The sequence below is a fragment of the Callospermophilus lateralis genome (genome assembly GCF_048772815.1).
Source record: "Callospermophilus lateralis isolate mCalLat2 chromosome 8 unlocalized genomic scaffold, mCalLat2.hap1 SUPER_8_unloc_1, whole genome shotgun sequence".
In the NCBI taxonomy this organism is placed as follows: Eukaryota; Metazoa; Chordata; class Mammalia; order Rodentia; family Sciuridae; genus Callospermophilus; species Callospermophilus lateralis.
Genome location: NW_027510150.1, coordinates 1,550,307 through 1,622,395, shown reverse-complemented (window position 1 = coordinate 1,622,395; position 72,089 = coordinate 1,550,307). Strand labels below are relative to the sequence as shown.

At 39.5% G+C, this 72,089-nt stretch overlaps 1 pseudogene; it reads left to right on the top strand.

Moving 5' to 3' along the window:
• The first annotated feature begins 41,909 nt into the window (after window positions 1-41,909).
• LOC143385797 (cTAGE family member 2-like) lies at window positions 41,910-46,411 on the top strand (annotated as a pseudogene).
• Window positions 46,412-72,089: the final 25,678 nt, after the last annotated feature.

Here is a 72,089-nt window from a genome sequence, read left to right as displayed (position 1 = left end):
GGGCTGGCAGCTGCCTGCCTACTGATCCCATTTATGATGTTTACTTGGACACCCCTTCTTGGGTCACCAAATGTGTTCTTAATCAACTTTGTCTTGCCCTGTGTCCACTGTAATGGCTTTCAAAGTCAGGACAATTAAACTAATGGGGTTTGTGGAATTCTGTGTTTACAGGAGATTGTGTGAAAGAATGTCCCATATTGTGTGTGCTGAGAGATGTTAAGCAGGCAGGCTGCCATGACCATGCTGTGCTGGTACATTCTGGACACTGGCCCATGGTCACCACAAGCTGAGGTGGCACCACCAGGCCCCTCCATGATGGTGTCCACCCCAGTCAGAAGATATCAGATGTGTCCCTCACACCCCAGCCATGTACAAACCTCCCAGCCTTCTCTCTCCAGAGCAGACATGCTGGGGGTACTGGAATCCCTGTTAAGCATGAGCAAGGCCCACCAAGAACAGAGGTAGAGGATGCTTTTTCTTTCCCCTGTGCCAAGCTTCTTCACAGGGACTCAGAAGTGAGTTCCACTGACTCATGATGGTGACTCGACTACACTTTTGTGTTGACTGCAGAGGCCTTAGACTTTATCTTTGTGTCCCCTTTGACCCTCTCTGGAAAATCCATGAAAAGCCAGTTGGTTCACCCTCCACAGGGGGAAACCCAAGCCTGCAGACTTGTGTTGCCGGGGAACTTGTCCCCAGGCCCTCCTCTACCTCGGAGGGCTCTGCCATGCCCTGCCTTGTTCTAACCACCTGGAACTGCTTACTTGGCTTTTACAGGGGAGTCTCCTGTAACCAAAATTTTGTGAATCTTATTAGTGTCTGCAGTGTCATCAGCCCTGAAACTCTGCCTATTAGTTGGGAGGAGTCCATCATAAAGGCCAAATAAAATCAGATCCAGCCCCCCATGTGGCTTTGGAAAAATAGCTAAAGTTCCCCCAGCTCAGTGCCCTCATCTATGTGTTAGGGATACTGGCAGATGCAGCTGGTCACTGTCAAAGTAGCTGCTCTTCCCATCTTCCCCAATAAAAACACCTGAGTTTTGCTCAAGATGGAGTGGCACAAATGCCTCCTAGCCTTCCTTGCAGTTAAGGATAGACATGTTCTAATGTCCCTGAGAATGAGAAGTAGACAGAGGCCACTGGGCATTGTGTCTAAGCAGGGTAATAGAAACAGAATCATTTGGCATCTTTTTTTCACCTTTGCCCTCTGCCTCATTCCTTCTCTTCTCTAAAATAAAGGAAGGCAATAAGAGTCACAGGCCAATCATGACACAATAGAAGGACAAAGGTATTGTCCAGCTGCATCATACTGAAATTCTTATTTCTGAATTTTATGTTATCCAAGAAAATAAATTCGTAACTATCTAAATCACACAAAAGCATACAAACCTGAGTTTATTCTTCTGGCCTTCAAATGAGCATGGGTTAACATATGATGCTAGGAGCTCTAGCAACCATCATGTGATCTTGAGGGGCCCAGACTAAGAACCAACCAATATGCTAAGGAGGAAGCTGCACTAAGTAAGGGCCAGCTGTGGATGCAAGTAATAGTTTTCTAGGTCAGAAAAATCTGTCCTTCTGCAGACCCAAGATGATGTCGGGCACGTGGGGACATGTGCACAGGGTTCCCCTTCCCCTGCCCTGAGGCCGGCACCTCCTGAGGCCACCATTGCCTACTCGGAAGAACTCCTGAGACAGCCCTAAAACTGGAATATCTGATATTAACACCTCTTATTTCAAGTCTTAATTGAATATTCTGTTACTTGGCACTAATACAAGGTAGCATTTGGGGTTTTACCCACATTGACACCTTAATGTGACATTGCAAGACCTGTGGTAACTATGAAAAATATTCAAGATCATCAGACATGTCCGTCTCCAAATCCCTAAGCTTAGAAATCACAGAGCAATATTCTGAAGCATGAGTTCCCTGTGCCACAGCCCTGCCTTCCCAGCACAACTTCCACATGGTGTTTCCTGCCCGGAGCATCCCTGGGAGCACTGTGCACAACCCAAGACCCAGACTCACAGAAAGAGATCCAGGCTTCAGAGGCCATCCTCACAGTTTTGAGCTCTGGATTGGATATGTGGGGTGGGCAACTTCAATTAAGCAAGCCTGATGAATATGACCAATGAGGTGGGCACTTGCAATTTTATTAAAGAGTGCAGGAATGAGCTGACCCGTTCTATCCCCATGGCAGCTGCCACAGCTCTTAGCCACCAACTTCACAAGCTCATGGAGAAAACTTGCTGATCCTGGTGGACTGACCAGCTGACCAGTGGACCAGAAGCCCCAGGCCCCACAGCCAGCTGTGAATGCAAGTAACAGTTTTCTAGGTCAGAAAAAATATGTCCTTCTGCAGATCCAAAATGATGCTGGGCGTGTGGGGACATGTGCACAGGGCTCCCCTACCCCTGTCCTGAGCCCAGCACCTCCTGACACCACCATCTTGATTTCCCTGCCTGGTGAGGGTGAAGTGACATTAAAGCACCCTGCTATGACAGACTTAGGGCAAGTCCTTGGGGAGGTTAAACAGACCAGGCTTCAGCCACTCTGTGTTCTAGCAGTGAGTCATTATGGAAGAGAAGAGCTGAAGGTGACCCAGTCATTCTTTATCCAAATTGTTGAAAGCCACCCCAGTGTTCCAGTTACAGTGTCCCCTCCAATAACAGGAGATAAAAATAACATTCTTGCTGCTTCCTCCCCTCATGGGCCCCATTACCACCAGGCATCCTGCAGGAAGAGCCATGTCCTTATGACAGAGCAGCTTGAGGATACATAGCAAGTGCTTGTTATTCAAGTGGAGTAATAATTAGTTAAGAACTTGTCCCCAAACTTTCCAAGATGGTTCATGATAATGTGCTCTGGGCCTCTTCTTCTTCCAGCTTGTGGCATCCTGCTAAGGTGACTGTCTAATGGCACTGCTGGGGGAGATCATTGCATGTTGGACCTAGCCCTGGCCTCTGAGTCTGTTAGAACCCCCATTCCTGCTCAAGCCCCAGAGTTTCTCCTCTTCCCCCATTGCTGGGCATAAAGCTGAGGGTGCTGGTGGCTTTTACAAGAGCTTTTATACCAAGAGGCCCTAGTGTCACACAGAGGAGCCTCTGGCATTCTTAAATTTACAGACTTACAAACTCCCAGCCCTCAGACCAGCTAAAGCACTTCATAAATGATGCAGAAGGAGCAGATGAATACCCCCCATTCTTACCCCACAGCATCCTGCACCAAAGGGAAAAGGGGGAGGGGCTATGTCCTCCTGAGCCCAAGAAGGACCAACAGTGCCCCTGGATGCTGGTCCACCAGGCTAATTTTACCGAACAGTAGTCACCTGCTGGGCTTGCCACCTGGAAAACAAAAGCAAGGGCAGCTACCCACCTGCTGCCAAGGGTCCTACAAAGAGCAACAGCAGGGAGGGAGTTAGTGCTCTCAGAGACACCTGCACCTGAAGCACCTATCCCCCTGGCCATCACAGTGGTTGGCAGAGCCACAGAGAAGACAGCCCCACTCAGCACTGCTGCAGCATCATCGGTTTTGGGCACTGGAGCAGGTGCAGCCCAGGACAATACCCTGGCCTCAGCACTGTGACTGGGCCTCAGCAATGGCTGAGAACCTCATCTTCTCTGTTTACACAGGCATGTTACATGCAGAACACAGATGGCCTTGTCTCTTGTCCTTCTGGCCTTTAATAACTGGGCATCTCCCTTATATGTGCACCCTCCTCACCTCCTCATCAGTGACAATCCACTGCTGGGTGTCCTGGTCACCCAAGATCAAAGTCCCCACACCTGTCACCCTTCTTTCTCCTGTTTTAGGGCTGTTCCAAGGGCAGAAATGGGAGCTTCCTTAATGGGCAATCCTTGTGGCCTGTCCATTCTTCTTTGCTCTGGCATTTGGTTTGTAGTGGTGGCAGAGGTCAAAGAATTTAAAAAGACAACATAAATGGTCAATGAGAATTGGATAGGTGGTGATTCAGGTATTTGAACAAAACTCAATATAATATTTACAACTTAGGAAAAGGTAAAATATCCTCTATTCAACTCAACATCTACATGCAATAATGCAAAAATTCTGACAAAACCAACTACATACAATTTGAGGATAATTAAAATTACCTCAGAAACTAAGAGAATAAGTAATGCAAACTAAGAAAGACACAACTCTCATCAGAGAAGAGGGTTTATCTCAGCAAAAAGAATTTCTAAAAGAAGAAAAGAAAGACACCAGAGCCCATGTGGGAAAATGGGCAAGAGTTATTTTATGCACAAGAACCTTACCAAAAAGTAAATGGCTGCTGGGTGTTTCCTCACAGCAGCACTTCAGCTGAAACTCCACTCAAGGTGCTTCCCTTGCTGATCAGGTTTGTCAGATCCAAAGCCTAACAGAGTGCTTCAGGGGCCAGGCTGTGGGGAAACGGAGGTTCCCTGGTGTGCCCAATGGGAGTAAGTGGCCCAAGGAGGAGCTGAGAAAGGGGGCGTTGTATACTTAAAGGTTTCTATAGCAAAAGGAAAAGAACACCTTGCCACAGTCATGACCCTTCTACTTGGCATGGTTGTTTTACAGAATGGAGTCACAAAACAAAATGGAGTCACAAAACAAAATGGAGTCACATTTGCTTTTACTATCACAATTGATATACAAAAGAATTTCACATGGTCAGTTAAAATGATTTGGTGAGCTCAAACATATGCACGTAAGAGTAACAAGTGAAACAGCATCACAATTGGGGTAAAGAATATCCATCACCCCTTGAAAGTTTCTTTGTGCCCTTTTGTGCTGATCATTCTACCTGTACCACCCCCTGGTGCAAAGAAAACTTACTATGACATTAACTATTTAACAAACCTTTGGTGATGCTTTGTACTCTTAAAAACAATTCATTTGTCTCTTCCTCAACTGCTGACAGCTTCCATTCTACCCTTCATTTCTTATGAATTTAACTATTGTAAAAATATAGTGTAAGGGGAATCAATTTGTAGTTATCACTTTGCATCTGGCTTCTTTCATTTAGCAAAATATCTTCCAAGTTCATTTGTATTATTGTAAATGACAGGAGACGTCAGCAGTCTTGTGCAGCCAAGCAATTAAATCACCACTACCAGATCCCTGGATTGCCACTGGCAGGTTTCCAATTTTGGCCAGAGTTATTTAGTGCTGAACACCGCATTGGCCAAAACTCCAATCCTCCCATGAGTTGAATCCAGGAACGCTGCGAGAACTCTTTTGGTTCCAAACAGCAAAAGTTGTGCATCAACCCCAACCCCAAGCGCTACCGCAGGGGAGGGGGGGACTACACAACATTCCAATGCTGCCTCCCACACTCTGGCCCAGACAAGAAACCGCCATTCTGCGCCTCCTCCTGCAACACAAGCCATCTTCCCCATTCTCCAGGGAACCCTGCTTCCTGCTCACTCTCCCTTCCCAGCACATGGCCTCACCCCAATATTGTTGGGCACAGCCCCACTTCAACTCAGTGCACGCATGACGCGTACACGCGCACGCACACATGCACAGATGCACAGCAAACTACTTCTGTGCAGTGGGTTTCCTGCGGCTTAGAAGTTTCAGGCAGATGGTGGAGAAGCACATGTCTTCAAGTAGGTGAGCACCTACCCTCAGAAGGCTGTCTGGCCTGCTCTGCTTCTGGCCAAGAAGCTCTGTTGCCTTCTGGGATGATGTCCCTTCTGTCTTTTCCACTTTGTGGTTCCTGGTGAGGATGTGGGGCCTCCCACAAAGGCAGCCTGACGCTCACCACTGTGCTCCTGTTGGACATTGGGCCTCCCACAAAGGCAGCCTGACGCTCACCACTGTGCTCCTGTTGGACAGTGGAGAGGCTAAGGTAGGAAGGGCACCAGTGTGTCCAGCAGTTTGTGGGGTGCATCACTGGCTGGAGTAGCATCCTGGGACCAGAGCTGGGTAAATAATGCATGGGGAGGAGGCACAGTGTGTCTCTCCCTCTAAGGCGGTTCATGGATGGGTGGACCCAGCTGAGTCCTTTTCGGGATGGGACCCTTGCTGGAGAGTTCTGAGGGAACCAGGAGTAGGGTAGGGTAGGAGGTGGGTGGGGTAGGAGGTGAGTGAGGTAGGAGCTCTGTGGGATAGGAGCTGGGTGAGATAGTGCAGGGGAGGTGATGCTCTGTTTTTGTCCCTGGGAGGCATTGACTGAAGGGGTGAGTATGCTGAGCCTTGTGGTGGAAGGGTCCTGGCTGGAGATCTTAGGAGACCTGAGCTGGGTGGGGTAGTTCCTGGAAAGGAGGCACACTGTGCCTGTTGCTGCTAGGCATTACAAAGTAACATTCCTGGGCAAAGGCCCACCCTCAACACACAGGCGCATGCATGAGGCACACAAGCTTGGGCGGGCATACTGCAAACTGCTTCTATGCCCTGAGTTTCCAGGCATCCAGAAGTGGCCAGTTGACAGTGGAGAAGCATGTTGCTCAAGTACCTGAGATCCTTCCTGCTGAACCCAGGAGCAGAGCCTAGGTAGGAAGACCTCCAGTGTCCTCAGCAATGTGTGGCATATGGCCCTGGATGGATAGTTGTTGGGGGACCAGATTGGATGGGGTAGGTGCTAGATGTGGTATGTGTGAGGAGGGGGCACACTGTGCCAGTTTCTGTAAAGTGGTGCCTGGAGAGGATGTTCATGCTGAGGCCTTTGGGGGCACCACCCTGGCTGAAGAGGGTTCAGGGGAATGGAGCTGGGTGGGGTAGTTGGTGGAGAGGGGGCACACTGTGTTTGTACCTGTAAGAGATGCCTGAAGGGCACTCTTGCTGAGGCCTGTGGGTGCAAGGCCCTCACTGGAGAGGTGTCACGGCACTAGGGGTGGGATGGGGTAGTACATGGGGAGGGTACTCGCTGTGCCTGTCACTGCAAGAAAATGCCTAAAGTGGGTGCTTGTGCTGAGGCCTGTGGGTTGCAGTCCTGGCTGGAGAGGCATTGGGAGACCAGAGCTGAATGGGGTGGAGCTTGGTGGGGTAGGAGCATGTGGGGAGAGGTGCACTGTGCCTGTTCTTGCTAGGGGGTGCCTGGAGGGGGCGGTCGTCCTTAGGCTTGTAGGGCACAACCCTGGCTGGAGAGGTCTTAGGGGACAAGAGCTGGGTAGTACCTTGGGAGAGGTGCACTGTTTCTATATCTGTGATGTAGGGCCTGGGAACATCCCTGCACACAACCTCGCCCTCGACACACATGTGCATGAAGTTTGCACACATTCACTGATACATGCAGGGACTTATCCCAAACTGTGTCTGTAAGTGGATTTCTGGGCAGCCTAAAAGTGTCCTGCAGATTGTTCCACAATCTAGGGCCTTCAAATCACAGAGATCCTTTCTACTGATGGCTGCTTGAGCTTCTCCGGTCTTGCCTCCAGATTATGTCACCCTCTGGGAAGGTGTCCTTGCCGTCCTTTCTCCTTCATGATTCCTGGTGAGGATGTTGGTCCTCCCACAGGGGGAGCAAGGCCCTCACTATCACCTCCTATTGGTCATTGTGGACTTGTGAGGACAGTCTCAGGTAGGGAGGACCCCAGTGTCCCCAGGCATGTGTGGCATATGGCCCAGGGTGGAGAGGTTTTAGGGGACAAGAGCTGGGTGGTGACGGAGTTCGATGGGGTAATGTGTGGTGATGGGCACACTGTGCCTGTCTCTGAGAGGCAGTTACTTGAGGGGGGTTCTCATGCTGAGGCCTGTGTGGGGTGTGCAGCTCTGGCTGGAGAGGCATTGGGGACTAGAGATGGATGGGTTAGGAGCTGGGTGGGGTAGTGTTTATGGAGGGGGCATGCTGTGCCTGCCCCTCTTAGGTGGTTCCTTGAGAGGGGCCACTTTCTGAGGCCTGTGGGGGTTGGACCCTTATGGGAGAAGTGTCCTGGGACAAGAGGCTATGTGGGATAGTGTGTGGGGAGGGGACAGTCAATGCCTGTGGCTGCAAGGTGATAACTGGAGCAGAAACACGTAGTGAGGCCTCTGGGGGTGCAACCCTGGCTGGAGAGGTGTAGAAGGACTGGCAGGTAGGTGGGGTAGTGGGTGCCTGCTGTGAGAGAGTGCCTGGAGGGGACACTAGTGCTAATGCCTGTTGGGGTGGGGAATTGGGCATTGGAGTTAGTGTGCTGTTTCAGGGTGCTCTTGGCAGGAGCTGAGTGGGTGTGGCAGGGATTCTAGGGCAGCGGGGCAGAGGCATTTTGGTACTGTTCCTGGGTGCTCCTGGAGGCAGCTGAGTTTGTTTGGTGGAGGTAGTAGGGCCATACCTGGCTTCAGTAGTGGGACCTTGTCAGGGGAGTAAGTGTGAAGAGAAGCTTTGGTTGGGGGCTGGCCTGAATGGGGTAATGTTGTAGGGAGAGAGCAGAACACCTGGTTTAAAGGGGAGTACACATGTGTCATTTTAAAGGCTGTGTTCTGAACTTTATCTGCCAGTGTTTTCTTTTGTTTTTTTCCCCAAAAAGAGTAAATTGCAAGTTTTCAGTGTAAGTCTATTCTCTACATTCTGTACACCTAAATTATGTGTTTTTCTTGTACCTTACATTTTATTGCAATTAGCTGATTTGTAATGATTCATTGTTTATATATCAATGGCTTTCATATTTTAAACCAATCATTTTTATGGAAACCATTTTTGTAAGTCCTCATTTACTTTGCTTTTTAGTTCACTATTTCCCAGTAAGGACAATTACTCATCCATTGGCATTTCCCGTTTTGCTGTGCAAAGGGCATATTCTTTCTGAAGTACTTTGAGGTATATTTTGTCCAGTGTGTCTTACTCATGCCTCATAGAAATTTAATTATCAGTTGTTTTTGTCTTAAAATTGGGGATAAACTGTAGTTGAAATGGTCAGGTTTTTAAGACATTTGTCTTCTGGTGACATTTTGCTCTGTTGAGACATCCATTTTGTAAGTACATGTTCTTATAGTAACACACATATTTCATGACAATTTTTTTGTTCATACAATCAGTTTTAGTAAGAAAAACATTTTCTATTTTTACACTCCATCAGTCCATATGTTTGAGCCTCTGTTCATGTTCTATAGGTGGAAATTTATTGTGATCACCATTCTGATAAAAGAAGCTGGTAGCAAAGTTAGGGTTAATTTTTATTTTTACCAGAAGGTCATATGTCATAACTAGGTTTTATTTAGGGGTTTTACAAGTTAACATCAAAGTAGGCCATTAAGAATATTAACATTAACCAGCACTATTATAATTAATTTTTTTATTGTTGGGATTTCATGGTGGGATTGAGAACTATATGAGGAGTATCATTTCTAATTTTTAAGTGTAGCAGCTTAATAAATATGCCTAGATGTAACCAAGCTTACATATTTTAATTGAAATATTAAACCCTGAATTCCTGGGCTGGGGTTGTGGCTCAGTGGGAGAGCGCTTGCCTGGCATGTGTGGGACACTGGGTTCAAACCTCAGCACCACATAAAGATAAAGTAAGGGTATTCGGTCCACCTATACCTAAATATATACGTGGGTGTGTGTGTGTGTGTGTGTGTGTGTGTGTGTGTGTGTGTGTGTATGCTCTGAAATGCTGTCACTTTTGATTTTCAGTTATGTAGAATACATTTCTCAGTGTTGATTATATTTGTATAAGTTCATTTCATAGTTTTTGCCATTTAGAATACCTCATAATGCAAATGAGGGCTTTCATTAGGAAACTAAATGTGTAAATTTCAGTTTCCCACAGTAGTTCTGTGATGCATACCCGGGCCTCTAAGCCCCGGCTAGAGGTTTGGTTTAGAATGACGGTGGTATAAATGAAGAAAAGGGATGCATACTTGATTGTTTTATTTGTTCATATGAGTTAGAATTGACAATAGAATGTATTTTGAGATATCATACATAAATGGAGTATAAATTCTCATTCTTTTGGTTGTACGTGATGTAAATTCACACTGGTCATGTAATAATTTATGTATATAGGGTAATAATGTCTAATTCATTCCACTATTCTTCCTACACTCTTATGCTCCTACACTCTCTTCACTCACCACTCCCTTATCCAAATCACCTGTATTCTTCCCTAGAGGGCATCCTCCTATCTCAGTCTCCAAACTCATTGACATTACAGGTGTGCTCCACAGTGCCTGGCTTTTCTTCTCATTTACTCTGACCTCCCAGGCAATATTTCTTCTCTCAAAGATTTGTTTTAACACCTCATAAGTACATATTGCTATATACAATGTAATTACTTGATTCCTGGATAATATCTACCTCAACTTTTATCATTTCTTTATTGTAAATATATTTTTAAAATCCTCCCTCCTAGCTAGTTTCAGTTATTCAATGCTACATTTACCCGCCTCTGCCATGGAACACCAGAACTTATTCATCATAACTCTAATGGCGTTCTGGTTGACCAATCTCTCTCCATCCTCCCACCCTTTACACTCTTCCTAGCTTCTGGTAACAACTATTCTCTAAACTTCTATGAGATTGACTGTTGTAGAATTTACATATAAGTGGAATCAGGTAATATTTGTTTTTCTATGCCTGGATTATTCTATTTAACTTAATGTCCTCCATGTTCATCTCTGTTGTTGTGTATGACAGGACTTCTTTTAATTTTGTGGTCACATAATATTTCTTTGTATATATCGAATTTTCTTTATCCATTTGTCAGTTTATGGGCACATCTCTTGTTTTAATTTCCTGCCTAGTATGAAGAGTGCTGCAATCAGTAGGGTAGTGCAGGTGTTTCTTTGTCATGCCCATTTCATTCCTTTTTGTATACACCCAATAGTGGAATTTCAAGATTATGTGGTAGCTCTATTTTTAGTTTTTGGAGGACTCTCCATACTTTTTTCTATAATAACTGAACTAACTACATTCCAACCATCACACTCTTCAAAAATGGTTTTTGTGTCTTGCCTACCACATGTATCCCAATATTTCCCTAATATTATGGCTTTCCAAGTATGAAAATATCTATCTAGGCAAACCGTTACCTCACTGTCCTCAATACTGTAATGTAAATAAGAAGTTTTTACAACTGTTTCTCAAACACACACTGACAGTTTCTGTCTGGAACTTTACTAGATTTTTAACCAACAATATCTTTGACTTTCTCAATAATTTACATAGTTCATTCCAGTATATTTAATTTTAAGTGTTTACTGTGTTACTATAAAATTGATTTGTCATTTATACTTTACCATATTTGTTAATAATACCTCAAATTTACCTTTATATCCCAAGGAGATTGAATCTAGGGCCTTGTGCATGTGAGAAAAGCACCCTACCAACTGAGCTATATCCCCAGCCATAGACTATATTATAAAAATAGAGAATTTCATAGATACCATTAAATTTATATAACGAGATGCAAGAATAAATAAAATGGCCATGTGAGCCATGAATAAAGAATAATTTGAGATATTCAAAAATAATATCGATAATTTTGATATAAATTAAGATATTACTAATAATTAAAATGTCTATTTTCTAGCACTTAAGACAAATAATCAACCTAGTCATCAAGAAAATGAGCACATACATTATTATCTAGGCAGTATATATATATCCATGTAAGGTCTAACAATATTTGGCTTTTATTTGGTGCTAAAGTTAAGAAAAATCACACATTACTATTGCTGCATTATTTAAATAAAATTCTTTTTGTTATTCTTTACTTTTTTGCTGTCATTGTAAGGATTTCTAGTAGATTTAATGTATTGATTTATTGAGCCATTCTGCTTAACTTGCATCATAGACTCCTCAAGATTTACATTTAATATGTAAAAATATTTTGACATGCATAATCTATTTTTATTTCATCAGCGCGTTTTCTTAAGTTATGTATTTATGAACCACATAAACAAAAATATTCTACATAGGTGACAACAAAATGAAGAAAAGTAAAATAATTCCATTAAACATATAATAATCTATGTTCACCATTGAGATCAAATTTTTAAATAATCATATCTTGGCATTTTTTCCTTTATTTCCTAACACAAATTATAATATTCAATACATCTTATACAAAAACCCTTTAATTCTTATTAATAATGTTTTCCAGCTAAAGCAGAATTTTCTGAATATTTCTGTGTGTGTGTGTTTGTGTGCATAAACGAGTATGACTCTGTGTGTGTGTGTGTATGTGTGTGTGTGTGTGTGTGTGTGTGTGTGTGTATATATATATATATATATATATATATATAGAGAGAGAGAGAGAGAGAGAGAGAGGAGAGAAGGACAGAAAGACTATTTTTATATTAGGTAAATATATTTGTATTTGTATGGGAACTCTGTTATAGTTTTGCTATAAAATTTGAACTTAAAAATGAAGTATCTGATATTAAAAAGTTTATAAACAGAAAAATGACATTTCTGATAATAAACAGAAAAATGAAAATTGAAAAAGTATTATCTGCTGGTACATTCTTTATTTTGTAATTGATCTTTTAATATCATATATTGATCAGATAATATCAGTACACAGTGAGACTAACATTAATTATGTGGGAAGATCATCAATATTAAATATATTTGAGAAGTCCAAAATAACAGCTATGTTTCCAGGTTTTTTTTTAATTCATTTTATCTTAGTTTTTTTCACTCTTTGCAAAGTATAAACTGTCACCATCTTCTTTTCTCATATGCTATAGCTACCTAAATAAATTTTTTAGAAAATTTATAATGTATTCTCCAGTATGTTACATGATCTTTAAAGTTTGAGACAAATGTTTTCAACTCTTTTTATGTTATTTACATTGTTGTGATTTTTTTTTTCATTTTATTAGAATACATGTAATGCAAGGTAATATCTCTATATTTCAATGTTGAAATTTTTAAAGGTCTTAATCACAGTACTTGTTGTAATACAGAGTTATATACATACCAGAGAATAACATTAATTTGAAAAGATAGAACATAATGAAAATTAAACAGGAGGATTGCAATTTCAAGGGCAGCTTCAGCAACTCTGTGAGATTCTTTCTCAAAAATGGTTTCATCTGCTTCACTGAAATAAAATGTTAGGGATCTAGCTCAGTGATAGTGTACCCCTGGGTTCAATCTCCAGTGTTAGAAAATAAGTGAATAAAAATAAATGAAAAAAAAAAGAACCAATTAGTTGATAACAATTTCATGAAATGACTGTGTATTTTATAAGATAACACATTAAAGGTTGTTTTTTTATTAGGTAGAACAAACAAAAGGATAAGGTTATTTTGTCCTAATCATAATAATTATGATTTATGGGATTTATTTTGATAATTTTATATTACTGAAAAATTGGTATATTACTTTAGTTATTTATATTTCTGTGTGTTAATAACTAGTTGTCAATTAGTTATATCTAGTGTATAGTGGGCATGGTTTGGCCACCATTCTTTGATAATATGAAACATTTAATCATAAATATGGCTTAAGAATCCTAATCTGGAGGCTTACTGAGGCTGGGGAGTGAGTGGCAAATAATGAAGTATGAAAATAATAACAAGGACTTTGGAAAATGTTTATTTTTCTCTCTCTTTCTCTGATTGATATAAGCGTCTATCTATATGTTTATCCATTTATTTATTAACACGTTTGATTGGAGATTGAAAAGGCAATTTGATATTATTTCTTTTTATATGACAAGGGAGGAAATGGTTACCTTGTCCTCTACAAAGGACTCCAAGATGTGTGTTCTGTTATGACAAGTAATAAAGATTTGAACCATTTGCTATTTGGGAACTGAGGAAATTTACTTATTTTTTTTTCTGTTCCTATTTCTCTATCTAAAAGGTAGCAATAAATATAGCAGCTTGTTTATAGTATTTTCCAATAGTTTTAAATAAATGATGTGGAGACAAGCTTCCATGTAGACAGTGCCCAACAAAAATAGCAGCGACTCTTGTCACTGTCATCCATCTGGTGGTCCTTTGTCGTCATATCACAACAGTGCTGAAGTATCAGAGAGATTTAATCCCTGACAGTATCATTAATTCTCTGTGATCTAAATTGTGATAGCTAATCATTCTGGGTTTGGTTTGTCATAATTCAGTTGGTGATGAATGGTTCCTTTTCCACACAGATGTTTCAAAAATTCTATGCATTGTTCATACACTTTTGGGTGACATTCTTGGAACACATTCAACTGCAGCTATTTGAAATGTTATTACTAAGAGCCCCCCAAATTTTCTTCATGACATTTATCTTCTGTAGCTTTTCCTATTATTTTTACTTACATCAGAAATTTATTTCTAAAAATATTCACTCTTGTCACATTACTTCAGATGTACATTTAGCATAAAAATACAAACAAAATAGAAACTAACATAAATATAATGAATTCTTTTTGTTAGTTGATAAGCTAAACATATTATAGAAGTTTTCTAATTTAGTCCTTCCAGTGATTCTTCATTATAGGTGATTGTATTCCCAATTTTAACTGCTAAAGAGACTGGCAGAATTAAGATGAATTATATTATAGCGGCATCATCTTCTCTTTGTTATTGAAACTTAATGACGGATCTGTCAGTGATTTTCTCCTTCTTGCAATTTAGAACTTAACATGCTTTTATGCACTGAAAATAAATACTAAAAATAAAAGAAATATCATGTTGCACATCTTTGTTAAGGAAATAATATACTGAAAATTCTCAGTATCAGCAGTCAGATATAAGGTAAAAATAAAATTTCTTTTTAATATCTGCATCAGTATTTCTGAGTATAATTTGAAAAAGTGATCTAAGGTATTTGAAAAAAAGCTACAACACTTCAGTGAAATAAATAGCACTGTTATTGTTTTTGAGAAAAAAAATAAACACTCAGGATATTTTAAATTAAAAACTAAGTTATAAAGTTAAGCTATAAAGGATAATATTTAATAGTTTAAATTTAACAAAAACATTTGTATAGGATGGACAAGTATGCATCAAGTATAACTAATCATAATAGAGATACCTGGAAAATAAAAGTGAGTAGTTCTACAAAATATTTAACTGTATCATGATACTATAATAAAGAATTATAGTGTGGACACAAGGTAGCAGGTCTATTATATGAGAATAAAAATTGATAACTAGAAAATTTCTAATTCTTTGAAAATGAATCTGATAAATTAATTGTAGAACTTGAAATTTTTATACTACTAACTTCATTTCTAGAAATCTTGCTAGAAGTTACAGAAAAAAATGTGTGACATCTTATGGATGAGTATATGCATTGTAAGTTAAACAGTAGAACACATTGTGTGTTCAAGTTCTTACAGGCATGACATTAAGCACCTTGCAGCAGAAGAACAAGCTGTAGGTAAATTCTTCTACATGACATTATCACCTGTATCTTTAGTAGAACTGCATAACCATCTCAATAAAATACAGAATGAATGCACATTTAATTAAGGCTGATAGTAATTTTTATGTAGTTTTTCATCTGCCATCATTAGAAATGTAATTAATATATAATTTTCCAACAATAAATATAACATTAGAGTTTCAACTATTTTGCAGAAATATTATTCCTGTCTCACCACAGTGAAAACTTTAATAAACTTTGTATAATTTTAAAAACATTTGTATTAATATTATGCTAATTCAATATTAATAAGAGATCAGTCTAATTTAGATTTTTTTCTAAAAATGGCATTTTAAAACAAAATTGCATATTTATATCTACTTCTATTTTATTTTCAGATGTGTATCTATAAGAAAAAGTGGATTTTTGTGAAAAATAATAAAAAATACTTTTTGCTTAGCTACAATGAATAATATGAAATTTTTAAAGATCACTTTGAAGTATGTACACATTAAATACATTTAATCATATATGTTAATATATATATATATATATATATATATATATACACACACACACACACACACACACATATATACACACACACACACACACACAAACATGTACGCAACATAAAGCAATGTTTGGATGTTCTAGAACAGAAGTATCTAGGGAGTTCTTTCAGATTTCCTTACACTAAATTCTAAATTGGCAAGATAAAATGGATGTATTTCTCTCAATACACCATAAACCAATAGAAATAAAGAAAACTATGATTTCTAAATTAATTTAACAACTACCTGTTTGGTTAAAAAAAATGGCAAGGTTGGGGCTGGGATTGTGGCTCAGTGGTAGAGCACTTGCCTAGCATGAGCGGGACCCGAGTTCGATCCTCAGCACCACATAAGAATAAAGGCATTGTGTTGTGTCCATCTACACCTAAAACAATAAATATTTTTTTAAAATAGCAAGGTACCAAAATTAGAATTCAAATTCATATCTCTATGTATTTTCAAATATTTGACCTCTTTTCATTTTTGCACATGAGTCCAAAATAACAATGAAAATACCTAAATCCACACCCTATGAGACCAAATTTTCACAATAACTAATTACATACTTATTCTATCCATATTACATGGTAACTCCTGGCAATAACTAAAAGTGTTTCTAGTAGTAGTGGTAATAGTAGGTAAATGTTTTTTTTTTAACCACCAAAAATATTTTTTCAATTTGTAATCTCTTTATGGTTTATTCATTATTTCTGCCCACGTGTGGTTAAGAGTTATGTGACAGAACAGCCCTGAATGGGGCTATGTAAGTTTCCTGGAAGTTAGATAACAAAATACCTCAAACTGTGTGGCTAACAACAGACATTTATTCTCTCAAAATTCTAGCAGTCAGAATCTGAAATCAAGGTGTGAGCAAGGCTGTGCTCCTTCTGAGACTCTGGATAAAATCCATCCTTTCCTCTTCCTAGCTTTGGTGATAACCATTAATCCTCTTCAATTTTTGTCAGCTTGCAGCTGCCTCACTGCAAATCTGCTTCTGTTCTCATAGGTCCCTCCCTTCCCATTATCTAATATATAAGTCCTTCAAGCATATTGGTTAAGGGGCAACATTAATTCCCTCATGTTTACTGCAAGTAATAAAAACATAATGGATTTTACCATCTTAGCCATTTTGTTATATACTGACAGATTAATTTTATTCAAATTATAATTTAAAATAAACAACTTACAAGAGTGACAAGCTTATTGCATATTTTTATTTTATAGTCCCAAGCTCTATTAAGTATCCCATTTTGTAATGCCATTTGAACATTCTTAAGTTAGGTATATAAAGAGTTGTTTTGTATTAAAATATGCTGGCATTTTAAATCTATAATTTTCAGTTAGGAATAAATTTTCTTAAATCATACTTAAGAAAAATCAAATAGTAATTCCTTTAAAATAACATCTTAGCCATTTTAAGTGTGTAATAGAGTAATGTTAACAATTCACATTGTTGGAACAACCTAGGTACCCTTCAACAGATGAATCAATGAAGAAAGTATGGTCTATATATACACAACTGAATATTACTCAGCCTCAAGGAGAATGAACATATGGCATTTGCTTGTTAATTGACGGGATTGAAGCTGTCATGCTAAGTGACATTAACCAGTCTCAAAAAAAACCAAAGGCCAAATGTTCTCTCTGAGATGTGGATGCTAACCCATAACAAGGGAGGGGAAGTATAGGAGTTCACTGAATTGGACAAAAGGGAATGAAGGGAGGGGTGGGAATAACAAAGACAGCAGAATGAATTGCACATGATTTTTCAATGTGCATATGAACACATGACCAGTATACCTGCACAAGAATGGGATAAAAATTGGAATGGTTTGCACTCCAAATACACATAATATGTTAAAATACATCCTAGGGTCATGTTTATGTAAAAAAACAAATTTAAAAAAAAGAGAAATAATTGTATATGGATTTTATATTCAAATTAACATATTTTATGCTCTCAGTGATGAGAAATAAAATAATGTTTTATGATAAATAAAAAGAATCACGTTTTGCATATTTTCCTTTCACAGAATGTTTATATGGTCATTTGCTTTTTTGTTATAGCATTCTTTTGTTTCCACTTGAAAGACTCCCTGTAGCAATTCCCCAAAAGGTAGTCTGGTGGTAATTAACTCACTCAGTTTTTTTTTTTTTTTTTTTGGCCAAAAACGTTGTTATTTTTTCTTAATTTTTAAAGGAAACTATTGCTGGTGCTCTCTTCTCAGCTGTCAAATTGTTTTTAGTTTGTGTGTGGGCATCCTTTTTCTTTGAAAAATTAATATATCATATCTGACCTAAAGGTTTCTTCCAAAAAATCTGCTGATGTTTTTCTGAAAGCTCTATGTTAGGAGATAAATCACTCTTCACTTCTTGTGTTCAAAATTCTTTATTTTAATTTTATTTACTTATTTATTTATTTATTTTCTAGTTGCTGATAGACTTTATTTATTTATGTATTTATGGTGCTGAGAATTGAACAGACTTTTATTTATTTATTCATATGAGGTGCTGGGAATCAAACCCATTGCCTCACACTTGCTACTGCTGAGCCACAGCCCTAACCCATCAAAAAATCTTTATTTTAAAATTTTGATAGTTACAATTTGCCTCACTTTGGGTCCTTTGTGGATTCATCTTAATTATTTTTCTTTGAGCTTCTTGAATTTGGGTATCCATTTTCTTTCTCAGAATTGAAAAAAAAAATGTCTTTTATTTTTTCAATTGAGTTCTACTCCCCCTTCTCTTTCTCTTCTTTAGAGATACATGCAAAACACATATTGCCCTGGTGATGTTGTGTTATAAGTACCTTAGAGTTTCTTCAGATTTAAAATTTTATATTTTTAATTTTCTTTTTGTTTCAATCAATAATTTCAAAAGCCTGTATTTGAGTTCAATGAGTCACTCTTGTGCTTGATCAAGTCTATTACTGAGCACTTCTAGTGAATGTTTTATTTCAATTATTGTTTTATTTAGCTTTTTATACTGTCGTGTTGGCATTTTTACATTTTATATGCATTTTCTTAATTTTGTGTCATTTTTAATATTTATTTTTTAGTTGTAATTGGAAACAGTACCTTTATTTTATTTTATTTATTTTTATGTGGTGTTGAGGATTGAACCCAGGGCTTTGTGTGTGCTAGGTGAGTGTTCTACCAATGAGCCACAATCCAAGCCCTTTTGTGTAGTTTTCTGCTGTTCTCTCATAACATATGTAGGTACTTTCACTAGGACTATTTTTCATTTCATGAAATTATTCATAGATTTCAAAGTCTGAGGACTGGTCTTTGTAGAGTTATCTCATTTATTTTATTTATTTGTGTTTCTGTGTTTCTTCATGTGTTTTGTTATTTCTGTTATAATTTTTTGTTTTGTTTTTGCATTTGAAAAACCAGCTACCTCTTCCAGACTTTGTGAATCAGTTTTGCATGGGGGACAAGTTTCACAAATTAGTCAGAAATTTTGGAAGCCCCTTGGATCTTTTATGGGAGTGGTTCTTTTCTGGACTTGAAAAATGATTTCTGAATTAGACAGGTTTGCTGTTTTTTTTTTTTTAGGAAAGTCTTGTACTCTCTTCATCCCCCTGGTATTTCATTGCTATACTGTAGAGTCTGATGCTTAGACAATCCTTTTGAGCTCTCTCTGGTTCTCCGCCCAACTCAGGTATTGAAAGTAAGAAATGTTCTCATATGAGCCTTGAGACAAGTGAGACAAATCATTTTCTCAGACACCTGTCTCTTTCTAAACAACATCTAGAATATTGGAAGCATATCCACACTTGCTCCTAAGAAAGTAGTCATGAATTATGTTTGTCTTGCTGGGTTGGGCATGGTGTTGATAGCAGGTGAATGGAAATGGCTCTTTTACCTCTTTAAATAAAACTGTGTATTCCTGGAATACCCCAGTTTCATAACTGGCTTCTGCAATATTCTTAGTGGATCATTGCACCATAATCATTGTGTGTGAATATTTGTGAGGAAGTGAGGTCTGGGGCTTTATATTCTAAAAAATTTCAGACATCACTCAAGTAAAACATTTTATTTTAATAAAAAGTCAATCTAGGCTATTCATATTATAATGTGACTTTCATTCAAGTATGATTTCTTAAATGTGAGCTGCATTGTAGCATAACATTCATTTTACAGGAAAGCTTAAATACACTTTGGCCGCTTTTATCTTATGGCTCATTGAGTAACTATAAATAATAACATTTATGATATTTGTGGTATTGTTCAAATATACTAAACCTTTTGGGTTTTCAAGGTGCAATGTTCTTGTAAAATATGTATTATTTAAATAATTTTTCAATGCTGAATAGCTGAATGTATCCAATTAAAGTCATGCAATCTCCAAATTTATAATTCAATTTTCTCAAAAAAGTTTAGTCAAATAATATTTTTTCTGAGCCCTGAAATAAAGGAATCTGATGAGCACACTTAAGATTTTTATATTTTAAGGTGTTAGATTATAAACCAAATCTGAAATCAAAAGAATTTTCCATTTAATTTATAATGTTTGATAATTTTTCTCTTATTGTTTCATTGGAAATATTTTGCATTATTTTAATTTATTCTTCAGAGCCCCTATATATCCTAGATTTTACCTGTTAATACTCTCCCATATTTCATGAAATTCTGCTCCTATTCTCTTAACATCTTTTCTCCATGATCAAATTTCTTTGCCAATATTATGTATATTGTCCTTGTTTTGTCAATATCTATTTTTCAAATGATGTAGTCTGCTGGTAATACTTTCCATTAAAATTTTAATTTGGTTAAATGATTCTTCAATTTCAAGAGTTTCCAAATTGTTCTTCTTCAAAATCTATAACTCCTTCTTGACATGATTTTTCTCTTCTAATATTTCCTCTCTGATTCTAAACCTTACCTCATTTTTTACCTCTTATGTCTACTTATCTTTGAACTTTCTAAATTTACTCCTTGACATTTCCTGCACTGCGGTATCAGTAAAGTCTACTATTGAATCATTCTGTTTTTTTTTTGAATGTTTCCTTCTCTTGTTTTTTTTTCATATTATTTATGTATCAATCCATGTATTCAAATGGATCTGAAGCAGTGGGGTTTCTACTCTACCAGCTTTTAGTAATCCTGTTGGTTTCCAGTGCCTCAGAGATTAAGGGAAGTCAAATAACTGCAAAAACCAATGCATATAACATATAGGATTAAATTAAGTACTTAGTTCCTATTATGACATCTACAATGTTGATTGACACAATAAACAGAAATTGTAGGGTCAGCAATTTCTATCAGTAAAAATAGTAGTTAATCATGAATTATGTCCATCATAAACTCAAACAATTGCTATTATCTATGACTTCCAGTGTTTTAACTGCTTCTATTGCATTAGTAGTGGGGTCTGACATTATACAAACTAACCAGTGGTAAGAGAAGTTAAAAATAGAGGTAATTAAGAGTAAAGAAGAATATATCAGGGAGACAAATATTTGCAATTTCAAAATAGGACTGATCTATAGACAACAGAGTATGCATTATTTATGAGGTGGAAGAGAAGAAATAAAAGTAAAAGAAAAATTAGAGGAAGAGTGAAAGAGAACAATGAGTCTGGCTTCTGTTGGTTTATCATCTATTTATTTATAGATTTTTAAATTACTGCATTATAGACATACACAACATTGAAATTCACCATGCTTTATTCATAGATGTACAGAGAGAGTTTAGTTTGTTTCATTCTACTGTTCATCCCTCTGTTCATCCTCCATGCCTTCCCTATAATCCCTTCCACAGATATCTCTGGTATTTTTGATGGATGCCCTCTTTTCCATTATGTGGTCGAGTATTCACGTATTAGGGGAAACATTCGACCCTTGGCTTTCTGAGTATGGCTTATTTCACTTTGAATTGTGATCTCATTTCATCAATTTTCTACCTAGTGCCATTATTTAATTTTTCTTAATGACTAAGTAAAACTTCATTGTCTATGTACGCCATGTATTCTTTATCCATTAGTCTGTTGATGGGTTTGATGGCTGGTTCTCTAATTAGGTTATTATGAATTGTGTTACTATAATCACTGATGTGCCTGTGTTTCTATATGCTGATTTAAGATACTTGGGTATATACCAAGGAACGAGAGAACTGAGTCAGATTGTAATTCTATTCCAAGATTTGAAAGGGCTATTCATACTGTTTTCAAGAATGGCTGTACTAATTTGAAGTCCTATCAACACTGCATTACTGTACATTTCCCCATGAATTATTCTTTTTTTTTAAATTATTTTCAGGTGTATGTTCAGTAAAGTGTATTTTGGCATATTATATATACATGTACTATAACTTTCCATTCTTGTGCTATACATACTGTGGAGTTACACAGGTTGTGTAATTCATATAAGTACATAGGAAAGTTATGTCTGTTTCATTCTACTATTTTTCCTATTCCCATCCCCACCTTTTTCTTCATCCTTGTATGTCTAATCCATTAAACTTTATTCTTCCTTTCCCCCCAAATGTTCTGTCTGATATGTGGATCCCTGCACATTATTCTTGATAATTGATATTTTGAGTGGAGTGAGATAAAATCTCCATGTAGTTCTTTTTGAATCTAATAGTTTTATTGAAGTATAGGGAAAGAGCAAGAACATTATAACAGACTTTCTCTTCCTTGTAGTTTTGATTGTCGTTTCCCTGATTCCTAAAGTGTTGTGTGTATATATATATTTACACACACACAAACACACACACACACACACACACACACACACACACATACCACTTGTTTTTTTTTTAAGCAATGTCTTTTTTAGATTTTTTGCCCGTTTAAATTAGTAATTGGGGTTTAATATTTTTTAGGTTTTTTTAGTATTCTGTATATTAATTTCCTGAGGATCAGATGAAAAATATTTTCTCACATTGATAAGCTGTTTGGTCACATTCTTGTTTCCTTTGTTGTGCAGAAGTTTTGAAATTTGATTTCATCTCATTTATTGACTGTTAGTTTTATTTCTTGTGCTTTAGAAGTCTTGTTAAGTTGATGATTTTGTCATTATCTTGGAGTGTTGGGCCACATTTTCTTTAAGCAACTGGAGAGTTTCTGGTTTAATTCCTAGGTCTTTATTCCACTTGGAGTTGGCTTTTATGCAGGGTGATAGGGATCAAGTTTTATGTTTTTCACATATGAATATCCAGTATTCATAGCACCACTTGTTAAAGTGTCTCTGTTTTCTTCAACATATTTTTGGCCCCTTTGTCGCATATCAGGTCACTTTATCTATGTGGGTTTGTCTGTGTTTTCTATTCCACTCATCTTCAGGTCTGTTTTGGTGCCAATATAATGCTGTTTTTTCGTAAAGCTCTGTGATATAATTGGATATCTGGTACTGTGAAGCTCTCAGCATCACTCTTTTGGTTCAGGATATATTTGGATGTTCTGTGTCAAAATGAATTTGAGAAATGTGTTTTGTCTGTGTGTTATGAAGAATGTCTGTGTTGTGAAAGATGTCATTGATATTTCAACTGGGATTGTACTGAGTCTGTTCACTGGTTAAGGTAGTATGATCATTTAGATAATATTAATTTTTGCTTTTTCAAGAATATTAGAAATATTTTCACTTCTTAAGGTTGTCTGTGATTTGTTTTTTTTTTTTGCCATTTTATAATTTTCATTGTTGAGGTTTTTCATCTCCTAGATTAGATATTTTCCCAAGTATTTTCTTTAGGGTTTTTTTAATGAGACATTTTTCTCAATTGTTTTGAAGAGGGTTTGCCATTGCATTGTAGGAATGCAATTTATTTATGTATTGTTTTCTTGTATCATCTATTTTAGTAGATTTTTTATCATCACTATAAATTTTCTGATGTAAAATTTTCATGTCATCAGTAAACAGAGGCAACAGGACTTCTTGATTCCTATGTGTATGAAATTAGTTTATTCTCTTGCCCTTTTTCTTTGTGTGAGATGCAGCCATGGGAAGTGGACTTCTACTGTCTGTTCTGTTGATACACAGATTAATAGTGTCAAAAATCCTCGTTTATAGGAATGGTGATTACATGGTGTTGACCAGGCAAAGTATAAAAAAAAAACATTGCTAGGTGAATATGTGTGTATGTGTGATTTTTGTAAATAACATGTTTCTAAATAGCATGTTTGTAGTTTTTTTTTAGATACCCAAAGAGCACCCTAATCACCATATATTAAGAATCACTGCCCACACTAAAAATAATCTCTATCATGTGAACTCCCTTGTAAAAGCCCAAATGTGTGTGTTTACTAGCTTTGATTATATGAGTCAATTATAATTTTTCAGAATTTAGAATTGTTTAGAAGCAATGCTCATTAATAATATAATTAATTATTAAAAACTGATGAATTTTGAAGAGATACTTTTTTGAAATGGTTCTTTCTTTTTTTCTTTCTTTCATTTTCTTTGCATTACTAAATCTCTGTTTTGTGTTTCTTTTTGGGATAATGATGAAGTACAGTGTTCAATAAATCTTTGATCCACAAGGGAGCTTATTTTAATAAATTTTACATGTTTGAATTGTACAAACATATATACAGTGACAAAATCTAAAGAAAATGAAAGTCATAGAAAATTCTCAATAAAGATTTAGCTTAAAATTATATTTTAAGGAATGACTTAAGGTAAGAACACATGAACTCAACTTTCTATAATTTGGAATACTTGGTCTATAAACAGATTTTTTGAAAAATCAGCAAATGTTAAATTTCCAAAAGTAACCAATATTTGTTACTATTTATTGGGAGGAATGGTAGAATAAAGATTGAAACTTGAACCTCAAATCTAAAGCACTGTGAAGGTGTTTTGTGCAAGATCAGCCAGCTCAAGACAGAATTGGATTTTAGGGCTTCTAAGTTTCAACCAAGTGTCTTTTATTTTTAAACCCCCTCAGACATACCTGCAAGCCAGATTTATATCAGTTAGTTTCTATTAGGTAATAAACCACCTCAAAAGTTAGTGGCTCATGGAAATAAAATATATATATATATATATATATATATATATATATATATATAGAGAGAGAGAGAGAGAGAGAGAGAGAGAGAGAGAGAGAGAGGACAGTTGTGCTACCTGGCCCCAACTCACTCCTGCACCCATTGTTAACTGCTTCTTGACTAGGTACCTAACTGAATCTTGGGTGAGCTCTACTAAACATCTGACTCTGCAGCTGAGAAAATATGGTCAATTCTTCTTCACAAGATTTATCACCCTCTATCTGGCCCACTGTTGTTTGGGAGAGACAGCTACCACAAGAGAAGATCAGAAGGAAAACAGGGAAAGCTAACAAGAACAAAAGATAGTGAGCAAGAGGAGGGTAACACAAATATAGAATAAAAGGGGTATCTGATGTGAGATGTTGAGATTTAAGCAGAAATGGAGAAAGAACAGGAGAAAGAATGTAGAGAGAGCAAGGAATCTCCTCTTTGGCTATAAGCTCTTATATCCTTCTTTTTCACAGATGTTGCAACAGTGCCATCTAGAGGAGTCGACTCCTTCTGCATATATTAAATCAAGCTGTACCATGTCAGAGATGGCAATGTTTGCCTTAACATAAGGCATGAAAACTAGTTCTATTATTTGTCAATATTATGCATTCCAGGCCTTGAAGCCTTTCTTCAAGGTACCAGACCTCATGATTGTACATTATATGGATGACATTATTTTAGCCCACCCCTCTGCAGAAGACCTAGATTCCATCTTCCAACAAGTCCAATTAACACCAGAATACTGTCTACAGGCCAGGTCTGCTGCTCCCGGGAGCCCTATTTTCTTGAAAGACTAGGCACACTCTCCCTGTTTGCCATTCCCTCAGACCCTAAGTTTGTTGTTTGCCATTCCCTCAGACCCTAAGTTTGTGGAGCTTGGTGCTGAGAACCCTCAGTGTATTTTGCATGCCCTCCAGTAGCCACGCCCCTGGTAGATGGTGCAAGAGACCTCAGTTGTCAGCACTGGTGGGAGCAGTAGCCGGGAGTTTCCTGCCACAGGTCCCACGCCACTCCTGATTCCCTCAGTCTGACTATCATGCTCATGGGAGAGCTGGGAGGGGCCCTTATGGGAGAGCTGGGAGGGGCCTTTAATGTTTCCCCGCTGTCTGGAGAGGGAAGGCTGGGGGTTACACACCTGTCACCACTGGTTTCAAAGAAGTTATCTTCTCCGCCGCATTCTGGTGACATCAGTTCTCTGCCATGGTGGTATCCCATGCAAATGGCGACAGTTCGTTGCCTTTGCCAGGTGACCAATGCAACGGGTGTGTCCTGACTGGCGATCCCAAGCCCTGTCTCAATCCTGTGGCCACTGCTTATGAAGGCTCCATTGGTATTAACCTCTGCAGGTTCAGAAGTGCTGACCAGTTGTTTCAGCAGGATTCTTTAGTGCTGCGTCACAGCAGTCTGTCTGCCAGATGCAGGCAAACCAGAGCTTGAATTCAGCTGATCTGGGCTCGATGTGTGTTCTGAGAGGCCCAGACTGTTCGCCCCAGATCCACGTCAGCTCAGCATTGCCTAGTGATCCTGAGCAAACAGCATTTAGACAGTTTAAGACTCCCTATGCCCGTGCAGCTGAAGACATCAGAGACTTGATCTCTACACGCCCACTGCCATGTTGGATCTCCCCATGTTCTAATTTTTGGAGAATGATCCATACCCCTTGTCTTTAAGAAGATTAATTCCTGAAGCTTACAAATTCTTATTAAAGGTTAATACTCAGCTTGGTGATTTGCATTTTAGCCAATAGAATCCTGATAAGGGCATTATTACTATAGTTTAGACCCCTCAACTATTCCCACTGGTCTTCTTTTCCAGGAATAAAGTAGCCTTCTAGAATCAGTGCATCTTTCTGCTGTTTTTTCTTCTAAAATTACCCCCAAATTAGTATGTTTTGTGTAATGGTATTACAACTACATACTAGGACTCTTCAATTATTTGGGCATAAAACCTGATAAATTTGTTTGCCATTAATTAAACAGGAAGTAAACCTCCATTTGAAAAATAATATCCTATTTCAGGATTCAATTATGACTTTTCTATTGGTTAATCATTTACCTCATTGCAAATCTATCCAAGATTTAATTGATAAAACAGTTTACTTTTTAAAGATAATTCGTGATGAACAAATTCCTGGAGCTAACCTTATCTTTACTGATGCCAGTTATTCTGCTGGCCTATTAATTCTTATTTATAATCTTACCAGGGATGAATACAAAACCCGAACTTACAAGGAGCTACCTGCCTCATGCCAATTATTAGAGATACAGTCAACCACTTGGGCCACTGAAGCTAAGTCACAAGCTACATGTATTACTGATAATGTTTATTGTACCCAACTTATAGCCAGGTTTCCCTGTTCCTTTATTAAAGGAAAAGCAAAATCAGCTTTGAATATACTTCTTCATTCTTCTCAAAAAGTGCTCCAAAAATATACTAACTCTCTGTTCATCACTCATATCAGAACTCATATGTTGAACCCAGAATGCAAAGCAAAGACCACTGACTTTAATTTTAAACCAAATTAAAGCAAGTTTATATTGTTTTCACAAGAGAGCTGATCAGTGACTGCCTCACCCAAGAGTAGGGCCAGAGTACAGTGCCTGGTCTAAGAGCAGGGAAGTTCTTATAACATAAAAAGTTACAAAGGTAAATGTCTTGGCAGCTTACAGCTGATAGTGTCCTGGGAGGCATAATACAAAGGCAGATAGCAAGTTAATGATCTCAAGGTAGGGAGTAAACTCAGATTCCACCATCAGAATCAATGAGGAGCAGCTGAGATTTTTAGGAAGGGTTATTATATGGTCAGAGAGAGCCAGGCATAAGTAAGTTCAAAGCTTGGGCAGGAATTCCAGGCAAGTTAAAAACACCAAAGTGTGATCAGGCCAAATAGAAATATTAGTACTTTAAATTAAAACACAAATGAATTTTTCATGACCTTGTGACAGATTGTTCCCAATCTTAAGATGGAATTAGGCTGGATTCATCACATACTGTTTTACCTGGATTTCTTTCAAAGTTTAATAATTTAACAGATCAAGCCATGTGAAATGCATATGGCACTGATTGGGAATCAGCAAGAATTACATGCTCAATTCCATCATTCACTCCACTCCCTCAAACAGTTGTTTTCTACACTCAGTATCCTACAAACTAAACAGATGGTGAAAACTTTTAAAAGTCATGCTTCTTTGTTTTGGGGGGTGGGGGAGAACCTTACAACCTCAAGGAGTCATTTCATGGGGTTTAGAGGCATTGTCTTTATGGCAGATTTTTGTCACATGCTTACATTGCTTGGTAAATTAAACTATTTATAAGTCACAATTGTCACATCTTCTGGATTACTTACAGCTACTCCTATGGCTGGGGGAAAAATTACCATGTCATTCAACATATGCTCAAATGCATTGTGACAAAATGTTTTCCACATAATGTCACAACACACAATGGTTCAGCTTATACTTTCAAAATGTTTGCTGTATTCTGTGCACAATGGAACATTAACTATTTTCATGGAATTCCTTATAACCCCCAAGGACAAGCCATTGCTGAGATAGCCCATCAAAATTTTATGGCTCAAATCACAAAAATTAGAGATGGAATCCCTTGCTAACTGATGCAATTCCTCATATGTTAACCAATATGGCTTTATTTACCTTATATTCTTTGAAATTTAATGATGTTAACCATAACCCGATGCAGAAATATTAGCCATTAAAAAGCCCCTCAATTTTCCATAAGTGGTCTGGAAATATCCTCAGAAACAACAATGGTAACCATCAGCCCCTTTATTAGCCCTAGTGAAAGCTTTTTTTGTGTTTTTCCAGAATATGTAGACCAATCTGGATCCCAGCAAGACTTGTTCAACACTTGATGGCTGATTCCCTGGATGCAGCAACTGACTCTCAAGATGAGAAAGCATCATCAATGACAATGAACCACAACATCCAAAAACCTGTGGTGATGTCAAAGGGTTGATCAAACAATCTGAACACATGGGAGAAACTCACATCAAAATGTCTCCCAGGCTTCTATATTCTTAATTTGTTCTTTAACTACTTTAATCATTAATAGTACACAGACTATTTCTTTGTGAACCTTCATGGCTCATGCTCCTTTCCTTATAGGTGTAGAAAGGGATGGACTATTTCCTCAAATTTTTAGCAATAATTCTCAACTGTTTGAAGATATTGCTCCTCCAATTGGTTTCTCCAAAGTATCCTGAAACTTCTCCATTCCCTTTCCAGACAGAGCTCTTATTGTAATTGTTGTTGTTGTTGTTGTTTTTGTTTTTTTAAATTGATTTAAAATAAAAGATGACAGCAGAATGCATTACAATTCTTATAACATATATATACCGCAATTTTTCATATCTCTGTTCTTACATATAGTATGATGAAAAACAATTTGTGCCTTCATACATGTATTTTGGATAATGATGTCTATCACATTCCATTATCCTTGCTAATTCCCTGTCCCCTCCTCTTCCCTCTCACTCATCTGCCCTATTTTGAATTAATCTGTTTCTCCCATGCTCCCCCTCCCTACCCCACTATGAATCAGCCTCATTATATCAGAGAAAACATTCACCATTTGTTTATTGGGGATTGGCTAACTTCACTTAGCATTATCTTCTCCAAGGCTATCTATTTACCTGCCAATGCCATGATTTTATTGACTTTTATTGCTGAGTAAAATTCCATTGTGTATATATGCCACGTTTTTTATCCCTTCTTCCACTGATGGGCATCTAGGTTGGCTCCACAGTTTAGCTATTTTGAATTGTGCTGGTATAAACACTGATGTGGCTGTGTCCCTGTAGTATGCTATTTTTAAGTCCTTTGGGTATAGACTGAGGAGAGGGAGAGTTAGGTCAAATGGTGTATTCATTCCCATCTTCCCAAGGAATCTCCATACTATTTGCCATATTGGCTGCACCAATTTGCAGTCCTACTAGGAATGGATGAGTGTACCTTTCCCCCCCACATCCTCATCAACACTTATTGTTGTTTTTCTTCATAATAGTTGCCATATAACTAAAGTGAAATGATATCTTAGAGTAGCTTTGAGTTGAATTTCTCGAATTGCTAGAGATGATGAGCATTTTTTATATATTTGTTGATTGATTGTATATCATTTTCTTATATGTATCTGTTCCAGTACTTAGCCCATGTGTTGATTGGTTTATTTGATTTTTGGTGCTCAGCATTTTTTATTTCTTTATATACTCTAGAGATTGATGCTCTGTCTGATGTGTGAGGGATAAAAAGGTATAGGCTTTCTGTTCACTTTACAGATTATTTCTTTTGACAAAAAGAGACTTTTTAGTTTGATTCCATCCCATTTATTGATTCTTGGTTTAAATTCTTGGGATATAAGAAAATTGTGGCCTAATCCCACATGAAGAAGATCAGAATCTAATTATTCTTTTGTTAGACACAGAGTCTCTGGTTTAATTCCTAGGTCCTTGTTTCATTTTGAGTTATGTTTGGTTTATGGTGAGAGATAGCTCTTTATTTTTATTTACTTTGTGCTCATAACAACATAACACAACAAATAAGCACTGCTTTTGAGATTCAAAAAGAATCAATAAAAAATTACATGCTCCCATCTTGGTTCTCCTGCAACAAAATAACCTTCAAGAAGAACAAATCAACACTGGCCTGTTGGTCCCAGGCTCACAGCAGTCCCATTCCACCCTACCCTAGTGGGGCAGATACCCACCAGAGCCTAGCCTCTTGTGCATGACCACCCCTTCTGACCAGCAGAGTACTTTGGGAGCCAAATTTCAGCCCAGACCACCCACAGCCACCTGACTGCCAAGAGAGATCAAGCCCAGTGGCTCGGATTCACCTGTCATGTTTCTCCTGATAAAAATACCAAGGGAAACTCCAGGGCAACTGGGCTGCATGAAATAACCACACAAGGGACAGAGATATCTTTTTTTTGGTGGGGGGAGGTCCTGTGATGCCTCCTCTGACCTTAAGTGTCTGCAGAGAGAGAGAGAGTGGGTACATACTGAACATTTTTTTTGAAGAGAAGCCATTCAAATGAGGCAAGGAATCTGGTTTCAGGGATTGAGTCTATCTTTCTGAAGTCTGCTGTCAGCAGGTTGACTGACATCTAAGAAGGCCATGCCCAAAACCAGAGCAAGAGAAATGGACACACAAAGGGCGTTTACATGGAATATTCTATCCCAAACAGTGCAAAGAGGTAATATCACAAAAAACAGGTGAGCATAGCTCAATGCATGTGGTGACATGTCCTCATCTGAAGATGCATCCTCAACCTCCAGGACTGGGGAAATGTCCAGGTCACTTCATAATGTAGTGATGGTGAGAGCCTCTCTGCTCCAGGGAGGAGATTGTGAAACATTCAGACTGGCTGCCCACATTTACCCACACCACCTTATACAGGACCCAGATTTAGTATGCAGAAGCATTCATTGAGAGACATGAGTAGAGTCTGGAAGCCCAACATGGAGTCAAGGTACAGACAATTTGCACAAGTACAACAAGAATATAGGAAAAAAAAGGTAATAGCTCAGATCCACACTGCAATAAAGGAAGACACAAACACAACTTGAAAAAATAATGGAGGAAACTGCCCCAAACAAACAAGGACACTAGAATAACAGAACACATGGACAGTGAAGTTGATGAAATGTCAGAGAAGGAGTTCAAATTTCATAATTAAAATGATATGTGAATTTATAAATTACCTAAAGGAGCAAATACAGGCTGAAACTGATCACTTCAACAATAAGATAAGAGAGAAAATGCAGGTAGCACAAGATTACTTTAAAAGAGAGATAGAGACTCTGGAAAAAACAGTCAGAAATCTTTGAAATGAAGGATATAATAAAACAAATAAAAATTTCAACAGAGAGCATAACCAATAGACAATATCACTTGGAAGAAAGAATGTCAGATAATGAAGACAAAGTATACAATCTAGAGAATAAATTTGATCACACAGTGAAGATAGTTAGACATCATGAACAGAACATCGAAGAATAATGGGAAAGCATCAAAAGACCAAATTTAAGAGTTATTGGAATAGAGGAAGGCACAGAGTTTTAAACCAAAGGAATGCACAATCTCTTCAAAGAGATAATATCAGATAAGTTTTCAAACATGAATAATGAATTGGAAAACCAAATACCAGAGGCTTCCAGGACACCAAATGTACAAAATTACTACAGATCTACACCAAGGTAAAATATAATGAAAATGCCCATCATACCAAATAAAAATATAATTTTTAAAGTCACAATAGAGAGAAATCAGATCACATATAGGGGGAGATCAATTCATATTTCAGCATATTTTTCAACCCAAGCCCTCAAAAACAGGAGACTGTGGATCAACATATACCAAGCTCTGAAAGAAATTAAATGTCAATGAAGAATCTTATATCCAGCAAAACTAAGCTTTAGATTTGATGATGAATTTAAAACCTTCCATGATAAACAAAAGTTAAAAGAATTTACAGTTAGAAAGCGTGGACTATGGAACATCCTCAGCAAAATATTTCAAGAAGAGGAAATAAAAAACAATGATGAAAATCAGCAGAGGGAGGTATTACACCAAAGAAAAATCTAATGAGAGGAGAAACCAAGTCACATTAAATATTAAAAAAAAAACAAAAATGGCTGGGAACACAAATAATGTCTCAATAGTAATCCTGAATGTTAATGGCCTAAACTCACCAATCAAAAGACATAGACTAGCAGATTGGATTGAGAAAAAAATACCAACAATCTGTTGCCTCCAAGAGACTCATCTCAGAGAAAAAGATATCCACAGACTGAAGGTGAAGAGTCGGGGGAAATCGTACCACTCACATGGACTGTGGAAGCAAGCATAATTTTCCATATTCATATCAAATAAAGTAGACTTCAAACTAAAGTCAAACAAAAAGAATAAAGAAAGACACTACCTTCTACTCAAGGGAACCATACACCAATAAGACTTAACAATTATAAATATATATACCCCAAACTATGAAGCATCTACATTCATCAAACAAACTCTTCTCAAGTTCAAGAGTCAAATAGACCACAACACAAAAATTTTGGGTGACTTTGACACATCTCTTTCTTCACTAGACAGACATTCCAAACAGAAGCTGAGCAAAGAAACTATAGAACTCAATTATATTATAAATAACTTAGACTTAACTGACACATATAGAATAATTTATCCTTCCATGAGAGAATATACTTTCTTCTCAGCAGCACATGGATCCTTCTCTAAAATAGACCATACACTATGCCACAAAGCAACCCTTAGTAAATATAAAAAAGTAGAGATACTACCCTGCTTTATATCAAATCATAATGGAATGAAATTAGAAATCAATGATAAAATTAAAAAATCCATTCCAACACCTTGAGAGTAAATAATATTCTGATGAATGGACAATGGGTTGCCAAAGAAATCAAGGAGAAATTTTTTTTAAAAAAAAATTAGAGGTAAATAAGAATACAGACACAATATATCTAAATTTCTGAGGTACTATGAAAGCAATTCTAAGAGGCAAGTTCATTGCATGGAGTTTATTCCTTAAAAAAATGTCAACAATTAAATGATTTAACATTACATATCAAAGCCCTAGAAAAACAAGAGCAAATCAACACCAAAATCAGCAGAAGGCAGAAAATAATTAAAATCAAAGCTGAAATAAATGAAATTGAAACAAAAGAAATAATTGAAAAAATTGGAAAAACAAAAAGTTCTTTGAAAAAAATAAATAAAATTGGCACACCTTTAGTCATGGTAATGAAGAGAAGAAGAGAGAATACCAAAATCACTAAAATATGTGATGAAATTGAAATATTACAACAGACACTATGGAAATACAGAAGGTAATTAAAAACTATTTTGAAAACTTGTACTCCAATAAAATAGAAAATATTGAAGGGATCAAAAATTTCTAGAGTCATATAATTTGTCCAAATTTAATCAGGATGATATAAACAATTTAAACAGATCAGTTTTGAGTGAAAAATAGAAGATGCCATCAAAAGTTTACCAACCAAGAAAAGCCCAGGACCAATTGGATACACAGCCAAGTTTTAAAAGACCTTTAAAGAAAAACTAGTACCAATACTCTTCGATTTATTTCAGGAAATAGAAAAAGAGGCAGAACTTTCAAACTCATTCTATGAGGTCAATATCATCCTTATTTCAAAACTAGGCCAAGGCACATTAAAAAAAAAAGAAAAAAACTTCAGACCAATATCTCTAATGAACATAGATGCAAAAATTCTCAATAAAATTCTGGCAAATCAAATAAAAACATATCAAAAAGATTGTGCACCATAATCAAGTGGGATTTATCACAGATATGCAAAGTTGGTTCAACAGATACAAATCAATAAATGTAATTCATTACATCAATAGGCTTAAAGATAAAAATCATATAAACATCTCAATAGATGCAGAAAGGGCATTTGACAAATTACAATACCCCTTTACAGTCAAAACACTAGAACAACTAGGGATAACAGAAATATATCTCAAGATCATAAAGACTATCTATGCTAAGCCCCAGGCCAATATCATTCTAAATGGAAAAAAAATAAAGGCATTCCCTCTAAAAACTGGAACAAGACAGGGGTTTCCTTTTTCACCATTTCTATTTAACATAGTTCTTAAAGCACTGGCCAGAGCAATGATTCAGATGAAAGAAAGGAAAAAAAGAAATCCAATTGGCACTATTTGCTGATGATATGATTCTATACATAGAATACTCTAAAAGTTTCACCAGAAAATTTCTAGAACTAGCAAATAAATTCAGCAAAGTAGCATGATATAAAATCAACACCCATATATCAAAGGCATTTCTGTATACCAGTGATAAATCCTCAGGAATCTGAAATGAGGAAAACTACCCCATTTACAATAGGCTCATAAAACACAAAATACTTGGGAATAAACTTAAAAGAAGGTGAGAGATCTATGTAATAAAAATTACAGAACCCTGATCTATGTAATGAACATTACAGAAGGAAGTCAAAGAAGACCTTAGAAAATTGAAAGTTCTATCTTGCTCTTGGATGGGCAGAATAATTATTATTAAAATGACCATACTTCCAAAAGCAATATACATATTTAATTAAATTACAGTCAAAATTCCAATGGTATTCTTCATAGAAATATTAAAAAGTAATCATTAAACTCATCTGGAAAAATAAAAGAGCCAGAATAACTAAATCAATCCTCAGCAGAAAAAGTGAAGCAGGTGGCATCACTATACCAGACCTTCAACTATACTACAGAGCAATAGTAACAAAAGCAGCATGGTATTGGCACCAAAACAGACTGGTAGACCAATGGTACAGAATAGAGGACACAGAGTCTAACCCACAAAATTACAATTATCTTATATTAGACAAAGGTGCCAAAAACATGCATTGGAGAAAAGATAGCCTTTTCTGGAAAAGCGAAAACTGGAAATCCATATGGAACAAAATAAAATTAAACCCCTGTCTCTCACCATGCACAAAACTCAACTCAAAACTGATCAAGAACTCAGAAATAAAACCAGAGATCCTGCAACTAATAGAAGAAAAAGTAGGCCCTAATCTTCATATGTGGGATTAGGCCTCAATTTCCTTAATAATACACCTGTGGCACAAGAATTAAAATCAAGAACCAATAAATGGGATGAACTCAAATTAAAAAAAAATTATTCTTAACAAAAGAAACAATCTGTGAGGTGAATAGAGAGTCCACATCTTGGGAGAAAGTCTTTACCCCTCTCATATCAGATATAGCACTCTCCTCTAGGATAAATAAAGAACAAAAAATCTAAACACCAAAAAAATCAAATAACACAATCAATAAATTGGTGAAGGACCAGGAGAGACACTTCTCAGAATATTATGTACAATCAATCAATCAATACATTAAAAGAAAGTTCATCATCACTAGCAATTAGAGAAATGCAAGTCAAAACCATTCTAAGATTTCATCTCACTTCAGTGAAAATGGCAGCTATTATAAAGACAAACCACAATAAGTGTAACATGAAACTGGGGGAAAAGTTACACTCATATACTGCTGATGGGACTTAAAATTGGAGTAGCCAATCTGGAAGTCAGTATGGAAAGCAGTATGGAGATTTCTTGAAAAACTGGGAAGTGATCCACCATTTGACCCAGCTATATTCTCCTCGATATATACCCAAAGGATTTTAGCACAGCCTACTACAGGGACACAGCCACATCAATGTTTATAGCAGCACAATTCACAATAGCTAAATTGTGGAACCAACCCAGATGCCCTTCAATAGATGAATGGATAAGAAATGGCATATATACACAGTGGAATTTTACTCAACAATAAAAGAGAATAAAATCAGCATTTTCAGGTAAATTGATGGAGTGAAAGAAGATAATGCTAAGTGAAGTTAGCCAATCCGAAATAACCAAATGCTGAAGGTTTTCTTTGATATAAGGAGGCTGATTCATAGTGGGTTAGGGAGAGGGAGCAGGAGAGGAATAGTTGGACTCTAGATAGGGCAGAGGGGTTGGAGGATAATGGAGGGGGCATGGGACTATAAATGATGATGGAATGTGATGATAATTAATATCCAAAGCACAAATATGAAGACAAAAATTGGTGTTATTATACTTTGTATACAACCAGAGATATGAAAAATTGTGTTATCTATGTGTAGTAAGAATTATAACGCTTTCTACTGTTATATATAAATTAAAAAATCATAGCTCTACATCAAACTTAAAGACTTCTTTGTGATGTGTGTTTTATGCACATTTATTGGATTCAATATTTCCAAAATGATTCTCTATAAAATTATACTATTTTGTCAAATTATATTCATGTACCTTGGAACAATCAATTCTAACAAACTCTCTTTAATCTGACTGACCAAATTGTAAAAACTAATTCTATTCAAACTAAGATGCCTATGGTTTTCACTTTCTTTTAAGGGTGGGCTATACACTTACTTTACCAATGACAAAAGTTAATTTCATGGTTTAATCCCTATGGTCTGTTAACATATGGCATATTAAGTATACTACTCTTGTTAACCTTGTTTGTTATCAAAAGTCTTATTAACTGTATGCAAAAGTTGAACAAAAAATTGTTTTAATAACTCAGGTTGTTCAAGACTTAGAATGGGATCTGTTTCAGGCCCTGATCTTGGACCTACCTGGGGGTCTTGCTCATTGTGCAGCAGGGAAATCCTAACATAGAATGTTATGTTTTGGGACAAATGCAGTCACAATATTGGCAAGTTCACTTTCGTTGCCTCTTTGACAAGGAGTATTTCCTCTGTAGGTGCAAGTTCAGCCTACATGTCTATTTCTAGACTCTTGGTGTCTGGATTCCCATAAGATGGTATGTTATATATCAACTCTGGTCTATCATGACTGTTATATGTAAATTGGCACATATCCACTATAAAAACTATTTTTACTGTAAAATAAAACAGATGTTGTTCTCTGAAACCATCTTTGAAGAGGTTTCTCCATGCCCTCAAGCTTCCACAGTAGATGCTGGAGAATGGCAGGTCCCTCAGCAATTTTTTTTTTGATTTTTTAAAAAATTTTATGTTTGTTTTTACTATGTCAGACTCTCTGTTTTCAAAGACTGCCTAATCTTTAGGGAGACTACCAAGAGTTTAGCAAGATAGCTTCAAGTAGAAGTAGCTCTTTTTATTTTGATGACAGACCAAGAAGCAAGTTTTATTCTAGCCATGTATTAGTATGTGATTTTGAAAATAATGTTTAACTCTCTTTGTTATGTGTGGCCTCGTCCAACAAGGAGGTCTACAGAATAGGGTCGAGGAGAGTGTGGCTTCAGAGTCACTAATCAAGATCTCCAGAGACCAAAGAGAAAACAGGTCTGATTTTATTGCACAGTTACCATGTATTTAAACACAGGCAGTAGCTAAGCAGATTACTGGCAGCCACCAATGCAATGTCTGCTAACTTCCTTGCAGCAATCCATCAATAAGTGGGCCATGGAGCAAGCACACGAACTGTAACTTATGGCCTGGGGTTGTGCCTCACATAAGCCAAGCCTAGCATGAGGGGAGTGGCCTGTCACTCACACACCTAGCATGAGGAAAGTGGCCTACCACTCAGACACTGTTAAGATATGCCACGTATGAAGTAATCCATGCACTTTTTCCCACATCTCCCCACTCTGACTCTGCTGCAAAGATTTCAGCCACCATTGCTGTTTTTCATAGGGTGGTCTTCACATGGTTACATAACCATCTCACAACAAAAGTAAATATTATCACTGTTATGAATGGTAGGGCCAGGGTAATAGCTTTATAAGGATTAGTTAATTCAGCTATCAGGTTTTTCCAATGTTCAGTCAATTCATGGAAGGAAAAAAAAAGGTTTCCAAGACAGACACCTTTGTCTCATTGATTTTGACAATTGCCTTGGTAAGGTTATGCATAGTCATAAAATAGTTAGCATCTCAAGCAGCCTTAATATAAAAAGAAAAATTGGAGAAGTATAAGGTTACATTTTCAGATACAGCATATTGGATGACAAATACTCTAAAATTTAGGGTCACAAGTAAGCCTTTGCAACATAAACAGAATATCTAGTTTTTACTGGTAGAGGTCTACTTCTTGCTGAATGACTAAGATAGCAGCTTGGGACAGGATATTCAGTCATTTTGAATGGCATAGGCTTCTGCCATGGTAGTAGACAAATTGTTTACCATCTGAGCAGTCTATATGCTCTGAGTGAGTGAAGCAGCAGTAGTGGTTGTGGTGGCAATGGTGGCTGCCAGGGCAATAATCCCAGTGATGATAAGGCTAATTGCATACCATGTCCAGTGTATTATCTCACTCAGAATATTCTTCATCTCCATGTCCCATGAACTCCTCCACTCTCCAGAATGTTCACTGGAAGCCAGAATGATGGGGACACTCTGAGAATAAATATACATTTAGCTTTCATAACATGGGTTAGACAATTTGTTAGCCAGCAGGATATATTGACTGCATAAGGAATATCTGTCTTAGTGATATTTATGCCATCAGTATCATTCATTATTAGAATGGCAAAGGGTGGTGTAACACAAGCTTGTGCATAGTGGGTATAAGCATAACTTGGCACAAAGATAAATCCATGTATATATAATATATAGTATATTAAGAGTGTTTGGGATGCTAACTATTTTATGACTGTGCATAAGCTTACCAAGGCAATTTTCAAAATCCATGGTCAGGTTATGGGCTCAATATAGACTCATTTATTCAGCCAGCTGCTGCCCATTTGATGGGTCTAGCAGCTAGCAATATTGATGTGATATCCTTCTTGCCATACTGATTTCCTGAATACCTGTTGGTAACGGCTTGTTCTGTACAGCAGTTACTGCATTAGCCCATGTGGTTTTGGGGCACAATTCCAGGGGGCTGCACCTGCCCAGGCACATAGATGTTGTTCTTCCCCAGAGAAGGTATGGCAGTAACACAATGATTCCATGGGATGTTATCATTATCAGAGGGGGACGTTCCAAAAAGCATTGTTGGGTACATTGGTAGCAAGGGTTTTTTGCATTTCCCATGGGGCAGTCTCTGGTTATAGGTAGAATTAACTATAACTCTAAGGTCAGTGAGAGATAACCCAGCATATGACTTATTATAGTTATCTACAAGAGTTTCATTAACAAAAGCAAAACAGAGAGGACTGCCTGGATTATTGTAGGAACAGATGAAGCAAGGCCCTGAAGCTATCAGGAAGCAGTTTTATTTGGCTGCAGCCAGGTTCAGAGGGCATAGCTTTTCTGTAATCAATCAATCCCCTGAACCCTGAGTTCAGGTAGTTTCAAAGTTTTATACCCAGCATGTAAAGGGAGAGGCTTAGAAGTTCGAAGTCAAAGAAGTTCACATAAAAGCAGATTTTTCTCTCAGTGTTTTGGGCAAGTTAACCCTTCAAGGACAGCTTCTGAAAAGTGGAGAGATTCTTCTTCTCCCCTTTCTTTCCTCCCCTGCCAGCTGTTACTATAGAGCCCAATTGATACTTTCTCTTATCATCTCTGTGAATCCCAGCTCAAGGCCAGAGACTTTTTTTGCACATTTCTACAAACTACTATATTGGATATGTTTGTGAAAAACTAGTAAGGGGGTGTCCAGCACTTGAAGTGCTGGTATCTACTTGGCCAGTGGACAAGTAAACAGGGTGACCCAAAAATAGAAAGTTTATCTACATTGAACTCTTTTGCTCGCAGTCCTAAAATCAGCCATGGTAAAAATTTCTGGTGAAGACCTGTTAAGGCTTTTCTGTGGAGAAAGGGGTTACAACATCATAATCAAGGTCATAAACTTTTGCTAGTGGGGATGCACCAACTTATCAGCAATGTGCCTTCATTGTTTGGCCTTTATATTAAAAAGAAATATGGAAATATCCCTGAGTGCTTCTTAGGGGCTATTGCCACCTTTGAATAAAGATGACCAATATTACCAGTGCCTTGCATCTTTCAACTGATGGATTCCAAAATTTTGCTTCTTGGGCCTGAACCCTGCCTTCAGTCTGACACTGCAGAAAGGCCCAGTGCTGACTATGCATGAGGAACCTTTGAACATTGAAAGATTAGACTTAGCTCTTGTACTCAGGAAACTTCTAAGTCCTTAAAAGGAAAGTCTGTAAATGGTATCCCTCTGTTAAATGGTGTGGGTAACAGTGACCTTGAAACTGGAGTGCTTAAACCTAGTAGACACTAAGCCTTCTGCTTACCAACTGATCAACAAAGGATGGCAAGTATAACCTCTGATGTTGGGAAGAAGTGTGTACCTGGGCTTTACTCATCCTTTACTCACATTCATTTCTTCTTAGTGTTCTTTGTGTGGTGCCAGTTCACTTTTCCTTAGGTGTCAAGTCTGTCTTTGAGTTTCATAATTTCATAATTTCCTCCCTTTCTCTAGAGTCAAGAGGTTTTTCTGGCCTTACCTGTAGCATCTGTGCTAATTGCAGGTTCCCTCACCTGGATCAGCTCATGTCTCCTCTTGCCTACAGATTAAATTAAGGTGGAAGTCATGGACCCATGAGATCCCAACCACAGCCCATTTCCTGTAGATTCCCCACCTCCTGTACTGCTCAAGCTTCCATAAATGCCAAGTAGGAGTTCCCCAAAACTGGATAGTGGAAGCAATGTAAGTATCTATTGATGGATGAAGGGATAAACATGTTGTCCATCCACACAATGGAATATAATTCATCCCACATTAAATTAAGTGTAGTCACACAATCACAAAAGGACACTTACCATGTAATTCTGCTTAGAGGATGTATATAGAGACATCAAACCCACAGAAACAGAAAGCAGGGGACTGGATGGTGGGCAATGAGGTAGCAATATTTCATGGGTGCAGAGTTTCTGTTATGAAGATGAAGTCTAGCAAGGGGTGGTGGTGATAGTGAATGTACTGAGCACTTCTGAATTCTATGTGCACTTAAAAATGATTAATGTGGGCTGGGATTATGGCTTAGTAATGCAGCCAATGTTTATAGAAGCTCAATTTACAATGGCTAAGCTGTGGAAACATTGTAGATGCCCTTCAATAGATGAGTTGATAATGAAACTGTAGTATATATACACACTGGAATATTACTCAGCCTTAAAAGAGAATAAAATTATTGCATTTGTAGGTAAATGGTTGGAGATGGAGAATATTATGCTAAGTGAAGTAAGCCAATTCCAAACAACAACAAAACCAAAGGCTGAGTGTTCTCTCTGATAACTGAATGCTGATCCATAATGGGGGGGGGGTGGGAAAATGGAGCAACATTGATGGGGAAAAGGGGAGGGAGGGATGAAAAGGAGAATGCAGAGAGTAAAGATGGTGGGATGAGGTGGACATCATTAACCTAGGTGTGTGTGTGTGTGTGTATATATATATATATATATATATATATATATATATATATATATATATATATATGAATGCACATATGGTGCATTGTTACATTGAGTACAGCCAGAGAAATGAAAAGTTGTGCTGAAATTGTATAGAAGGAACCAATATGCTTTCTCCTCTCTAGCCCAGGACTAAAGGCTTCTGAGTCCATCTCTAGCCACAATTGACAGCTGATTTAAAGGAATTCCTGACTGCATCCATCACAACCCCACTGTCAAGATGGCCTAGAAGAAAACATGCAGGTGATTCCTATCACTACAGCCTCTCAGAAAAAAAGGTGTCTCTTTGCAGAATGCAGAGTGGCTTCACCCACTCCTACAGAACTAGCCTTTAAAGCCTTCTGGGTTATCTGGGCCTTGGGCAATGGGCTTTGTGAGAGAAAGCTGATTCTGATACCAGTGGGCAAAGAAAGTGAGAGAAGTGAGTGGCTGGCACCTAGATAGACTTCATCCTCCATCAAAGAGTAAGTACTACCTCAGGGAGGGAGATCCTGGGAACAAGTGAAAAATGTCTTTCTGGCAACAATTGCTAACACTCAACCCCATAAGTAATAGCCCAAATGTGGTCTACTGGGTAGCCCTAAGGGGACTGCCTTATGTAGGTTCAAGATCAAGACAGCCTGCTATGAAGGATGAATCTCCTCCCTGGAGAAACTCCTTCCCAATTTTAGGTACTACAATCAAAGCCCTCAGTGAACTGGAGGCCATACAGGTGGAAGGAAGTGAAATCCTCCAAAACCTGGGCATTGAGGTGCTTCAGAAAACAACCAAGGAATGTGGAGTGAGGTGAGGGCTAGGATAAGGTCTCAAATATTCAGATTTGGAGCCCATTCAACCTCTCTGCATCTTAGATACTGGAGGTACTGACAGAAAGTTGATTAGAATAGCCAAAGAAGAAGGGAGTCACCCAAGAATTCAAGTTTTCAAGTTTTCTCCCTGTTCAGACTTTTCTCCCCAGTAGGAAATTTCCTACAAAGTGTTCAGCTGGCAGGCAGGAACTTAGAAGCACTTGTGATTGCAGGCAGAGAGCTGCTCACAGCTAACTTCACTTCAAGGTGTTTCTTTGTTTCAGAAATTGCTCTTTAGAAAAGACCTTAAACCAGTCAAAGATACACAGCTGCTCTTCTAAGTGACCTAGGGTAAACTTTTCTCACTATAACTCATTATAATGCTAAATTCTCTTCCCTAAATGAAGTGCATCTGCCATTTATTTGGTTTGCTTTGGTTTGGTACTGGGAATAGAAGTCAGGGATGCTTTATCACTGAGCTACATTTTATGGTAGAGATATCTCAGAAGAAAAGAAAAAGAACATGATGCTATCTCTATCATTGTGAGCCCTCCAGAAATCAATCTTGAACATTATTGCTACTTTGTAGTATAGAAATAGAATGTCCAATCAGGAATGTGTTTTACCTCATATGATAAAAAAGACTAGTATTTAAAAGGAAACTAACTAGAATATTTAAGAGATCACTCTTCTACACTAAATGTTCAGTCTTCAGATAAGAATCCACTGAGGCTAGATGCACATACACACTGCTTCCTGTTGAATACCCTGGTGTCTCCTGTCTGTGTGAGAATTCCACACAACATTTTATTCTGTTTTGTTTGAAGCAGAATCTCACTTATCTTATCCTTCTCTTTGCCATATATTTATAATGACCAGCTTGCTTAGAAGTGTTTATATCCTATGAGAAGTGAAAAGAACATCTGAAAAAAGATTTCAAAGATTCTTAAATAAATATTTGTCTACAAAAACTGAAATGAAAACTAACTCAGCTTCTTTTTAGAATCATTACATATTGTATACTATTTAAAAATAACTTATCAAAACTGACTTATGCCCATATTTGCAACTCTTCTCAAATTATTTTTCAAATGTCTAACACAAGAGTTTTTTTTTTTAAATAATTCAGATGACTTTTATAGAAAGTGTCAAAAGGGCTGAAGATGTAGCTCAGTGGTAGAGAGCTTGCCCAGCATGTACAAGGCCCTGAAGTTTAACCCTCAACACTGAAAGAAAAGGGAGAAAGAAGAAAGGAAGAAAGGAAAAAGAGAGGGGATGGGATGGGAGGGAAAGGAATGAGTCATTAAGACAAAATGGCAAGTGGTACTAATATAAATATATGGTGTACTAGCTCTTTAAAAAGTTTACAGAGCTGTAGAATTTTAGTTACATCAAACTGGGTGATATTATTACTATATAGAATGGCACATAATAAGTTCTGCCATAGCCTTGCCTAAACCAAATCAATAGGTGGGTGACCTGGAGAGGACTTCTCCCTGGATTTATTAGGACAGACTTGAACCTTCACTGGTTCAGAATTTATAGCATAGTGGCAGGACCAAGACTTCCCTGACAGGCAGTGTAAATGTGCTAGGCTCCTGAGATCCCATGACCAGGGCTGCATATGCACATGCCCACAGCCCCTCCCCACCACTCACTGGTTCAAAATGGTCTGCTCCATTGCATGGTGCAGGTTTTTTTCCTGACCAAAGGCCTGAGTGTTCACAGCCTGTTTTGGCATGACTGGGCATGGTGTGGTTGTGGAGGGAATAGCCAAAGTAGCCTTAGCATGATGGAGGGGCAACAGCTGTCTCTCAGCCATACTTGGGGGTGGTCCTGGAAGAAGTAAGTAGGGTTGTGATCTATCTTGACTGAAGACATAGAAACACACCCTAGTCCTTATGGCTGTCCATGGGAGTTGGTGATATGTATAGCTATTGGATTTTTTGTTGTTCTCTTGTTTTTGTGGAGCAGTTATCAGTCTGTGAGAAGCAGGCATTACATGAGAAGAGAAAAAAAACTTGCTCTAAAACTTTTTGGACTAATTCAAGAAAAATGTCAACTACTTGAAAATGTTAGCCATGTTCAAAAAGTGTATGAAGGCTTAGAGTGACCTTTAAAGGTTGTCATTTTGGTGAAGGAGTCAGTAAAAGCAGAAAACTTGGAGGCAATATATGAAATCCTGGAGATTCCATATCTAAACTTGAGGATGAAATACTCTTTCTAGAAAAAAGAGCTACAAAAGAGAAAACTAAACATTCTCAACAGGATGAATTGATGGTGGATATATCAAAAAGGACTAAGTCCCTAGAAGATGAATCAAAATCCCTTAAATCACAAATACCTGAAGCTAAAACAACCTTGAGAATATTTTAAATGAATAAAGAAAGAATTACAGTAGCAATAAAAGAGGCTTTGAATGACTTCAGGCAAGTCATAAACAGCTTTTACAAGAAGTTGAAGTATGGAAAGAAAAAGTGAATGACCTTACTAAACAGAAAATTACATTTGAACACTCTAAAGCACATGCAGAACAAGTTCTAAGAGACAAAAAAAATCACATTAAATCTCTGACTGAACACTTGCTTCAGATAAAAGATTGGGCTCCTGTGCTTGAAAAAGTCCTAACAGATGATGGTTACTTGGAAATGTAATGGAAGAGTGAATCAGAAATTGGTGCTCACTTAGAAGATCAGCCAAAAGGGTCTTGGAAAAAACTGGTTTATGATGCTAAGTTAAAGGCCTCTTTTAAAACCTTAGAAGGAGAAAGAAATCAAATTTTTACTTTATTATCTGAAGGAATTGAAACAAAGGAAGACCTGATAGAACATATTAAAAATCTTAAGACAGAACAAGCATCTTTGCAAGCAGAATACACACAGTTTGAAAGTGAGAATCAGAATCTTCAGCAGAAACTTAAAGTCATGATGGAATTATATCAAGAAAATGTAATGAATCTCCAAAGAAAATTAATAGGAGAGGAAAATTATCAAGTAGAGTGATAAGAGAAACTTTGAAAAGAGGAAAAAAAGATCAGCCATACAACTAAATGGCTGGAGACAAATAGAAACCGAACTAAAGATCTTGAAGAAGAATTGGAGAGAACCATTTGTTTTATCAGGGGCACATTATTTACAATGAGAAAAAAGCTCATGGTAGTGAGTTGGCAGCTTAGAGTGCTGAAACATACCTCAATCATTTAAGGAAAAAAAATGCTCACAATAGACAAAAATTAACTGAAATAGAGTTACAATTTAAGCTTGTAGAAAAAATCCTTCTGTGCTTGATGTTTCAAATACTGCCTTTGGCAAAGAGAATTCCCCAAATGGTCCCTCACCATTGGGTCAACCTTCATGTGAAATAAGACCTTCTCATTTGGAAAAGAAGGGTACACTCATACACTCATACTCTCACCTTTGGTGCCAGTAGGAGGAGAAAGAGGCTCAAGGGGCCCAGAGAATCCTTTGGACCATCCAATAGAAATGAAAAAAGAGAATCAAACTGTGATAGGTCAACTTATCCTCAGAGAGCATCTTCTGACACTGGGCCCCTGGAACATCCATGGGAACAGGCTCATAGGATAATGATCCCTTCACCAGGCCAACTATATTCTGATCCACATCTTCATCTACAAAGGCAAGATGGATGTTATTCTAAATATGGTAGACCATCTGGATCAGCAAAACTCAGAAGTTCCACTATGCTGCGTTTGGATAAAATGGATGGGCCTACATATTCAGAAATGGAATCTAGTAGAAATGATACCAAAGTTGATCAAGGTAATTCCAACCTGATTCATATCTCCCTGGTGAAAACCAAGCAACTGGCTCTGGATTTTCTTTCTCATCTTACCCTCCAATCAAAGGTTCATTGTTTTCTGTGGATCCAAGGAGTCAGTTCATGAGAAGAGGACCTTTTCTTCCTCCACCTCCTCCAGAAAACACTTATTGAGCATCTCATAAATATATACAGTACATACTTATATGTACTTTACCTAAATAATTGGGCTGTTATTATAAAAATCAAAATTCCCACAACTAAGAAGAATCCTCTTCTTGATATTTGAGCTGTCATAATTAAAGAAATAGAGTATTCATATCAAGTAAAAGAATTGTATTTTTTAAAAATAAGGGCTGGTTTTGCAACTCAGTGATAGAGCACTCACTAGAACATGTGAGGTCTTGGGTTCAAGCCTAAGCACCACATATAAAAAATAAAGGTATTATGTCTATCTACAACTAAAAAATATTTTTAAAAATGGTTAACATGGCAAATTTCATGTCATGTATATTTTAACCACAATCAAACATTTAAAATGGAAAGTAACTCAGGGGTGCCAGTGAGGGAGCTGCGGGTCTAAAGGAAAACAGACAGGTGGGTTCTCAGTGAGGATGGCAGGTGGCCTAATTTCAATAGGTGTTTTAGAGGGTGCCACATCTCAGGATATCCAGCCTGGTGAGGTGTCCATTTGAGGATTCATTTGGGAGGTCTTGGTTGGTGATGTCATGCTGTTCATAAATCCTTTCCTGAAATTTTGATTGAATGAGTCATTATGATATTAGCTATATTAATATTGGGTCAGAGGAAAATGTACAACTTTTTTTTAAACATTCAACTTTATGAAGGTCAAAAATATGACAAATATGGCCTCCTATTGTTAGAGTTTTATAGTGACAGATTCCTGGAAATAAGAAATGACAATTTCCTTTCAAACATGAAAACCTCTATTCAAAATATGAATATATTTTATGTACCCATAGGAAAATTTTGTGATACAAATTACATGATGCACTTTTTTCTGAGTCCCCTTTCTTTCATTAGCCCATGCCTTTAAGGAGAGCATCTTCTGAGGCTGCAGGGCATGCTGCCTGAGAGTAGTGCGCTCTGCTCTGAGCAACCTTGAAAGTGGCTCTCTGGTGAGGTCCAGAGGAAGGCAGGAATGGAGAAGACTGGGCAGGGTAATGGCATAGCATGACAAGGAATATTCTAGAAGATGCTGCCTTCTGTCTGGAGAACCTAGTAGAGAAACTGGTGTTGAAAGGAATTGTGGCATCAAAGAACATGGGAGAGGACTCATGCAAAGCATGCTGTGAAACCTCGCTTCTCCTAGGAAGTTTTTAGTAAGCATGTTTCTAACTGTGCCTGAAGAGGTGTGTGGCTGTCTGCATAGGGAACAAAGTGACAAATGACCCTTCCTTCATCAAGGATAAAATCAGTGCCTTAAGCAACTTAGTTAGACCCAATATTTTTGTGACTGGCTTCCTTGAGTTAGCATAATATTTTCGAGGTTCATTTATGTCATAGCATGTCATCAGTACTCCATTCCTTTCTATTGCAGAACAACATTCTATTATATGGATATGCCTTATTTATTAATCTATTTTGTTAGTTGACTTAGTCACTTGTACTTTTTGGCTATTTGAATAATTCTGCTGTAAACACTCATATAACTTTGTTTCTCTTGGATGCACACCTAGGAGTGGTATTGCTGAGTCATTTAGTAAGTCTATGTCTAACATGGAAGGAGTTGCCAGACTGTGCTTGAAAGCAGGGACATCTTTTACCTTTATTCACCAGGTTAAGTGTATCCTTGTCCCTGAGAACATATGCTATTGTCCATGTTATTGATTGTAGCCATCCTTCTACCCATAAAGTGGTCTCTTGTTATGACTTTGATTTGCAATTTCTTAATGATAAATGATGATTGATTTTCAAGCATAATGATCTTTAGAGAAGTGCATTTTCAAGTCTTTAGATACTTTTTATTGGATTTTTCTTTGTTGTTTAGTTGTAACAGCTCTTTCTATATTTGAGGTAACAATTATTTCTGAGTTATAATCTATGATTTGCAAATATTTTCTTCCATTCTGTGAGTTGTCAATTAAATTTCTTAGTGCATTCTTTGATACTCAAAAGCTGTAATTTTTAATAAAGTTTAATTTACTTATTACTTCTTTTGTTGCTTAGCTGGTGCCTTAAATTAGTAACCACTTCTAAATGTAAGGCCACAATAATGTATTCCTATTTTTTTAGAAGTCTGTAATTTTAATTTTGTATTGAGTTCTGTGATATACTTTGAGTGTGTGTGTGTGTGTGTGTGTGTGTATGAAGTGATGTAGGGAGTCTGACTCCATTCTTTTCTGTTCTCACATGCCCATTCATTCTTGTTGATGCCTCAGCACATCATAATATTGACCATACACATAAGGGTTTTCTGCAAAAATTCATACATGATTTGCTCTTCAGGATAAGGAGCCATGAAAGTCTCTCAGTGACACGTTTGCTCTCTCCATCCTTCCTGGCTCACTGTACAGTGCCCACCTGAAGCTATAGGTACAGCCTGTGCTTCCAGAGTTTGGGCTGTCTCTGGGCCTCATGACCTGAGGACTCCACTTTCAGTGAGACTTCATGCCACATGAATAAATGGTGCTGGGAAAACTGGATTGCATATGTAGAAGAATGAAACTAGACCCCTGTCTCTCACCCTGCACAAATATCAAGTCTAAATGAACCAGAAATTGAGAATTAGAATAGAAACCTTGCGACTTCTAGAAAAAAACAGAGGGTTAACACTCCGTCATGAAGATGCAGGCACCAACTTCTTCTATTTTCATTGGTTGTATTGATACCACTCCTTTGGGAGATGAGAGGCACATTCCATTTTCACCCAATGGAGGAGGAAGTCCAGCTTCTCATTGCAAGCTCATCACTGATAGACTTGGGTGGAGTTCAAGCTGTCCACTGCACTTCCACTAGAAACACCCTCAACTGAGGGGCAGAGGTACCTCATTATAGCTTCATCAGTCCCCAGTGGTGCTGTGCTGTGGGATGGTGTTGTCATTTCTGAGCAGGGGTATATTGCACCCGCCCCACGAGCTGTGTCTGGCAGCAACTCACTGGGAAGAGAAAAGTGCCTTGTTACCTCCAGACAGGGAGAAAGTCCAGACACCCAGATGGTCACCATTGACACTGGGATTTCAGTGTCTTGTTGCCACTAAATAGAATGAAAGCCCTAGTTTCCCTCCTAGTCTTCTCTGACTTTCCCATGGACAACAAAATTGGGCTACTTCACCATGGAATCCCTGCTCAGATTTTTCTGGTAGGGCCATTGTTTTCTCTATACTGACCAGAGTTGAAAAGTTTTGTCTTGTTAAGCCTCCTCTTCCTGTTCTTTGGTGGAATGGAGTGGGCTATGGGGAGTTTTCTTTCCATGCTGCCAGACTCTCCAGCACCCAATTCAACATACAGAAGGCAAAGAGAAAACCCAGAAACTCACTTTATGCTATTCCTTGGTCTTCCAATCCTTCGCTTGTCTCCTTTATCTTCTGTTTTCTTCTCTTTGTATTTTTCTACATTCACTTTTCTAACTTTCCAGGGTATTTTAGTAAGAGCAATAAGGAAGTATATCTACTCTATCATGCTCAAGTGGAAGTTATCTATCTCCTTTTAATGTACTCACTCTTTATAGTTGTAAGTGACTAAAATAATTTTAATTATAACTCAAACCTCTATTCATAAATTAGAGAAAGGAAGAAGTTGTAAATAATAGACATCAGCAAAAACGAAGGAAAGAAAAGAAGGAAGAAAGTGATTGCAAATGGAATCACAAAGGGGTCTTCCCATCAGGGGATAGAGATTTGGGAGTCTTCATTCAATGGAACAATAGAGCTACTGGTTAAAATGCTATCTTCTGCCTTTGCGAACATGGTCCACAAGCCCTCGGTGGTCAAGCTTGAAGGACATGATATTCAACCATCAAAATATGAGCATTCTCATTCCCTCTTGCAGCTTTAACAATAGGCCACAAATTACAGACACGAGCATGGCCCAAGGTTTTGTCTGGGCACAGGAGGTGTGTGAATATCTATCAGTAACTCTGGAAGTTACATTGAGCTTCACCTGTAGTGTGGGCCACCTGGAGTCTTCTGTCACCATGTTCAAAGCCACTGTAGTGGCTTAACTCACCCCATTACATCAACTTCTAAAATCCATGGCTATCAAGGAAAATAGACATCCTGACCTGATGTAATAGAAGTACTTGGGATGAACAATGTGATTTAGGGACTGGCCCCAACTCTCTGAGACTCTCCCTCATTTCTCACTTCATGCCCCTAGCCACATCAATGGGACAGTTTTCTGCAACAGATTAGAGCTCAAATCCTCCTGTCTGTTATGTTTAGTCCATGCTCAGAGCACTGGATTAGTGGGAGGTCTGGGTAGTTTGCAGAAATAGTGGAATTACAGAGACCCCTGGTGACTCATCCCAGCTGTAACATTAAGCAATCCAAAGGATTTATATAGCAGGGATCCACAATTTTGTATGCTCTGAGGATTTGCCAGAATGGGTCACAGCAACTACAGAAAGGATATATGTTTGGCAATTGAAGGGGCTGGGTATTTTGGGTTCATAAGCTGCTCTTTTTTCTTCCAGAGTTTCTAAGCATAGTGCACTTCTCAGGACCAGGAACACTTGGCTCTACTAGGATATATAAACAAGGGGGTCCAGCAATCTAAGGGCACCAATTATTTACCATTGTAGCCCAACAAACAACAAACAACAACAGTGTGCACCACAGCAAAAGAATCTATATGCTCAAATAAGGGGGTCCAGCAATCTAAGGGCACCAACTATTTACCATTGTAGCCCAACAAACAACAACAGTGCGCACCACAGCAAGAGAACCTATATGCTCAAAGACACACCAAGTAACAAAAGGGATCCCATTCCTAAAGGACAGGAATCAACCAGCTCAAAAGTCCATGACCAGTCGTGTATCCTGTACCACTTGCAGCAAGCCAGCTCAACAGCAGGAGATGGTATACAATTTAGGTGGAGAGAGGAACACAGAGAAAGAGAGAAGGCCAAAGAAAGAGATGGAGAGCTACGAAGAATGGGAACTGAACAAATCACTACAATATTTCATGTGATGATTAACTGATGGAATGAGTTATTATGCAATCAGGACAGCTCTATGGCCATAATTTAATTACTTTATCATGTGTCCTGATGGATAGAACACAATTTTTCTCTGTCTATTGCTAGCAAAATTAGAGCTATCTTTGATTAGTCTGGATCTTGGTTTCTCATTCTATGAAGAATGAGATGTATAACATGTGTTCATGATTTGTGAGTAAAGCCATTTTCATTGGGTTGTGGTTATCTTGGGTCAGATTACAGAAGGTGTCCTTTAGAGAATTCCAGGGTGACATGACCTCCCCCAGATCTCTGGAGTATGTTTGAGGGCTTTGCTCTGTGAAACGAAGGAAGCACTCTTGAGCTTTCTGCTCTGAACCAGGAACCAAAACCCAATTTCATAGTCCCAGTCCCATGAACAGTGCTGTCAATCTTTCTCTGCTGCCCCACGTCCACCCTCTCAGAGTCCTACTAACTCTCAGTACCTGCCACCTCTACACTTCACCTGAGAGCTGCCCACTCACATTGCTCTGTCTGTGTGGCTGGTTGGGCATGTTGGGGACCAAATTCTAGGAGAGTGATGAAAGGGAGTCACAGTCCATGGCTTCCAGACTCAGGGACTGTGGGCTCAGCTTTTTCATGTCTGATTTACAATAGGTCTAAGCCCCAGGTCTGAGATGGCCAGGGGTTTGTCTGGCTCCCTTTCTCATCTTGTTCCATGAGTCTGCTGTGTGATGGTTCTGTCCTTCACCCAGATTAACATGTGCACCCCAGTTTTTTCCCTGCTTCTAGGGAGCCCCACTAAGGCAGCCACATTCTAAGAACACTGGAGTTCTAGATTCAGTGTGGTCAGGAGGTAATGATTGCTGAGCATGACATGAAGGAAAACAAGAGAGAGAAGACACTGGAGGAAGGGAGTCAGAGAAATCACAAATTTGTGCTCTTTAAAGAAAGTTAAATTATCGGGTTCATAAATGTTTACAGTGTTGTCAAAATCAGGACTTGGTTTTATTTATCCTTAGGCCAACTCTCCCGTATTCTCAGAGAACTCAGACTAAGCTCAGTCTCCTACTTCCCAGCAGTCTACTTGATACATATTCTTGGGTGTTGACCATGTAGTAGGCTTTTTTCAAATGCTGGGTGTATGTTGGAGGTATGACAGTCTTTTCCTGTGGGTCTTGTGTCAGTGTGAGGAGTAGGACAATGACTTTGTAAAGCTATAAAAGAGAATCCTTCGCTGGAATTCTGTAGGAATTCTGGAGATTGAATCTAGGTCCTTAGATCAGGTCAGTAGGACAAACCATCATCTCACTGCATTGGTGAGTCCACCAAACCTCTAAGACAAGCTTCCCTACATTATTACACATTTCAGAGTGAGACATCTGGGCCACCCACCCACTGGTTTTGGCATCTCTGCTCATGCAGTGAATGACTTTGTGCAGATGATATGTTTGCGTGTCCTCCCTTGTTTCCTTTCCTACTTGTGTCCCTAGAGCCATCATTTGTTCTCACTCCTGAGTTGTCAGTGATGCACTTTTCATTCATTTGCATCTCCTGACCCTCACTTTTGGGAAACCCACTAGATCCCACATAGAAAAAAACATCCTTGGGTAGTAAAGGGATGTTCTGGAAATATCACCATACATTTGTGTGCCCAGCCACTCACCCACACCAACATGGAGCTCAGGGTCTTTACCCATTGTTCTCTATAATTTTCATGTCCATCTTGTGAATAGATTGCACCTATTAGACAAAGAACAAAAGCTTATGGATCTTAATAAATCACAAGTGGCAACAAACCAGCAAAAGGCAGCACTGAGAGGGGCATCAGCAGCCATCCAATACCCAAGCCTGTGCTTTTCTCTGCTTTCCTAGAACATGCTCTCTTCACACCCTTTTCTTTCTTACTATTGTGTTTCTTATGAAAGCTCACATTGCAAAGTCAGTTTCAACTGAAAAATAAATTTAAAATGGAGCTATCAACCCCACAGTAACATGCATAATAGCTCAAATACTAAGAATCCAGAACTTCAAACTGACCCAGAAATAGCCAAGTGAACAAGGAAGTAGATAAACAAACAACATAACATATGATCCAGAGTCTTGGCTGTGGGTTCAGATGTATCAGGGCTTGAACCCAGCACTGCCCCTCGCTGGTTGTGTAACCAATAGCTTCTTACTTAACATCTCCAAGCCTCAGTTGCCCCAGAGGAACAGGGGAGCATGAAGGCCTTGATGTTATGGGGCCAAGGAGGACTCTGATGTGATGTGAGTCACAGAGTGAGTGGTGGGTGACAAAGGATTAATAAGACAGATCTACTCCCAGGATTTCTGTGCCAAGATCAAGAAATCCAGAGAGTTAAACTAAACTCCACCACCAACCAAAGATCTCCCTTCAACAGATCTTGAAAGGGCTAAGAATAGATGCAGAGCAACCGATGGCCCTAGGGTTCCCAGAGGTGAAGGAGAAAGTGGAAGCACTCAGGGAAGGTGATAATGGAGCACCACAAAACCACAGGTGGCAGCAGAGAAGTCAGGGGGGCTTGGAACCTTGTCCTCAGGGACCAGTGGGTCAGCACTGAGCTGCATTCACCAGTGTGCACTGCCCAGAGAGGGTCCTGATGGTGGCACTGTAGCACAAGGGGACTCTACTTCCTTTTTCCAGGGGTGAATTCAAACACAGAGCAAGTCCTGGACCCCTTCCATGGTCACAGTGGCCTTGAAATGTGCTCCAGCAGGACAGTCTGGTTAGCCTCTGTGAGGTTCTGAGTCTTGGGGTGATGATGATAGACCCTCCCTCCCATGCTTATGAGGTTTCCAAAAATAAAGACTGTACCACACTTATCCCAGCTCTGGCCCAGGTGATTGATCCATCAGGCTAGCCATCACAGCTAGTTCTGCTATAATTACTACAAAAAGCACATTCAGTGATATACGAATTTGCAAAATAGGGCACTAATTAAATCAAAGCCACACATAAAAAGTAAATATTTTGCAGGCATTAGATGATGTTTATGAAGAATTTGGACTAATATGTTAAATATTTATGTTTATAATTGGGTGAAAAAAACAGAATACAAAAGGGTACATAAAATATGTTCAAGAGAAAATATAAGTATATGCAGAAAAAAAGAGAAAAAATAGTATCATATATTCATAAGTTTCACCTTTATTTGGATATTTTCCTTTATTGTGCTGCATGTTGTTTTCTGCACTTTGGGTAAAGTTCCTATGATTAGTATCATTTTATATTAATGAAGGGAATTTATATTTTGAAAAGGAAAAAAAAGAGTGTATTCTCTAGCCATATCTACATGATGAAGAATGCAGGTCACATGGGAGGGACATTGTGGCCTTTGAGAATTTTCCCCAAGAGTGTGAGGAAGTCATTAGTGCAAAGGGGTCATATGCACAACCCTAGCCTCAGGCTGAAGAATAAGCATTCCAGGTGCAAGCCCAATGTCACCTCATGGTCATACTTAAGAACCTGGGACAGATACCTACATAAATGTACCTTGATAACACCATTATATAAATAACAGGGCTTTAGGTAGAAGCCATTGCAAAAATCATTTGCAGAAAGCATATTTAAACAGAAAAAGAAAATGAGTATTCTGCATCTACTGACAAATATATATAAAGAATTACCCCTCATTCTCTTTGGCACTGAAGAGACCCGACTGACATCTTGGCTCCAATCAGCAAGATTAATGGAGAAAGATCAGAGGACAGAGCCACAGCCCTCAGGTTAGAGAAGCAAACTAGGAGTGTCTCTTGCCCCTTAGCAGAAACAGAGGCCACCAGTCCACAGACCACAGTAGTAATTTCAAATTGAGTTACAAATAAGGAGAGCCCTCTAAACCTGTAGGAAACATCTTCCTTCAGGGAGTGGAGAAGCAATGTTAATCACACATACATAAAAACCCAGACCAGTTGGACTTGTGACTACTTAATGCTGGAGTATGCACTTCTGAGAAAAGAATGAGATCATGTTCACCAAGAGTAGATGTATTAGCAGTGCTATCTCAGATAAACAAAGGCCATCCCTGGGATAGAGGAAAGACACATGGGTGGTGGAAACATTAGGATGGGGAACGATTTAATCGACCTGGCCCACCCTGCTGACCCCCACAAGCTTTCACTGTTGAAAAGCAATTTACCTGCCTGCCAAAGTCCACAGGCTGTGTCCCATTCCTCAGCAAGCTACCTGTTATCTGCAGAATAAATGTAGGCTCTGAAATGCTAATATGGAGAATACTAGTTAAACTGAAGGGCAGAAACTTTTGTGACCTTTATACCACTCAGATACTGGAACTCAGGAAGATAAGGATAATTTCCTGTTATAGCAGTGGAGACTTGAAAATCTGATGTCATCCTGCTGTCAGTCAAAAGTCAAGAGCTAAACCTGAGTAAGACCCTCTGCAAACTTCCCTGGCCCCCAGTAAAGCTAGAGGGCAGGAGAAGCATGGTATCCCTCTCCTCTTGGAGGGGACCCATTGTCCCCCTTGAGAGTGTCCCTTTTTCCTTCTCCTGTTCCATATAATGAACTCTTGCATTTTACTCTGAGAAACATATCTGCAATCTTTCTGACTTGATCATGAGAATCAGGGTTTAAAGGGGGGCCATCATGTTGCCTCTGACTCCCAGAAGGCCCTGTAATTCCTGCAGCTGGAAGGCAAGCTCTACCTGACGCTGTGGAACAGGAGGATCAGAGCTGTTGGTGTCAAGCTCCTGGGTGTGCCTTGTGAGTGCAGTGCTGGGGATTGGACTTGTAACACGGATGCAGCCATATGAGTTGGAAATGACCACCCAGTTTCACAGACAGAAAACCTGAACATTAATATAGTCATTTAATAATGTTCAGCAATCAAAATCAGGTTATAATCAAGGTCATCTCAATCTAAAGCTCTTACAAGACATGTTTAGACCTTTTGTAAAATGTGGCTTTTATGTAAAAACCTCATAGTAACCATTTCTGCATGGGCTGGCCCAATTAGAAGCTACATTCCAAACACTAGTTCTCTAGGTTTGAGCTGATAGAGCTGAGCAGACTCACCAGGGAGATCTAGCCCCTTTTCTTACAGACTAAGTTCTGTGGGGTGAAGTTGTAGCGGGCCCATGTTCCCCCTCTGCCCACAGGGCCAGCAGGAGGGGAAGCTCCCAGCCACTTGCCAGCTGTGGGGGCTTCCCAGTCCCTGGACCTTGTAGCAGGAGTCCTCCATGCTGCCAAATGTAGAGCATGAGAGGCTGACCTGAAAAACCCCACAGGATTCTGGGAGCTATGGTATTAACCAACCTCGATCTAAGAATCAAGATGGGAAACTGCACTACGGGTAATGGTGCCTTCTATCAATCACTACTAAACCCTCCATTGGCACCAGGAACTGGGTTCAAAGTTTTTTTTCCAACACAGATCTCAGGATGATCCCACTAAGCAGTGAGGAATAACACTGATATTATTTCCACATCCCATGAAAGAAAAATCTATGTTGATTCACTATATTTCTGTTATCTCTTAAGCTTTGTCACTTAAGACGGTATTTAATTTAGCACAAGCAATGAACTTGGCTATTGTTTTGCTGTTGTTGCCATTTAGTGCAGGCTAATTAGTCAGCATTGTGTAACAACCATCAAGATTCCAGGAAGCTTGTTACCTGGACTGGTTTGAGGACTGGCAAATCCAGCTATAAAGAAAACACCATCAAGAAAAATTCAGGACAGTGAAGGATGCATCCCCTTGGATGAGAGAGACCCAATGCCACATTGTGAGGAACTGATGCTCATCGGCCGTGACTTCCACAGTGGACTTTCAGAAGGCCTTTCTTTAACCAGCATGTTTAATGAGCAGTGCAGGTAAGAGGGTTATCGAAGGTCAGTGGCTCCAGTGTGATTGACAAGGAGGTAGGAACCTAGCAGCAGGAGAGTGGGAATATGCACAGCATTCCTGAACAGGTAGCAAAAAATTATGAATTTAATCACCCCCACCCCACCTCAGTCCGCACTTGTGTGCACGCTCTCTCTCTCTGTATGTCCTTGTTTGCTCATACTCAACAGACCTTGGCAAACATACCTTCTCCATGAAGGAAGATTTATCCACAGGTGAAGCACTCCATTCATCTCCTCACCCTGTGCCCAGCACTGAGCATTACATTTACTGCTCATCTAATTCTCCCATCAAAACCACAGATCAAGGAATTCCATTATGCTGGGTGTCTTAGCTTCCTGGAGCCTCTATTTAATACAAGAATTATCTGCCATGCAAGCAGACAAAATGCACATATTCAAATCAAAGATTTGGCAGATTTTACACAATTCACACCTGTTTATCTGGCTGGTGTGTCAATATCCTGGGGAACCGCTCAGCCTCATGCCCTGCCATCTGCACCCCATCACAACAACTTCCCATCAACAGTCACTCTCCTGGTAATCTCCACAGGCAAAGAGACACATGCACACGAAGGGGGCTTCTATCAGAGAAGCAGATGAGCTTGCTAATGAAGAAGGTAAAAACTGGAGCCACAATGAGCTACGTATCATAAATGAGTACAAATTACATTGCTGCCACTCACTGGTTTAGACATTTGCTGTGAAGCCACATCATGGGACCCTGCTGGCACAAGACAAGATGGTCAGCACTCTGTTGGGTGACCCTGGGTGCCTCTATTCCTGAAGCCAGCCACACCCACTCCTGCCTCAGGGCCCCCTCTTGGCATCTGCCTGGATGGCTCCCAGGCATCTTTCCTCTTCAGAGAACACTGTCCCCACACCCTCCCAGGGGGGCCTGACCTACCCCTGCTGTATCTGGTAGCCCTGTCACCTACCACATCTCTTCATTTCATTACCCCATCTGTTACCTTCATCATACTTCATCCCACTGTCATCAAGGGCCACTCACATCACTGCATGGGGCACAGGTGTCATTCTCCCAAGTACACACAGACACATCCTCTGTAGCATGTATGGAGACAGAACTCGTAACCTGCCCCTGCTCTAAGGAGGTGGTATGCCCGGCACTCAGCCCTGGGTCCAGCTCCCTGTCCTGGCAGAGCTGACCCAGAGCCTGGACATGACCAGAAGGAGGGCTGGATATCACTGGCTGCAGAGATGTGCCTATTGCCACTAATTCACCTGGAGGTCCTGTGACACTGGTGTGACAGCACCTGGTGCACCATCCTCTCCTCCTGGGCTTCTCTGCACCTGCAGGACCCAGGCTGGTGCTGCGGCAGAAGCAGCCATATTCAGCCACCTTCTGTGGAAATGACTGACCACAGGACCTGAGATGCCAAGTCTCCTGGGAACCCAGGGCCTCTGGTGCCAGGGATCAGTCCTGGTCTGCTAAACCAGGTAAGAGATGCTTTGAAGCAGCCTTACATGCATAAGATGATCCCAGCCCCAAAGGCTTGGTTGTCCTGGCCTTGACTCACTGTGAGTGGCCAGGTTGAGTCAAGCACTGCCTCACTCTGCATGAGCCTCCACCCAGCACAGATGCTATTGCATGAATCAATTAACTTTGCACTGATCACACTGATTAATCCCCAGCATATGCTCATTACATGAAAATCATGGGCTGATTGTCCACTTCAGGGAATACAAGAGCCTCTTCAGCCTGAGTGCACATTGGCACTTTGTTTGTGCCCCGTAATGAAAGCACTTAGGATTTCTCTTGTGTGTTTTCTTCATGGCAGCAGCATCTCTGAGGTTTGTGGGCCTCACAGGAGCTGTATTTAATCAGGCACACCTGCAGCAACAGCAAGATTTAAACCTCATTCTGAGAATGTCCCACCCAACTTAATAGGAGACATTAACCAAGGATAGACAGTGGGAATCACATTACCTGAAAAGCCAGAGATGAAAGTGTGTGTGTGTGTGTGTGTGTGTGTGTGTGTGTGTGTGTGTGTATGTGATGGCCTTACTAGGCATCACCTGTGGTAATTATTAAATGTCTCTGCAGGAAGAACAGCCCATTAGCATCTATGAGCATCTGCAACACACTTTATTCAGAAGTTTGCAATTATTTTAAGGGCAAAATTTTAGGTTTTCTATGGAAAACTTGCTGCTCTAGGAGCTAAAACCACCCTCTTTCACAGAGCAGAAAACTGAGGCACAGAGGGTTTGGTGCTGCTGACACCCCATTCTAGTGAGGGCCAGCACTCGGGGCTCAGACCCGATCTCTGACTGTGGAGCTGAGCTCATCCTGGGCTCTGCTCAGGGTCTTGATGGTTGTCTAGTTCCCAGGTGACTGGGGGAGTCAACGTTATTCTGGACATCGTGGTGCCTCTACATTAAGTGAGACAACTTGTGGGCATTTGGGAGATCAGTCTATAAGGGTCAAGCTGTGCATTGCCAGAGGCCAGCAATTGGCTAACATCTCCCTGCCTCTGCCTGCATCTGACACTCCAGCTCTCTGTGTCCCTCTCTCCACAGAGATGTGCCTGTCAGAGCATCTGTAAAACACTCCATCTGTAACTCACTGCCAAGTCAATGGAGCCTCCTCCACTGCCCCTCCACCATGACTCTGGGCAGTCACCTCCTCACCTTGCTGTCCTTCCACCTGCAGTGCCTCTTTCCATAGGGCCAGCAGATCCCACCATGCCTGTGAACCCACTGGCTCAAAGCTACTCTGGCACAGTGTATGACAACAGAGTGGATGGCATGCCTTGTGTCCCGCCTGCACCTTCTGAAAGTGAAGTCTTATCTTCTCAACCAACCTGCAGATTTTCTAGAGGGCCACTAGTGGATTTTCCTGATATCCAACACACCTGCCCCAGAGCTGTGTACATGGTGAAGCCACAGAGTGTGGGTCAGACATGCTCATTATGGCTACCACTCCTGGGTGCCCCACCCACCTGGACACATTATTTGTCCCTGTTCTAGTACAGATCTGTTGTCCCCCAAGCTGCTCCTAATTTCAGTTCTTTAGGTTGTCCCCAAGTCTGGTCTGTTAGACTTAACAATGGGACCGGGGGAGTAACTCTCCTCTAAGCTACAGGTTGAGAATGTGGGGCAATACAGAGTTACAGGTACCCACTGGGCTCTTAAAGCTTTGAATACAGAAAAGGGGCTCCCTGAACACCCCTCTCCATGTTCCAACTTCAAACTGCAAGGCAGGGTGGGGAACGTTCAGCTCCAGGAGGCCCAAAGTTGGGAAAGGGAAGAGAGTGTTGTTTCAATGAAAATTAAGACAGTTTAAAAACAATTCAATACTCAGAAAAACAGATGTGAGATTACAGTTTTGAACTGCCCTGGGCCCTGAAACTGGATGCATGTAGTCTTCATTCCCCAGCTGTGAAGGCAACCAGGCACCCACCCAAACATTCTCTCTACCCCCACACATAGGATCCACTTCCCACTAGCAGATGAGGTTGATGGGCCCAGCAGCTCTGTTGCAGACATCAAGGGATGGGAGCCATGGGTATCAAACCCCTTCCTTCTTCTCTGAGCTCTCCATAGCTGTGTGAGGAACAGGATCCTCATCTTCTTTGACAGTTCTGTTCTTGTGATGGAGTAAATAAAAAACAGTTCTCAGGGGAAAAAAATGGAAGTAGGTGTTAAATTCCAAATCCCCAAAACCAGGTACTTAACATACATAAGGAATTATGTCTATGGAAAGATTTGGAGGAGACAGGAGCTTTTAAGGAAGATGATGTTCATCATAAAATTATTCATTTCCTGAAAATAGAAAAGACAAGCATCCATCATAGAAAGGAGTTTTGTTCAATTTGGAACTTTTTAAAGAAAGAATCATCCAAGAAAAGACTCACCAATTATAAATTCATGGTCATAGCAACTTATTTGCCCAAAATGGAAACTTGTCTGGGTGTCTTCCAACAGGTGGATGGTTAAACAGATGGTAGTATTTTCATACCATGGAATGCACCTGGGGATTAAAAAGACCTGGAATGTTGATGTATACAGCTTGGAATCTCCAGGAAATTATGTGGAGTAAAAACTCCAAACCCAAGTAACCCTATATTTTGTGATTCCATATATATATATATATATATATATAATGTTTCTTAAATTAAATAGTCAATGAATGGCTGAGAGAAACTGGGAAAGGCAAGAAAAATGGTCATGGTGGAAGATAGGTGGTGAACAGACAAAAGACAGACACGGAGCTTGACATGGCACCAGGAGCCAACCTGGATGAGAACACTGTGACACCTGTGACACATACACACACACACGCACACACACACACACACACACACACACACACACATATACACACAGAGAAAATTATTCCTGGCTATCCCTAAAAAAAACAACAACAACAAACAGACCCAAAACAGAGGGGATTCTGTAAAATATCTAACTAGCATTCCTCAGAATTTTCAGAATCAGGAGTTCAATAATGGATATAGCTTGATAGAAAACGTGAGAGTCAGTCCCAGCTAAGAAGTGTGTCAAGAGACAGGTCAAACACATGCAGTGTGGTTTCCTGAGCCCCCAGACATAAAACGGACCTTGGGTAAAACCAAGGAAGTCTGAGTAAAGCATGGACAACAGTAAGTACTACACATCAATCCTGTGGTGGTGTAGAATAAGTCTTAATATTATAATAAAACATTAGTCAAGTTTTGCATTTTATGATTTCTCTGAATTTAGTTCAATGCAGTACTGAAATATCAGCAATAATTAATTAGTGAGAACAATGTGCCATAGAAACAGTAGCTGTGGATAAAAGGAGACTGATTCTAGGGTCCCAGAGCATTCTGAATCACCTCAGCAACTTTTCTGTAAATTCAAAACTACTGTAAAATAAATAAACCCATTTTTAAGATTAATCATTTTCAGTTCACTATTAACTAAGGCATTTCTCCATCCAGGGGGCACGACAAAGGTCAGGAGCAAACATTGTTCTCACAAAGCTCCCTGAACACCCTAAACAGAGTACCTGACATGTTTTCAGTTTCCTCCATGGAAATGAAAGTTGGTTCCTTTAGCAAAAGAGCATCACCAAGGAAGGTTTCCAGTGATGCCACCAAGCAGCACTGTGAATTTGGGTTTCAGGACTATTGGGGTTAGATCTTCCAAGATGGCCTGTGGAAGGTGATTGGGGGTTCTAATGTGAGCCCTTAGTTAGCAATGAGGAGATGTAGGCTAAAGCCTTCCCTCCCAGAGGATGCGTGCTATGTTTTAGCTCACAAAGCCCTCAACAGCCATCTCTAGCACTGAGTAACTTTTGCTGGGAAAGAAAATGCTCTTTTCCTTTGATTCCTAGTGGCTCAGGACCTGGAAAGTGGAGATGAAGTGGCACCCCCTTTCTCCACAGAAAAGCCCTCTTCACCATGGATAATTTTAGGACTGTCAGAGAAAGAGTCCAATGTAGATAAACTTCCTATTTTCATGTCACGCTGTTTACTTGGCCACTGGCTGAGATGATACCAGCACTCCAGGCGCTGGACACCCCCTTACTAGTTTTCACAAACCTATCATGTATAGTACTTTGAAGATACGTGCAAACAAGGGCTCTGGCCTTGAGCTGGGCTTCACAGAGATGTCTACATTTTTAAGATAAGTTACAATTTGGCTCCGTGGTAACAGCTGGCAGGAGGAGGAAAGAAAGGGGAGAAGAAACTCTTCCCTTCCGAGGTGTTGTCCTTGAAGAGTTAACTTTTCCAGAACAGAGAAAGAAAAAGCTGCTTTTATGTGAAATTCTACAGACTGTGAACTTCTGAGCCCCTCCCCTTACATACTGGGTATTAAACTCTGAAACTCCCTGAACTTGGGGTTCAGGGGATTGATTGATTACAGCAAAGGCTGTTCCCTCTGAACCTGGCTGCAGCCATATAAAACTGTTTTCTGCTATCTTCTGTGCCCTGCCTCGTTTGTCCCTACAACATTTTTGGTGACCCAGATGGGACAGAGGAGGTAAGGAAGGCTATTCTGCCTCTCTTGTCTCTGGGGATCGGCTTTCCTAGGGTGATGGGGGACAGGGCGATGGTGCGCCCAGGCCACTCTTGGCCTGAAGGAGAATCAACTCACCCAGCGCCCTGGGGCTGCCACCCGGAGCACAACAGAACCCACAGGCAGCAGGAACCAGAATTAGGGTTTTCAACACCGCCCATCTGAACAGGTAGGACCCGGGTCCATTTGGTTTTGTAGCCCACCTGACTTCTCCTTCGAGGCCTAAGCAGGTGAAAGAGAGGCTTGATCACCCTCTGTTGGGTCCTGAGTACCCTCCAAAGTGGTTGGAGCTGAAATGGACCCGGGGAGTCGTCTGTTTGTGGTCAGCGAGCAGAGGGGAAACCGTGACTCCCTTTTCTGTTTGGTTTGGAATTTGGCGGGGTATAAATTCTGTACTGGCCATCTCTGTGTGAAAGTGTGTGAATGAGATGGACAAAGGAAAGGGTTCTGACCCAACCCGAGGGCCGAAGTGAGTGCAGAGTCCTGATCCATGGTTCTGTGGCAACTCATACAGTCTATGGAGGAATTGCACCAACCAACATCTAGGTGAAAGTTCCAGGTCGGGCGTTGTTACCGACCCGCAAGGCTAAGAGGGCCCTAAGTCCCCATGAGGGGAGCAGCCGGAGATGGACGAAGCGAGTCTTGTCCTAACTGTGTTTTGTTCTAAGTGTGCGAGACCAATGCAGGGTGGAACATGGGAGGCACCTAAGGAAACTGAGCTTTCTGAAATGTGTGTGAGCAGCAATCTTTAGGAAGGTTTTCCTGGTAACTGTGGGGTGAGACTCACTCCACAAAGGTTGCATACTCTGTGAATTAGAGTGGCTCACCCAAGATGCAGGCTGGCCATGAGAAGGATCTTTAGATGACAGAGTCATTGCTGAGGTCTTTTTGATTGTTATTGGAGTCCCTGTACCATTTCTCTTACATTGATTTCTGTCAAGAGATAGTACAGAAACAGCCCCCTTGGTTGAGAGCCTGTCTAGATGGACATTCCAAGCTAATGTTAGCCAGGAGCATAGTGGTCTCTAAGACCCACTTAGTGGTCTCTAAGACCCAGCTAAACAGAAAACCTGACTTGGAATGACAGGAAAGGGAACAGTTTTTCCCGTGAGCCAGAAGAGGACCCATGACCAATTTTTCCAAGACCACTGGGACAGCAGAATGTCCCCTCAGCCCCCTTCTCCTCAGAGGCAACAAATGATGGCCCCCAATACTGGCTATTCTTTCCTCTGTCATGGCCTCAGAGCCAAAGGCTTCCTAGGACCAAAGACTCTTTCACCTCCCAAGATTAAGGTGGGAGATTTGTCCCAAGACTTAAGCCACAACTCAGATGAAAACTCTCCGGATGCCCCTGCAAGGGACTAAAGGACATACCCATGTTGTCCAGAAGAGAAATGTCTGAGGGAGATAAGGCAGTTTTGTGTGAGAGCCTTTCTCCACCATTGAGCTCATAAGCTAGAAACATCATACTCCCTCCTACATGGAGAAACCCTGGACCATGACTGATCTGATGCAGCCAATTATCCAGACCTAGGATGGGCCCAACAACAAGAAGGTCTAAAGATAAAGAAATGTCAAGAAGCCCTCATAGGAAGTCTAAAAAAAATAGAAAAAAGAGAACAAAACACACTGTCTGTCCCCAAGAGTTAGAAGGAATGGGAGCCATCCCTGAGCCCTAGCCTAAGTCAAGTGCATCTGCAAACAAACAGAGCTGAGATAAGCCTCCCACTGCTCCAGATTCTCCCTCTCACACTCTCGATAGCCCTGAACATTTCTCTTGGCCCCACATCTGCTTAAGGCCCCTCTGCCCTATGAAACTGGTAGCAATGATCAAAAAAGATGTGCCAAACTGACTCAGAGCTAAATTACCAGGCCACTGCCACTGCCGCCCCTCTCCGTGCCCAGAGGTGACCGAGGGAAGAGAGGCACCATACAAATATTGCAGCCACAATGCAAGTTTGTCAGTGAAAAAATGCACAGGTGCAAGCGACAGGTGATCAATGCAACCTTTGTGGACAGGCTCAGAGAGCCACTTGTCAAAAATTACAATCCTAGAGGGCTTTACTGAGAAATGTTCCAGTGAGCTGATTAAATTGGCCACCACAGTTTTCATCAATAATGATCCAGAGACTCAAAGATAGGTAGGCCAAAAAGATGAAGAAGAGGATTGATCTTCTTACAGCAGACCTCACCACAAACCCAGAGGTCACTCAAAGGGAGGTTTCACTAGAACTAAGCCAATGGTCCAAATATTTATAAGGAAGAAAATAAAGCATAGCCACACAAAAGGGGAAGCCTCCAATGGCCCTGGCAGACAAGTACCCACTGCCATGCTCAAATGCTAAGCCTTGAACAGAGAAGGAATGAATGTTTTGGCCCCAGCCCCTCCTTTCAGTTTCTTCCCACTTGCTCAGAAGTCGATGATTGATGAATATGGCAGGGTTCTGATAGACACACAGAACTGCATCTGATGCATTAACCCAGCACCTCAGGAAGGCTCAGCTGCTGCAAGCCTCCAAATTGACCAGGAATATGTTCATGTTAACAGCCAGTAGTGGGCCATAGGATGCTCACTCCAAAAGGACATGCCACCCTGGCTTCAAGCCACACGCTGTGAGCCACCAGCAGAAAGGGCCACAGAGACCCATGCACCCAGACATACTGATCAAGAACACAAGCGGGGCAGCTACTATATTTATTTAGAGCAGGCTCCCACCTTACAAGAGGAGAAAGCCACACAATCAAAGAGCAACACCTAGGTGGGCAAAATGTGACCACCACACCAGGACCTGCAAAGGACCACACCACTGCCCTCCAACCTTGACAGATGGCCCATGGCAAGATTTACATAGGTGCCTTTTATACAAATGATGTCCCAGGTCATCAGTCTCTGCTAAGATTTACATTAGATTTAAGAGTTGGAGAATCCTAGCAGCCAAGATCCTGCACTTGGAGATAACAAAAAAAATTTCTGCATCTTAAAGTGCCAGAGGTTCTATGTACGCCTCCCTTCCCTAAATAACAGTTCCTCTCAGGGGTTCAAGTTCAACATCCTTGGGACAGCACTGGACTCTGACTTAAAAGCCCATATCTATCAAGCCCATATCTATCTGTCTCAGCAATAGAACATACAACAGCAACTGGGCCTCAAAAGAAACAGGAGATCTGCCCAATTCCAGTTCCTTCAACCTGCCATCAGACTAGAGAATTCTGGGGGGCTACTGGGTTCCGACATGTATGGATCCCCAACTTTTAGTTATGACAAAAAAAACCCTCTATGAAGCCACAAAGGGGGGAAAATGAGATCCTCTAATGTGGGGTCAACTAAGCAAAAGACCTTTGAGGACATTAAATAAGCACTCAACAGTGCACCTGGATTAGGGCTTCCTAACCTCACCAAGCCTTTCTTTTTGTATGTTCATGATTGATCTGGAGAACCTATAGGAGTTTTGACTCAGATGCTGGGGACATAGCACCATCCAGTGGCCTATTTGTCCAAACAGCTGAACTCTGTAGGCCAGGGCTGGCCACCTTGTTTATGGGCCCTTGTGGCCACAGCTCTTCTGGTGTTGGAAGTTGATAAACTGGCCATGGGACAATAACTGGTTGTCAGAGTTCCTCATTCAATTTTGGCATCATTAAAATATAAAGGACACTATTGGTTGACTAATTAAAAAATGATCAAATATCAGAGCATGTTATATGAAAACCCCTGTATCTGCATTGAGGTCATCAGAACTCTAAACCCAGCAACTCTGCTGACCATTGGACCTGGAAAACCTAATCACTAATGTGTTGAACATGGATGAAGTGTTCTCCAGCAGACCAGACCTAACAGACCAGCCTCTCAAGGACACTGATGCAGAGTACTTAACAGATGGAAGCAGTTTTATAAAAGATTAGGTATGTTTTGCTGGATATGCAGTGGTCACTCTGAACTCTGCCATCAAGGCAGAACCTCTGCCTCAGGGAACTTCAGCACAAAAAGTAAAATTTATTGCTTTGACTCAAGCACCTCAGTTGACAGTAGGAGTCTGTGTGTATATTTACAGACTCAAAATATGCATTCTCTACCCTTCATGTTCATAGGGCCTTATGTAGGCTAATTAACTCAGGAGAAACAAATAAAAGGGAGAACATGATGTATGGACAAGAAATTCTTAAAATTTTGGATGCACTGTGGGCTCCCAGGAAAGTTGTGATTATACATTGCCAAGGTAATAGAAAGGAAAACACTGTGGTTTCTCAAGGCAACCAGAATGCTGAGAGGCCAAGTTATGTGTCTGCAAGAAACAGGATGAAAATCCAGTCCCAGATTTAAATGCTGCCCTTCTGTCTGGCTGACCATCTAACAGAATGGGAGCCAACATACTCCCAATATGAAAGTAAGTGATTTAAGACTGAAAAAGGAATTTTTTCCCAGGTGGATGGTGGAGATTTTCTGATGGCTGGAATAGCCATCCCAGAGATTCTAGCTCCAGCCTTTATCAAGACAGTTTCCCAGGAAAATATGTTGGACATACCACACTTGGTGTGTTGGGGGTCAACATTTCTAGCTCCCCCAGCTCACAAGCAACACCTGGATGATCTGTGAGGTTTGTGCTCACAACAATCTTTGTCAGGGGCCAAAGTTTCCACCAGGAATTCAAACTATAGGAGGAGCACCTTTTGAAGACTTGGAAGTAAACTTCACTGAACTACCAAGCTCACAGGGCTATAATAAATTTGGGATTTTGTGTGTTCCCACTCTGATGGGTGGGAGCCTTTTCTACCTGCCCTGAAAGGCTAGTTAGATACTAGGATGCTTCTCTGGAAAATTATTCCCAGATTTGGTGTCCCAATAATTAGTGGCTCAGACAATGAGCCAGTTTTTGTGGAGAGGTGATATGATACTGACAAAGAGTATAAACAGTATGAAATTTACATTCTGCCTATAGGCTGCAGATTTCTGGTAAAGTTAAAAGGATAAACTTTAAGGCTCAATTTGGTAAGCTGTGTCAGGAGAATCAATTACATTGTGATGAATTTCTCCCTATTACACTGTTGAGGATAAGATCCAATCCTACTACGAGGAGTGGATTATTTTCTTTTGAGATAATATATGGGAACCCCCTCTTATTAGGGAACTACAGGGAGACTTATGAGAGATAAGAAAATTAACCCTGAGATGACAGCTTCAGGTCTTAGGGAAAACTTTATAGGTTCTCAACCAATGGGTTAGAGAAAGATTGTCAGTAAATTTGACACAGGTGCATACTCCTTCAAGCCTGGAGATTGAGTCTGAGTCAAAGAATGAAATATTCAACCCCTAAACTTGTTTGGAAGGGCCCTTTCACTGTTATTTTATCCACCACAACCGAGCAGTCAAGTTTGCAGAGATAGGTCCCTGGATTTACTACACCAGACTGACAGCTGCAGACTGGGAGTGTTCTCCAGATGCTGCTACACCTTTGAAGCTGACCATCCTGAAGAAAAGAGCACCAGAGAAGCTTGAAGATCAGAAGGACAACAGCCCTGCTTCAATGACTCTGGAAGCTGACTGGTCTATGTATACGCGAAGCTTGAGTAGACTATGACCCTGTTTAGCCACACAGGAGGGACTGGCTGATCAATGCCCCGTGAAAGATAAACTTCCCACCAGGACTAATGGACTCTTTCAACCTCTAAGATAGTTCTTATACAGTAATGCATTGCCACCCCTGGCTTCTAGATATATACACAGTTCTCTGTTTGTTTTTTGCTACTGGTTTGAAAACAGTAACTCCTACTGACTGGACTCTGGGTAACAAAATTTCACTTATTTTTTTTTTATCTTGCTTATATAAGTTTTCTAGGATTTGTTTGGTGTTATTAGTTTGGCTTTGTTAACTTATGCTGTTTAACCTATGCTAACCGAAATGGTAGTCTATTATTTAGTTTGGTTTCCTTTGATAACCTTAAGGGTTTCAGTCCTACTCCTATTCCAACCATGGAGATCATGTAAACCATTTGTCAAGACAATCCACTATATCTAAAAGTGGTAAAACATACATTTAAGACCTGTCTTGCAAGAGGAATGCAATGGTTGGATGACTGTTTAGAAAGGAAAAGGAGGTCCATTGAGAAGAAACATGATTTAGGAGGTCACCAATCTTGGGATGAAGGTAATTGGCCACCCCAGAGGATTATTGCCACTTTTGCTCCTGCTACCTGAGCACAAAATGGCAGTTGGAGTTATAGAACTCTTATTTACATATTAAACCAAATTATTCACTTACAAGCTATATTAGAAATTATTATTAATCAGACTGCCACAGCCTTTGACCTCCTAGTGACACAACAGACCAGATGCAAGTGGCTAACTATCAAAACCACTTGGCATTAGATTACTTTTTTTTAATTTTATTTTTTTCATCTTTCATACATTTGATTCAAGTGAGTTATGAATCACATATATGAGGAATTAGATTACTTACTGGCTGAGGAAAGAATATATGTGGAGAGTTCAACAGCTCAGATTGTTGCATCCAAATAGATGACAATAGACAAACAGTTAAGAATATAGCCAACAACACAAGAGAACTAGCATGTGTTAGTTCATATCTAAAAGGGCATTAAAGTTTGGGTCCCAATCATGCTTTTGGGGGGTGGTTTTCAACTCTTGGTATATTTAAAAGCTTAACTGGTGTGATGATTATTCTGCTGTTAACCTCTTCATTGCTCCCATGATTGGCTCCACTGTGTACTAAAACCATTGGGTCCACTGTAGAAGCTGCTTTTGAAAAGATGACAACAACTAAGGTTTTGGCATTATATAAGGCTTTAAGTCAAGATAATTGTAACGATGCTCTTAAATTTAAAGGATTAAATTAAGGGGAGCATCATTAAAAGAGAAAATTGAAATGGCACCCCCTTTCTCCACAGAAAAGCCCTCTTCACCATGGCTGATTTTAGGACTGTCAGAAAAAGAATCCAATGTAGATAAATTTACTATTCTTGTGTCACCCTATTTACTTGGCCACTGGCTGATAAGATACCAGCACTCCAGATGCTGGACACCCCCTTACTAGTTTTCACAAACCTATCAAATATAGTACTTTGAAGATATGTGCAAACAAGGGCTCTGGCCTTGAGCTGGGCTTCACAGAGATGTCTACATTTTTAAGATAAGTTACAATTGGGATCCATGGTAACAGCTGGCAGGAGGAGGAAAGAAAGGGGAGAAGAAACTCTTCCCTTCTCAGGTGTTGTCCTTAAAGAATTAACTTGCCCAGAACAGTGAAAGAAAAAGCTTTTATGTGAACTTCTGCAGACTGTGAACTTCTGAGCCCCTCCCCATACATGATGGGTATAAAACTCTGAAACTCCCTGAACTCAGGGTTCAGGGGATTGATTGATTACAGCAAAGGCTGTACCCTCTCAACCTGGCTGCAGCCAAATAAAACTGTTTTCTGCTATCTTCGGTGCCTTGCCTCGTTTGTCCCTACAAAAGGGAAAGAAAAACAAAGAGAAGACAGGAAGGTGGTGACAGCTCAGTTGGTTTTACTCAAAGAGGAGGAGAAAGTCACAGGCTATAATTTTTAATTACCACAACAACAAATCCCAAACATGCCAGGCCCTTGGTAAATGAGCGTCCTTATAGGATGCAGGTAACCACATTTATATGGAGTGAGAAAGCCGTCTGAAATTTTCTGAAACACAGAATAAAATGTAATTCATTTCCTTGATATTTTTGCTTGTTTCCTCCAAAATAAAACAGGACAGTTTTTAATATGCCATGAATTTTCTTTGGGAATCTATCAGTCCATGGTAAATATCTAAAATGCTATGAGTATGAAATAGGCTTAAGAAAAAACTACATGTAATACTGATCTATTGATCTCTAAAACCTTTTTATTTTTATTCATGTCTTCATGTTTGTTCTCATATTAATCAGCCAAGGGTCAATTTATTGTGGACAAAAGTAGACATCTCATGTTTGTGCTGTTAATATCCCCAAATAGGACAGCCGCACTCTCTATTTTTGAAATAAATTGATAGGAGTCATGTTGCCATTTTCACCTCTCCGTGTCCATTTCCAAGACAAATATATTGAATCCATTAAATTCAGAAATAATCAGGGATTAGGCCAGGACTTAATGTTCAAAGAGAAAAGAGAATGTAAAACAAACCATACCCTATTTCTTGTTTTCAGAGAATTTTTATTGTAGCTTGAAATAGAGACTACCTCCAAATAATTATATTTGATTTAACACCCTCTTTTGCTGAGTGAAAACACATTTACCCAAAACAGTAAGTACTACACGTCTATCCTGTTGTGGTGTAGAAAAAGTCTTAACATTATAATAAAATGTTAGTCAAGTTTTGCATTTTATGATTTCTCTGAATTTAATTCAATGCAGTCCTGAAATATCAGCAATAATATTATCAATAAAGAAAAACAATAAAGATTACTAGACAAACCAGCAACTTACTAGGTAACAGAGAACATTCATGCTGGTCAGAGACTGGACTTGGGTGAACACTCATCAGGGTGTCCTGTGGAATGTGACAGAAGTCACAGAAATGTTTTATCTTGCAACCTCTGCTGTCTGACACTATTTGCTCCTGGTTTTGACCCTCAGGAATTCCTGGGTAATTAACTGCCCTGTAATTTTAAAATAAAATGCCTTTTCTCTGTTAGTTGCTTCTACTCTGGATCTCCTTTGAGTTTCATATGATGCAGTGATTGGAAGCAATAGTTTCAGGTGTGATTTCCAGTGAAGTGTAATTTCTCTGCAGCAGGATGCTGACTTCATATTAGCAGGACAGCATTTTGGAGAGATG